This window comes from Cygnus atratus, chromosome 1 (genome assembly GCF_013377495.2).
Source record: "Cygnus atratus isolate AKBS03 ecotype Queensland, Australia chromosome 1, CAtr_DNAZoo_HiC_assembly, whole genome shotgun sequence".
In the NCBI taxonomy this organism is placed as follows: Eukaryota; Metazoa; Chordata; class Aves; order Anseriformes; family Anatidae; genus Cygnus; species Cygnus atratus.
Genome location: NC_066362.1, coordinates 161,804,316 through 161,876,404, shown reverse-complemented (window position 1 = coordinate 161,876,404; position 72,089 = coordinate 161,804,316). Strand labels below are relative to the sequence as shown.

Below are 72,089 nucleotides of genomic sequence, written 5' to 3'. Positions count from 1 at the left end.
TCTTCAGAATCCATTAATTTGTGGAAATGGTGTAGAATTAGAAGACACATTTTACAATAGTCACAACAGCTGTTTCAGAAGGTTAAATCTGTCAGAAAATCAAAGGAAAATAGCTTACTTTTTAAGTTTCCATTAACTGCCAAAACAATTGGCCCTGGGAAACCCTTTCAAAGTACCAGGCTTTTTTTTAGCTATTAGTATTTTAAACTTTTTACTTCTTTATTCTTTTTTATTTCTCAAATATATTTATTCAAAATTATTTCAAAGCTTCTCAATGCTTTTTTTTTTCGTGTAGTAGGAAATACATCAAAAACTTAGGGCCCTTATTACCACTCCTGGTTTCAATATTCAGTCTAGCACAACATGAAAATACCCTGAAATCATTGGTCCTCTGTGTAAGGTTAAAGAAAGTAAGGTATCTGACTTCCAAAAATCCTTTCACAAGCCATCTATACACTTGGAGAGTATACTGTAGTATTGAACAGATAAATGGAGAGTGGGTTTTTAGCAGTAAAACAGAGAAGAGATCCTTAGTGGTCCTACTTGCTGAAGTTATCAAAGAGAACAAAGTGAAATAATACAAAGAGATTAAAAGAGCAGAGCAGAAGCAAAAGACACAATGTTAATTAGGTCCTCTCTCTCCTGTCTACAGCAGAAAAATGTCTGTCACATTACTTCAGGGAGTAGGGTGGAGGAAGAAATAAAGAGGTCTGAGGTGTGTTCCAGTCTTCAAGAAAAAAAAGAAAAAAAGAAAAAAAAGAAAATAAAACAATAGGATGTTGTAGCTCTTCAGACTGGTAAATTTGGCTTACTGTTACTAGTAGCAGGCCGCAGGCTTGTATCAGCTGGAGGTTCTCAGAACCAGAGCTTGCCAGCTGTGATTTGCTTATGCTTGCCTGGAGCTCTTTTCATTTTTTTTCAGCAGTAGCAGAAATTGTCTAACAACCAGATGATAGATGATTATTGCCTAATCATTTTAATTTTGCTTAGCTTTGAATGACTATATAGTGTGTTATATTACTTTTGGTATAGTTCTCTAATTAATTGATGGTGAAACAATTCTCATCTGAGTAGTGCATGCTGTGACCCCAAAATAACAATGTGGTGTATAGGAGTACAAACAGAATGAGGCTTCAAAAGTGTGAGCACAGGATGAAAACAGAGGCTTCAGGGTTATAAACTAATCATTAAGGCTCACTTACTATTTGTTGAAGGAATACCACCCTGAAAGCTGGGTAAAATTGTGATTGGAAGAGAAAATGAACAAATAGGCAATATGTAAAACACATCATGTAAATTCAGGTATAACATGGAAATGCAGACTAATTTATACACATTTTTGATACACATTTGTAGTGTATAATGGAAAATGTGAATAAATATCCCAAGGGAAGTACAGAATGAGGAGAAATAAACCATTGTCATTGCCATCACAATTATTCTTTTCCTAGTGAAGATGTCCAAAACTGATGACTCGCTATAATCTTCCTTGTCTTCTGGAGGAAGAGTATCATTATCAGTCTTAGATGCATTGAAACTGGAGGGGTACAAAAAGGGTGAGCACAAAAGCAAGGGACTACATAATTCAAGTTTTGTTTGTTTGTTTTTTTTTTGTTTTGGTTTTATATATATTTTAGATACATTAAAATGATCCAACATAATATTAATTAGGTGATTTCAACTGAAGAGCATTTTTGTAACTGGACTAATGATAATTCATTGATACGAGGGCTAGATATTTATTTACACTAACAAGACATTCCTAAATTTGCATAAGAGGTACATTTTTTAGCCCACATATATTTTAAAGGGTGGAAATCCTGGTTACCTCAGAATTGGCCATAAAATTTAAATGTACTGTTGTAGTACTTGCAATTGTCAAACACAAGAAATTGCCTACCAAAACCAAAATGACTCATAAGTGATAATTAGAGACTGGGAAAAAAAAATAGGAACACGGGTTATATAAATTTAATATTATTTTTTTTCCCATCTTTTTTTTCATCTGTTCAGAGACTCTCCATGTTATTCCCACATGCATGAATTTCTCCCATCCTGATTAGGTTTCCATCCTTGACAAAACCATCCCTTTCATTTGCACGGAATATTCCTTTTTTTGCTGAACAAACGTTTAGAGAAACAAATAGTGTTCCAAAGCTCTGTATAGACAGCAAACAAAAACATTTCCTTTAGAAAATCTCCCAATCTTCAGCTTTGAGATGTGCACCATCTTCTCAGAATAACCAGGAAGAACGACATCAACTGTTAGGCATTTTTTCCCTGATTTATCTTCAGTGCAGATTTTTATGTGCAAGCTTTTCATCTGGACCCTTTTTGTACTTAATAGGAAGAAACAGACACATCTAAGCTGTGCTACGGCTTCTGTCTTAAATAGGCCAGATGAATTGCACTTGAAAAGTGCCTTCTACTTCTCTATTAGAAGAAGGAAAGAAAGTATATTAAAAGACACATATTTCTGATTTGCAGTTTACAATGATGAGGGATAACTCAACCAGCACATATGGATGCCGTGGACATGTGCAAAGAATAACAGGCAGAAATATTGTATCCTGACTGACAGCTGATAGCTGCATGTAGCATCTTATTTTGAAGACTTTACTGTTTGTAAATATAATCATTAGCTATTTGTAACATTTAGCCTATATGTGGAAAGGTCTTTGAGCACTAAACTTACTGGTGTATACATATCCTCACTGGGTACTTATATTTTCAAGGAAGTTCCTTTCCTGAGAAAATTTATTCAACCTATAAACCCAAATATCCAGCATACAGGTTGGTGAGGTATCAGTGAACAGTACATAAACGAGTAAGAAAAACCTCCCACATGGATTTTTACAGTGGAGACATCTACATCTGAATTAGTCATTCTAGGCACTCTTTAAAAATAATTGAAAGTAATAAGTCTTTAAAAACAATGGAAAGTAATAAGGCTTCTTCTTATCCTAAAATATAACTTTGGTTAATTAAATATAACTTTGGTTAATTAAATCTTAGACCAGAAGACACATTTCTTTCCATTTTAAACTACAAAGGGTATCTAAAGTGACCACTAAAATATGGAAACTTACATTATAGATGGCAGGAGTTATTCAAGATGAATCCTATTACTCGAATGCTCCTTATTTATTTATTTATTTATTTCCCCAGAAAACTCTGCATTTTCTGTCATGAAGAGACAAACAGCATCTTGCAAATACTTGGCTATGTCAGCAGGTGATGGGATTTGCCACTTTATGCCTCAATCTGTGTACATTTTTTAGACCAGTGTTAGAATCCAATCCTTACAATGAGTATATTTTGTAGTAAAGAATGTAAAGAGATTTATTTTGAAAATTTAAAACTAAGATATTCTTGAGGAATTAAAAAAAAATACTCTTCATTACTTTGGTTCAAAAAAAAAAAAAGAAAAATAGGGAAAACTGACTTTCAGAAAACACAAAATTTTTTACATAAAAATTATCCTACTTGCAGAGGTAAAGAGAAATATATGACCTCTTGCCTATAAGATATTTGGAATATAAAAAGAGAAAGAAGATTAATAGAGCATTAGAAGAAATAATTATATGTTCAGGAAAGCGATCGATAAAATAAAAAAAAGAAGTATCACTGTCCTTTTCAATTAGTTTGTATAAGTATGCAACAAGATTTTACTTTATTTACTAAATGAAAGCACTGAGATGGAAACTAATAGTAAAATAAATAAGAACATCAGAGAGAACATACTCTTTCATATGAACCAAAGAATTATTAGTCATTAAAAAAAATATAATCAGAGTTATTTTGCAGCTGCTGTTTTGGAAAGGCTACTTCACATGATTGAAGGGAAGACAGACAGGAGAATTATGTAGCCAGCAAGGGCAAAAATATGTGGCATTTTAGGCGTTTAAATAAGGTATTATAATTCTAGTGAATGACTATGTCATACTTAATGCCTGTCAACTTAGTTAAATAACTATATATTTTTAAGATGGTAGTTATTTATAAGGACTGTGTTGTGCATCACATCCATAAACCACCTATCTCCGTGAAAACTTGCTGTTCACCTAACTCTTCCCAAATTCCCATAGCAGAGCATTGTTAGCATAGAGGCCTGGATTTGCCTACTCATAAAATTAAAAAGCAGCAGCTCTCCTTTGCCTATATACAGGAGCTGACATACATGATACATGAGGAAAGAGTCAAACATAAAGAGTTAGATGTTTTTTTCCAGCTTGAAGGAGACAACTATGATTATGTAAATGAGAAGTTAAATTTGGGATGAATATTAGGAAAAAAACAACAACAATTACAACAAAAAAGCAAACCTCAAAATGAAATCTATTTCACTGTGGACTTGTTTTGTTAATAAAATGTCATCATCCTCTCCAGGAACTGAGACAAATGTTCACCATGAGTTCATCTCTTCAGCTAATATTCGACTTTTACCACCAAAGATTGGTGCTCAGTTTGGACTGTATGAACTTTAAACACTATTTAAGCTCGAGTGCATTTCAAGTTATCATTTGAGCATATCAAGCTACTTGATACACATTTTAGGAATCTCTAATAAATGGCAAAGACCATTTAATACAGGTTACTAAAGTTAATCATGGAGTTAAAATGCAATTCTTCTGTAGATGATACTAGTCTTGAAACTTCCCAATATATTTCTATGCAGTTGCTCCTAGAACATATTGAACTTGGTACAAGCTAACATGAACACACAAGATGTCTGTGAGCAGACTGGACTTTTAGGATTTTTCTTTATTTTTCCAAAGCCATCTCTTTTTAAAACAATCTATGATGCAAAAACTTCAGAAGAAGGACTGAAAAATTCAAATGATTTGAACAAAATGTCATGTTGTTATGCTTCTCTATAATGGACATAGAGGATGGATAATATACCAGTTCATGATAAACTTACACAAAAACATCTTAATTTCTCTGAAAAAAAGTCTTGTTGAGTTAAATGTGGTGTAATTCTAGTCAATGCAAATAGAAATGTATTTCTACTATGACCCAAAGAAAAAATGAATCTGTATCTTTTGATTGAATGTCACTGTAATTCTGTTCTGAAAAATAGACACTATGCTGCTTTATACATTAAAGTGTTCTGTGGTTTAAGCAACTTATATAAGTCATTTTCTTGCAGCATTAAGCTCCAAATTAAGAGAGTGTCAAAATAAATTATTGGCAAAGGCTAGTTGTATAGCAAAGGGATCATAAATTATAAAAAAGAAAATATCGATAATGCTGTATTCTAAAAATCATATTTTGCCTAATCCATTTATAGCAATACAATATCTTGCTATAAATTACTTTTCAATCATTAAGATAATGATTATAGTACCATATATGGAATCCTGAGTTCAGTGATTTTGTTTTGTAGAGTGCAGATGCATATGCTTCAAAAATTTAACTGTAGCATTATTTTCCTATTATATGGAACTTATTAATGGTAAGAAACTATTGCTAAGAAAAAAAAAAAAAAAAGAAAAGTGTGCTTGAAACATTTTGACGAGGATAGCTAGGGTGTGTTTTAAATCACATTGTCATGTTTTGGTCAATGGTACAACAGCAACCTAAGAACATATAACTGATCACCAGCAATAACACACAATAACACTGAAGGTCTCCTCTTTCACTGTTGAGCTTCTGTATTCTATCTTCTTTGAAGTTAGTTAATTTCATTGCGGTGAATATGCCTGGTCCTCACCAAAACTTCAGACTGAGAGACTGTCATTTGTCAAAGCTTTCCAAGACTGGACAAATATGAACTAGTAGACAGACAAATTTTTTCTCAGTGGGAAGTTCATGTGGACCACTACTGCATGTTTTAGAAAGTCTCATCTGTAACTCTGAACATTATTCACACCTTTATCCAGTATCAACCCATAACTTTCCACTAGCTCTCTTAGAACTTCCCAGGACACTAAGCAGATGGAAGGACGGAACAGAATCTGACAAAAAAAAAAAAAAAAAAAAAAAAAGGACAGCTTGTCTCAAGTGTTGTCTCAGTATTAATAGTCCATAACATTGAAGACAGTTCAGAAGACTTATATCATGTATTTAATTTACCATTAATGATAATAAATCAATCAGATGTATTCATTAAATAATGATTAATAGATCTGAAAATAGACTGGCTAGTACTCTAGATCTGGGTACTCCTAAAGTAGTTTGTTACAAACTTCATGCATATTTGCACTCTCAAAAGGATTGATTGAACATTTCAAATAGACCAGAAATATATTTCCTTCAGGAGATGAGATTACAATATGAGATTCACTGGACCAGGTGACAATAGGACATGCAGTAAATGAACTAGTGCAGTACCATGACTTACACCCTTATCGGAATAGAATGATCTTGCCACTATTCTCTTCTTGTAACAGATCACAGCCCATGCTATTGCCTGACCCACATTTTGACTTCATTTGGGAGAGTAAAATGATGCCAAAACCACACCATGAAGCAAGTTAACAGTTAAGCATCGAGGAGGACTGTGGGCCCTTTCATGGACTATGCCAGACATGGCACAGTCAGTACCCCTTCGCTGACCCACTTGACCTTCCATCTGGAACATGTTGTCTCCCTTGCAGGAAAGGGGAACATTAAATAAACCTGTGACTAATTATGTTTCTATGTCTGAGCCCCTTGGAGTCTTCACATTATTTCAAACTTTTCCAGGAAATCATATTATGCCCCAAACTGTGACAGGGACTTGTGATTTCACAATCTCTTTTTTTTAATCCCTCTTCAGTTATCTGGTTTTGAGGCTGAACAGTCTGCTGTTTCACATATGAAACGACTCTGCCTCTTAGATCTCTCTTCATGATCTCTCTTGGTAATCTTCTTTATATATCTTCCACCCTTACCCTCTTTTGCATTAGAGACAGAAGTGCATCATGGAGGCACACAGTGTTTTAGTTTCCATTCTTTTACTAATAATTATAATTTTTTGCTCTTTCTTCTTTGAACATTCCTGAATATTGGGTCAATGACTCACAAGATTATATATCACAGCTGTGTAGTTCCATTTCCAGTGAACTCAGAGACCAAAATTGTATAAATAAAATTGAGATTGATTCCTGTAGATGTTTGTTTTACATCTGTTTATGCATCTATTTATTCCTGGTAACTCTACCCAAATAGCTTAGTATCACAAGTGAACTTTGCCATCTTTGTCTCCACTCCCTTTTCCATCAACATGCAGAGGAAATCAATCGCTACTCTACTAGACAGAGATAATACTTATGTACTGTTCTCTGCAGTTCAATATTAAAGGATTCAGTTTGTGGCTTTCTGAATACTTAAGTAAAGTACATACAGTGTTTTATCAGCAGAGTCTACTATAGAGTCAGACTAATTTTGAGAATTTAATTTGTTCAAATGTATGAATGTTTATCCCAGCAGGGTTGTCTGATTGAAGACTTCTAAATTGGGAGAAAATGACTAGATACAAACCTTTCTGTCTCATTAATTTATGGGCAATCAAACTGTGTGTGCTGCTTCAAGGAAGGATGAACCTTGCAACTGATAAGATAGTGAACCAGGGTGTCCCTGACTGTGGGGGTTCAGGAAGCTGCAGAGCTCTGCAAACCCATCAAGGGGTATACAGGGGGAAAGGGGAGTAAGAGGAACAGCATGGGGTTAGATAGAAAAGGCTGTAAAAGGGACAGTTGCATGTAAAATGGGGTTGCTTGGTAGACTTGTGTGGCCAAACCCTGTACCTGATCACTGCAGTTTGTCTTATCTTCTTATATTTCCTCATTCTATCTCTTCTTAAATCTCTCTCAGTGTATTCACACTCTTTCTAGTGTGTGTGTGCTGCAAGAACTAAATGCCAGCTACTGGGAAGGGATGTCTGTGTGTGAGTGAAAGTTTGTGCCAGCTACTGGAATCAGGTCAAGGAGTAGAAAAACTTGGCTTGCGGTGGCAGCTACTGGAATAGGTATGGGGGTACTTGGAGGACCTGCAAATGTGTGTATACTTATGAACCTGGAGAGTGCTGTGTGCCTGCAACAGTTCCAGCTGGAGAAGAGTAAGGTGTCTCAGATACATATGTCTGTTTAACATGAGTCCTTTGTATAAAGCAGCCCTTAGCTGGGGAAGCCTGTGTGACTGTTTCTGTCCCTGTCCTGTCCTTGTTTGTGTGTGTCCGTGTGTCTCGGGTGTATGTGCTCAGATTTGCTACTGCCTGGACCTGCAAACAGGAAAGCAGTAGCTGTGTCCCCCAGGCTGGACAGAGACCCCTGGTTTCTGGGCGCTGGGCTGGGCCACAGCATTCAGACAGGAACAGTCCTCGGCCAGAGTGGCTGGAGGAAGTGCACACACTTTTTACCTCACGTAAGAAGCAAATATTTATTTTTTTTATTTATTTTACTTTGTATTGCAATAAGTCTAAGAAATATATACAATAAATTAGTTTAATTTAGTTTATATTTAGCTTGTATGATACAGGTTAACTCCATTTTTATTTTTATTTTTAAGTGAGATTTCTTACCTAAAGCAAACTGGCCTATATAGGTTACAGTCTATAATCACCTGTAGCCTATAATCGTGCAGCATTGATATGGAGTTTTTGAACCTTTCCAGTTACTACTGAAAATTATTTGAGTATGGGTAATACGAAAACCAAGCAAGATTTCCAGATTTTTTGATCTTAAACATATCCACTATATCTCATTCCTTGTTTTCTTAACATAAATTAATGTATGTCTATGCCAGACCTGGCAATGGGCATAACAGCATTTTGAGTTACAATATATAGCTATGATTTATTTATTTATTCTCTTAGTAAAGATGAAACTTTAAATCATTATTTAAACAAATTGAACTATTAAAAAAAAACTATTAGAAAAACTCTGAACTGTTAGAAAAAATGTGTGCTGAGTAACTATTTAAAATACTAACAGTAAACTTACAACTGTAAAACCTGGGTATAATTAATAATCTAGGTTTGTACTGAAAGTGTTATTTCAAATGTTAAAATGCAGAATGATGAAGGCATGTTAGCATACCTTATGATATATACAGTTGGATTATTATAGTTGGAGTATTATAGCCTTGCACTGGCATAATTATAGATATTTGTCGCCCATATGTAACAGAAAATGATAATCCACGCATAATGAAGAGTCACTAATGGTTTGGTGCTCTGGACAATTAGTTTCACCAATATGGTAGAACATAGTCAAGGTAATACTTAAAAACAGATTGATGAAGCAGTAATGTCAGCAAAAGACACTCTTCTGCCTAAGCAGGAAAATTCATTAATATCTGGAGCAACCAGATATTAGAGGCACATAAGATTCAGTAATTTCATTATCACAGATTTGGAAGGGATTAGAAATGAAGGAGCATAAAATTATCCAATTATTTAGAACTGCCTATTTGTGGGCGAGTTGTAGGTTGAGAACATAATTTAATTAATAGCAAGTTCAATTATATTTATATTCACATAATAAAGAAGGATTTTGAAAAATAACCCTTTTTGACTTAAATTATTTTTTTGTTGCTATGCACTGTAGATGTTTTTCAAAATCTCCCCTATTTATTTCAGAGATGCCTCCTGTTCACAGTTTCTGTTTAAATATAAAATTTCCATATTTCAAACAACTCACACTAATTATTGAATTTATATTTCACCCTTTTTTTTTTTTTTCAAATGCATTGTATTGGTGTTACTGAAAATATGGCTCTCTTTATATGTAACGCAATAGGAATATGGAATGCTTTAAGAATTAAATTGGAAATAATGTCTCTATTCAGAGAATCGTACTGTCTAAATTAGGTAGAAAACTTATTTTTCATGTTATTATATTTTTTGTTTCAGTCTTTGTAAACATAAATTCAGGGGCAGAAAAGGTCTCAACCCATCACTGGAATACTCCTCCCCCTCATCCCCTGGTAATCAGAGGATGTATTGCATCTGTATTACAGCGATGTATTGCAAATGTTTAGAATAATGGAGGTAAAGCTATGGTACTCCCAGGAAGAGTAAATATTACACAGATTGGGACTTCATGGTATAAAAAATGCAATAAGGCACAAGAAGAAGCAAAACTACCTTAATGCTTTGAGTGGAAATGTATAGATATATGTAATTTACTCACCAAGTATTACTGTCATATGTTAAGCTCAACTGCTTCAGTCATTTTCACTACTTCTTGCTTTCCAATAGGGTTGACTAATTATTTAAAATTAAGATAATGAACTAATAAATAGATCAAAATATTTATTTGAACCAGAGATATATCAGAGGAAAAAAGACATAACATATTCCATTTCTAGAAATAATAATAAAAACAATCTTTCTAATTATATCAGGTTTATAAGAGTAAAAAGGAAAAAAAAAAAAAAAACCACGTTTCTGTAAGTACAACTGATAACACATCTCACTAAGTGAAGCCAACATTTCACTTCCCATGTTATTGCTGTACCACTTTTACCTTTATTATCATACATAGAATCATAGAATCATAGAATATCCCGAGTTGGAAGGGACCCATAAGGATCATCAACTCCAACTCCTGGCACCGCACAGGTCTGCCCAAAAGTTTAGACCATGTGACTAAGTGCACAGTCCAATCTCTTCTTAAATTCAGACAGGCTTGGTGCAGTGACTACTTCACTGGGGAGCCTGTTCCAGTGTGCAACCACCCTTTCGGTGAAGAACCTCTTCCTGATGTCTAGCCTAAACTTCCCCTGCCTCAGCTTAACACTGTTCCCACGGGTCCTGTCGCTGGTGATAATGGAGAATAGGTCACCTGCCTCTCCGTTCCCCCTCGCAAGGAAGTTGTAGACTGCGATGAGGTTCCCCCCTCAGCCTCCTTTTCTCCAGGCTGAACAGGCCAAGTGACCTCAGCCACTCCTCATATGTCTTACCCTCTAGGCCCTTCACCATTTTTGTTGCCCTCCTCTGGACACTCTCCAACTGTTTAATGTCCTTTTTGTACTGTGGTGCCCAGAACTGCACACAGTACTCGAGGTGAGGCCACACCAGCGCAGAGTAGACCAGGACAATCACTTCCCTCGACCGACTAGCAATGCCGTCCTTGATGCATCCCAGGATACGGCTGGCCCTCCTGGCTGCCAGGGCACACTGCTGGCTCATATTCAACTTGTTGTCAACCACAACCCCCAGATCCCTCTCTACGGGGCTGCTCTCCAGCATCTCGTTGCCCAGTCTGTACGTATAGCCAGGGTTGTCCCTTCCCAGGTGCAGGACCCGGCACTTGCTTTTGTTAAACTTCATGAGGTTGGTGATCGCCCAGCTCTCCAATCTGTCCAGATCTCTCTGGAAGGCCTTTCCACCCTCATCCGAGTCCACAACTCCTCCAAGTTTGGTGTCATTGGCAAATTTGCTCAAAACACCTTCTAGTCCTGCATCCAAATCATTTATAAAAGCATTGAAGCGGACTGGCCCTAAAATGGAGCCTTGAGGGACCCCTCTAGTGACCATCCGCCAGCCTGATGTGGCCCCATTTACTACAACCCTTTGAGCCCTGCCCATCAGCCAATTGCTCACCCCTGGTATGATGTTTTTGTTTAGTTGTATGCTGGACATTTTGTCCAGTAGGATCCTATGGGAAACCCTGTCAAAAGCTTTGCTGAAGTCCAAAAATTTTTTATCATAAAAAGAAATCAAATTTGTTAGGCAGGACCTATGCCTCATGAACCCATGTTGGCTGGGACCAATGACTGCATTGTCCCCCAGGTGCGCTTCAATAACTTCAAGGATCATCCTCTCCATAATTTTACCAGGCACTGACGTGAGACTGACGGGCCTGTAATTGCTAGGGTCTTCTTTCTTATCCTTCTTGAAAATTGGCACAACATTTGCCCGCTTCCAGTCTACTGGGACCTCTCCAGATTCCCAAGACCATTGAAAAATAATTAAGAGAGGTCCCACGATGATGTCAGCCAGCTCTTTAAGCACCCTGGGATGAATCCCATCTGGACCCATGGACTTGTATGGATCCAGGTGGAGCAGCAAATCCCGCACACGTTCAGGGTCGGTTGGGAGTTTGTCATTCCCACCGTCATGGTCCTCCAGCTCAGGGTACCCTGGGTCCCGAAGCCCATCATCAATGTTGAAGACAGAGGCGAAGAAGGCATTAAACGTCTCTGCTTTGCCTATGTCCTTGTCTGTGAGGAGACCTTCCCCATCAAGTAGCGGACCTATGTTTTCTTTGGTTCTCCTTTTTCTGTTCACATATCTAAAAAAACCTTTTTTATTGTCTCCCACAGACATGGCCAGCTTCAACTCTAGTGGGGCTTTGGCCCCACGAATTTTCTCCCTACAAACATGAACAGCATCCCTGTATTCCTTCCTCGTCGCCTGACCCTCCTTCCAGCAGCCGTATGCTTTCTTTTTTCGCCTAAGCTCCACTAGAAGATCCCTGGTCAGCCAGGTCAGCCTTCTGCCCCTCTTGCCTGACTTCCGATATTTTGTAATCGCCTGATCTTGTGCTTTTAGGAGGCAGTGCTTAAAGATTGACCAGCACTGATGGACGCCAATGCCTTCAAAAGGAGCTTCCCAAGGGACCTTGCTGACTAGTTCCCTGAGCAGCCTGAAGTCTGCTTTCCCCATATCCAGGGCTGAAGTTTTGGTGGCAGTTTTCCTTCTGTCACCATAAATTCTGAACTCAACCACTTCATGGTCACTATGACCGAGACGGCCGCCAATTGCCACGTTTCCCACAAGACCCTCTCTGTTCTCCAGCAACAGATCTAGGAGGGCACCTTTCCTAGTTGGCTCCCTTAGCACCTGCACCAAGAAGTTATCATCTAGGTGCTTTATGAACCTCCTGGACTTGCTCATGTCAGCCGTGTGGTGATCCCAGTTGACGTCTGGCAAGTTGAAATCCTCCATATGGAGAAGGGGAGTTGATCTTGAGGCATCTCTTAGTTCTGCAAAGAATAATTCATCGGCGTTGTTGTCCTGGCCAGGTGGTCTGTAATAGACTCCCACAACGACATCCCCTTTATTTGTTCATCCCTTAATCCTTACCCAGAGGCTCTCAACTTTGCCATCGCCAACTTGAAGTTCCACCCAGTCCAGCCCATGCTTCACATATATTGCCACGCCGCCCCCTCGCCTACTCTGCCTGTCCCTCTTGAAGAGCCTGTAACCATCTATTGCAACACACCAGCCACAGGACTCATCCCACCAGGTTTCGCTTATGCCAATGATGTCGTAGCTGCGGGACTGGGCCAAGACTTCTAGCTCATCCATTTTATTCCTCATACTACATGTGTTTGTGTAGAAGCACTTCAAATGCGCTTCCCTACACACAGCACCTTGTGTAGCCAATCGAAGGGCCTCACTAGCACACAGTCTCTCTGATTCTAGCACACCATCCTTTAGCTCATCACCGGTGTGCCTGGTTTTATCTCCTTCCCCCTTTGACTCTAGTTTAAAGCCCTGTCTATCAGCCCTGCCAACTCCTGAGCAAAAATCTTTATCCCCCTCAGAGAGTGGTGCATCCCATCTGGTGCCAGCAGGCCAAGTGTCAAGTAGACCTTCCCATGATCAAAAAACCCGAAAAACCCGAAAAACCCGAAATCCTGCCAGTTGCACCAGTCCTGAAGCCACACGTTAATGTGATGAGTCTGTTTGTCAGCATCAATCCCCCCTATTGGAAGGACAGAGGCAAACACAACCTGTGCCCCTGATCCTTTAAAAAACACAAACTGTGCCCCTGATCCAAATCTCTTTCTTATTCCCCTGTTCCTTTAATCTTCACCTGGATAGCTGTAGAACCCTAGCTCCCAAGAACAGGCCCATGATTTATTCATCATTTATACAATTTATACTTTCATATTAATTGCTGGCTTTCCTGTGATATTCTCTATTAAATCTGTTACGAGCAAAAGGGAAAACATGCTATATATATGCAGACTAAGAATGCATTTAGTCTAACTAAAGTCTTAGCAGTCTAATCAGAATATATCAGTTATTATAGGTTCAGTTAAAGTGATGCTAATACTTCTCAAAATTGTCTACTTGTTATCAGAGGAAAAACTCTTCAACAATACGTTGAAATTATTACATATACACATCCTAGTGTCCACCTAGAGCCTCACTGGAGCCTGAGGCTGACAATGCCAGGCTTCTTCAAGAGGTCTAGGAGGAGAATGGGTCATGTCAAATCATCAACGTCAAGAGGTCTTTGCTTGGAGGAATTTGATGCTTGTTTGATTGCTGCTTCATCATCCTGCATGTTAAGGTTGTTTTTACACATTTTTTTTAAACAATCTGCTTTTCTTCTAGTTGATTTCTAACTATCCAGTTTTTCTTTTCCTTGATAGCTGTAAAGGTCTTACTTCTTTACTTTGGGGCAATTGTATTATGCTTTATTCTAGAGTCACAGACAGTTCATTCTACAGAGAATAATTACTTCTTATCTATTAACAGTATACTTCATATCACACAATTGTACAAAATTGAACAAAATACAAAACAGATCTTAGAAGCAGTTACCTGACCACTAGGCAATTGGTATCACAGCTGAAAAAAAGGTAAAACCAGCTCAGGCCTACACACATCCAGGGGAATCCTAAGACTCTGTACTGTCAGGCCAGTAAAAATCTTGTGTCTTTTAACTAGTGTTAGCATAATCGTACTTCCAGAGATACATGTCCAGTTATGCTTCCCTTATTTATTTGAACACCCTCCTCCAATAAAGTAAAGGATGGAAACAGAACAGTACCAGAATTTCTGATCATACAAAATAAGATCAAATTTACGAGCAAGTTTGGAACAGGAGAATAACTGATGTTAGATCTAAGTCTTATTATTGGTTTGACATAATTATTATTAATAGTTACTTCTGAGCAAACATAGTAAAAGCAACAAGAATGTAAAGAGAAATATATAAGAACAAAACCTCAGACTTATGTATGCTATCACTACTAGTGACATTTCAGTCTTAAAAAAAAAAAAAAAAAAGCTTTTATTGTTCTGTGTTCTAGCTTTGTAAGGGAAAACCTCAGCTTCATGATAGCTTCCTCTTACTGTTACTGACATAACCTTTCATTAGCAGGATCATCTGCCTTGTATGTCCTTCCTGGGGTTTGCATTCTCTGTGATGAGGGTGGCTGAAACAGATTTTCCTGCCACTACTGCATCAAAACCATGACCCAGGCTTTGTGCTTTTTCTAACAGAGGCAGAAAGGACCTTTCACATTGCATTAAGGAAACTGTCTGTCTATAAATGTATCACTTCTGCTTTAGGGCTGTTGGCAATATAACTTGAGCTGTATTCATTTGGGGTATGATAACAATATTTCAGATTGTAACAGTCATTTTTCAAATTTAAATGCTATGTCACTTTCCCCTGGGTTTGGATCAGTAATGGTTTACAAGTTTCTTCAAAGAAAGTTCTTCAACAGATAGAAATACAATGTATGCTTTACTGAAAAAAATTGACCTTACAAACCTCCCGTAATTTGCTTATGGCATTGTTATAGTAATTCATCCTGCTATGGTAGGCAGTGTACAGAAGCAAACTGAAAGGTCATTGTGGCCAAAGTAAATTTTCAGTATAAATGGTCAATACAAACACTTGGGAGGCTGAAAATTTAAAAAACAAACAAACAAACAAAAAATAGCCAGCACCATCCCCCACCCAAAACAAACAAACAAACAAACAAAAAGTTAAGTTTTCTACAAATAATCAACAGCTGAGGCAAGGAGACAATTTCCTGACTCTAAAAAACTTGCAGTTGGAGTCTTCCATTTCTGAAATTCTTCTAATTTTTACCATGTTTAAATCCGGCACATAAAAACTGGTTGATTAAGTTTTATCAGTTCTCAGTTTTGAATAACACTTTCATAGACATAAGGCATGATGATTCATTTAATCCTTCTTATAATTGAATCCTTAAATTTCATAATAACCAAACAAGCAAACAACCCCCCCCATTAAAATTTTAATTTTATAATTTAATTATTCAGATATTTTGTTGTTAAATCTTTCTCTCCATAAAATATGAAATTTCTTCTGTTCAAATGTGTAAAGCTTTTCTTTATCCATTAGGTTAGATCTGCTTTCAACATTCATTCTCTCTCTCTCTCTCTTTTTTTTTTTTTAATAAAGTTATTCCATATGTTTTATCTACCATACTGATGTGTAAAACTTTTCATACGAAATTTAAGGAAAAAATTTTCAACAATCCTTGTCCAGTGTGTTGCAGTACATTCAGTTGAGTCCACTTAGTATAACATATCTGTATGTCATGTATGCACATAAATAAGGAAAAAACAAAAAAGTATTAATTATCTGAAAGTCAAATTATGTATTGTAAGTTCAAGGTCGTTAACCATTCATTTTTATTTATTTATTTATTTATTAGAAAAATATGTCTAGAGAACCCTTACTTTTATGAAGATCAGAGGAAATATGATCAGAAGTAAAAGCCTAAATAAGGAAAGATTTTTTATTTTCAAATACAAATGCACAAAAGATCATACAAATGAAAATTAATTCTATCTTCAAATTGCTATAGATTATCCTTATACTAATATATCACTAAATATGTGTATTCTATACATGAAACTTTTCGGATACAGCAAGCCATAAATACAGTTATAGGAAAAAATAAGCTGATGTTAAACAGTTCACTCAAATACATTTAAAGAAGTTTAAAGAAAGAAAGAAACTATTTCCTAATGTTTTCTATGTATGTGCCTTCATGCATTTACAGTTTATACTTTGCAACTCTTCTTTTCTTGATTCATCACGGTAGAGAAGCTGTATTATTTCTTCCTGGACACTGTCCCAAACTGGGGATGAGAACATCGCAGGGGCATTAGCTGAAAGAGACAGAAGTAAACATTTGTGTATGAGAAAGTGTAGCAACTTGTGAAACGTTGAATAAACTGAGTAGTGAAATTTCTAGGCTAGCCTCTTGTTTGGTACTTCTTACAGGTTAGCAGCCTGGATTGTGCTAGTGCACCCTTCCTTTTCAGAGATGCAGCATACATACCAGTTTTGTCTGGTCAGTCAAGAATCAGAATAATTCAATCTGAAGCTTAGAAGTTCGTGGAAAACATGGTAAATCAGGGAAAAATGAAGAAAATATAGGAAATAGAGGAAACTCTGAATTAAGTATTACCCTAAAGGAAAAAAGAAAGTAACAAAAAGCAAATAGTAGTAAATATATATTTTTACATAAAGGAAATTTATTTACAGTTTTTATATCATCATTCTCTGAAATTTCTTCTTCCACTTTCACTTGAAGTTTGGAATGAGTAATGCTGTGTGAAAAAATACACTTTTCATCTGTTTCTCTTTTCTGTCCTCAAAATAACATGCTAGCAAAACAGTTTTTATGGTCATCTTCATATATATTAATGAAAACATGCTAACTTTCAATAATGATAACTATGCAGGCAGAGTATAGGAATCTTATCTGTTAGGGAAGAGTGTCTTCAGTTGTGATAGATAGATAGATAGGTAGATAGATAGATACATACATACATACATACATACATACATAGTCTAGGAACATGGAATAGCCTTTTAAAAATATTAAATGTGATCCCTTTCCAAGATAAAATTACTAAATCTACTGAACAGGAACTCTGAGAAAACCCTATATACCTATCCCTCCCAAAGATTAACAGTTTAGTTCATTGTACCAGTAATTGCATGGTGACTTGTAGATCACACTGGAGTGCTACAGATCTTTCCTGTCTTAACACAATTAACTCTGTACTTTTTTCATTATCAGCATCATGGTGTGCTTCATAGTCCCAGAGCCAGATGGTATGGATAAGTTCATCATATAATGTGCATCTTTAGTGCAGATTATCCTCTGTTGTGATATCAACTTTGTGATATCACAAAGAAAACAGCTATTTGTTTTTCTACAAACTCTTGAGTACAAAATAACACATATACTGCCTATTCCAAGAGAGTTATGAACTGGGATGAAATAGGAAGCAAAGCCAAGTTGTCAGTATAAACTTGCAAATGGGAAGTTTCATCTATGCCTGATAAGCACAGTCTTTGTTAAAGATACGATGTTTGGTTATTAAAAAAAAAACTCCACAGGCTAGATTGAGTTGTCAGCAATATTCTTTAAAATCACTATTGGTGTGTATATGAAAATGTGCTTTTTTCGACTTGCAAGTAATCTTCCTGGGAATTCAAAGAATCATTTATATTGCACTTGTTTAAGCTTCTAGATTTATTATTTTTCAACTGGATCAGTATGTGACTAATTATACTTACATTGGTTTTATTTAAGAATTTAATGAATTGTCAAATATTTCAAAGGAACATGTCACTAACAGTGAGGTACTCAAAGTGCTAGAATGATCAGAATAGTTGTTGTTGTTATTGTTGTTGTTTTTCCTCCAACTTTCAAAATGATACTTTCCTTTTAAAATGTCCTATTCCATTCCCTGGGGCCATGTGTGTAGGGCAAGTTGTTAGGCTATCAAGCAAACTCTGTTGAATTACTGTAGCATGTGAATCAGCTTCATGTACAAGAAAGGTAAGAAAAGGACTTTCAACAATAAGAGAAGAGAAACAGAATAGCACTTTTATGAAGTCAAGAATGTCAGGATCACAGTCCTACTAGCATTATCTGCAGAGTTATTTTTGTGGTGGGTAATTGAGATGATTAATTTTTAATTTATTTGCTTTTAATACTGTCATCTCTGCCTCTAGCTCTACATTCCTGGAAAATTTCCTTGTTCCAGCACAGATGTTTATCAGAGGAGTTGTCAAGGGCATGTGGCTAATAATTCCTTATTTTTTCCTATGATATTTTCCAAACTGTGGTACTTAGTTCCTTACTTACTGTTTAGTTCTTTGCAAAAATACCATGAGGAATAATGGTTATTCGCTGTAAATATGATGCTTCACTAATTTTATGTAACTTGGTCTCATTTTTCATGGTAATACAAAAGTAAAGATTGTGTTTCTGATTGTAATTGTGATATGGGTATAATTAGTTTTTGAGGCAGTTATGTGTAATGTATGTGTTGTTCTTCCACACGAGACAAACTTTAACATGATATTTTTGAATGTGTTCAGATCCTTTACTGACAAGGAAACCACCAAAATATTTTGCATAATTTAATCTTCTTGAAGCAAAATGAATACACCTGATTTCTGTTTTTTCAATGCTTATTATTTAAGTGAAAATCATCTTTCAATATATTATTATTTATTATAATATTTGGATACTTTTTTTTATCTTTAAATGTACATATCTGAGGGTATTTTTATGTTATCAACTAATTTAGCTGCCCAGTTTGTTTTTGCGTTGTGAAATGAAAAACATTGCATTTTGAAAACATTGCATTTTGAAATGAAAAACAAGCAAACAAAATCAAGAAACCCATACTCTTTTATAACCTCTCTTTTGGAATCAGTTAACATATTTCCTTTGAAATAATATCTGCATGCAGGTTTGGGTATAGAGTAATTCATGGATTGTTCAAAATTCAATCCCAGTATCACTGCACCAGTTTCCTCAGTCCTACATAATTCTCCAACACTCTCTGAAATCTTCTCATCTCAAGACATCCCTCTAAAATTTCTCTCAGATCAGAGGCTTCCAGAAAATATTTTAAGCCATTATCATCTCTCCAGCTATTCCTTTTGTAACAGACACACTCAAATGTTTTCAAACAGTTCTGTTATTGATTCATTCTTGTGAAACTTGTTCTTTCTTCAGAACCATAGAACAGCTTGGGTTGGAAGGGACCTTAAAGATGATCTAGTTCCAACCGCCCTGCCATGGGCAGGGATGCCACCCACTAGATAATGTTGCCTAGGGCGTTGTCCAACCTGGTCTGTAACATCTCCAGGAATGGGACATCCACAACTTCTCTGGGCAACCTGTTCCAGTGCCTCACCACCTTCTGAGTGAAGAGGTTCTTCGTAACCTGTAATCTAGACCTCCTCTCTTTTAGTTTAAAGTCATTCTCCTGTCATTGTCTGCCCAAGCAAAAAGTTACTCTCCATCTTTTTTTATAAGTCCCCTTTAAGCATTGAAAAGCTGCAATAAGGTCACCTCTGAGCCTTCTCTTCTTCAGGCTGAACATCCTCAGCTCTCTCAGCCTTTCTTCATGGGAGACTATGAATAGATTTATGTCTACTTATCTTTTATGTTTGCTTAAGACACACATGATTTTCTTGGGACCCATCGCTTGTGCCCATTGCTTGAGTTCTTATGGCATGCCTACATACTAGGATTTTTCTCTGGCTTGTGTTCTAATTTTATGTTAAAATTGTCAAGTCCCCGGAAAGCCCTTTACTTTGAGAATGAACACTACATTAACTGGTTAGGAAATAAATTTTTATATTTCATATAGTAGACCAACATGCAACAGAAGAAAAACTAAGCAGTAGTCAGGACAAATGAAAGCCCTGCCATGTTTTGCAGGATGTATCTGGTTAGATGCCACAAAGGAGATGAATGAACTATTTGCTCAGATGCAAATCATGTAAGATGGTATTTTTTTTTCTTTTTTTCTTTTTTTTTTTTTTTTCCCCAGTTTTGGATCAATAGTATTGAGAAAATGCAAATTGAACTGCTATTTGGGAACTCTTGCTGTGAAGAAGGAAGCATTTGTTTATATTACTAATGCTAGTTAAACATTGGACAAACAAGGCCATTTGAATTACCAGAATTTGGATTTCCTTAAGGCCTGCTGGAGAAAAGATTTTAAATATCACAGGTATTCCTTCAGGCACATTCAGCTTATAATTTGCTCATTAAAGGAGAAACACAAATGCATGAGTTCAAAATATCTGTGGGCAAAGCAGTTTTACTACTCTTTAGGGATAAATAAAAAAGCTAAGACTGTCATGTGACTGTGTTCAGAGACCATAGCCTAACTATGCAGAGTCTGTCTCAGAGATTGTGTATATTTCCTTGTTGACTGTCAGACTGATTCCTTTAGTACTTCCTAGTTGTCTCAATGACTTTGGATTTTATATGACATTAGGTGCTGGGATACTTACAGGTCTATTACAACAGAGAATGAACTTTTCATATGAGCACAAAAGGCAGATTTCTGTTCTTTTTAGTTTTAGAGAACATGATTGTAAATTTAATATTTTTCATTGATATTTTCAGGTGGATCTGGGGGGAAGACTCTCCACAACTTAGGACAGAGGAGGATGAGAGTTAGTCCTTCTCTGAGTCCTGTCATAGCTGCCCAGAGAGTACTCAGAGAAATAGATACATAATGACCATCTACATCACATTAATACCTTAATTCAAACAGCGTTCTAGTTTCTGAAAATCTATTTGTTTCAGTTAGAGTAATAATGACAACAATTTTTATTTTAATGTCTCATTTCTGGACACAGCTTGTGATAAAATTTCATGTGAGGATATTATAAAAGTTATTTTTAAGAGTATTAATGAGTAATTTGCTTAATTATTTCATTACATATTTTATATATTGTACTAAATATTGTAATAATTAGTAATTACTTAAAGGAGTAAAATGAGTTGTAAGATTCATTTTCTGTAGGTTTGGAGGTTTAGTAGGAAAACTGTCCATTGTTTACTTTCTGAGAGTGGAATACAGGGCACTAGAGTTGGATTTTTCCTCAAATTGAAAATGGAGAGAAGAATTACATGACCTTAACAGTCTTCTGATCTCTTCCATAGACATGGACAACATGATCAGTCCTTTTTTGTTTTCCCTCTACACACATATGATTATAATAGAATGACATGTCATTGGCAAGAAATGACTAGATATAGCGATGTATAAGGAAATAACCAGTTATATAATAGGGCAGAAAAAGAAACAAATGCAATTAAAAGGGAAGTTAAAATACTTTTTTTATAACCAAATAGAAATGCATTGAAAAATCCAGATGTGGAATTTATTCATATATCTTCTAGGGAAATCCTTTTATTTAATTATGTACTCTCTTAGCTTTGAAACTCAAAGTATTCAACATTATGTAGCCAATAAAAATGAAGACAAACATGACAACAGACAGTGATTTTAGTTTGGAATTCTGAGTAAATAATAACAAAGAGTAATGCAGAAGTGTAGCAAGCAATAAAGTTATTTGAACTGAAAGGGTACTGCAGAAGAAATTCCTACACCAGAGCATACATATTATGCATAAAGGGAGCAGTTCTACAAAATACTGTCAGGGCCTCTTCACAGAAATGGTACTTGGGAAAATGAATGATCCTTTTATTAAAACTGAAAGAAAGCATTGCTTGATGCTATATTTGATGCTATATTTTTGAAATGAAAGATGAGATAGCCCTTCTGGTGCTAAAATGCTAAAATGCTAAAATGCTAAAATGCTAAAAAAAAAAAAAAGGTGTCTTAAAATGCTAGATTTCTTCAAAATAAACTAATAATGAGAAGCCATTAAGTCAGGTATTAAAACAACTTTTGCAAAAATTGCACTATTTTGTTTAAACAATAGATAGACCAGAACCCATGCTACAAATCCAGTTGTCTGTCTTAACTCCACTGACTTCACTGAAGAATATTGTATTGAACTAACTGAGGACCTGATCTGATGTTAGTGTGAAAAGAAAAAACAAACAAACAAAAAGGGAAACAAAACAAAACACCTCCCTGCTGCATTTTTTTTAATTGTTGTTGTTGTTCTTGTCGTTACCAAAATGTAACAGATGAATGCAGCAATTAATGAAGAACATACAAATACATTCTAATTACTTATTACTCTATTTTTACTATGCAATTGTGAATTATGTGTGGGTTTTTTGTTTGTTTGTTTGTTTGTTTTTGGCATCCTAATTAGAGGACACAACAGATGGTGAAAGCTTACTCTGTATTAAAATAACTTCAGCTGCCTACTGACTATACACTTTAAGCAACAGACATTTCATAATAACAGAGCTAATTGTTCAGCCAAACACTTAGGACGTTCTATGGAAATTCATAGAATCGTAGAATCACAGAATGGTTTTGGGTTGGAAGGACCTTAAAGATCATCTAGTTCCAATGCCCCTGCCATGGGCATGGACACCTTCCACTAAGTCAGGTTGCCCAAAACCCCATCCAACCTGGCCTTGAACACTTTCAAGGATGGGGCATCCATAGCTCCTCTGTGCCTCATCACCCTCAATTTTTATAAAAATAGTCATTGTGAGCTATGTGGCTTCTACATTTTTTTTTCTTCTAATTTCATATCATCTCATCCTTTCATTTAATCTGTTATCCACTGCATAGATAAGCGTTAGATTGCTAAATTCAAATGAAGAGGACAGAAGTTTAGTTTCTTGGGTATGTGTGAAAAGGTGAAACAGATTGTAAGGTAAAACTCCCAATTCTAACCAACTCTAACCAATTCTAAACCATTTTAGAAATGGAAGCTTCAATGAGGTTCCTCCTCTGTTGTCCACATACACTTCATCCAACAAAAAGGTCACCTTACATTCTTGACAGCAATTGGGTATTACTGAAGTAGTAGACAAAGAAAGGTACATCTCATAACCGCAGATTCTGTAAGGTCTCCTACTAAGACAATGTTTAATATTTCCTTTTTCCTAAGATGTAAGAGCGATATGTGGAAAGCAGAATTACAGTAATTCACCCCAAGGATTTCTTTCCTCTACTTCTCCACATACATCATGAATATCAAAAAAACAAATAAGCCAAACGTGTCTTTAATCTCTATATTCAAGAATTCATCTTTTTAATGGGAGACAGGACTATGTCTCCTGTTTAAAGAAACTCACTTTTTAGGAGTGAGCTCATCAGGATAAAAACTATATAATGTCTTTATTCATAAAATGCAGATAAATGATGTAAGCTGGTGTAAAATGTAAATAGACAAACACTGGTCCTTTAATATAATGACCACCCACCTAAATTTGTATTCAATATCTCTGTTGCATCTGGAATTGTTTACTATTTTATTGTGTATAACAAAATGAATCTAATAAGTATGTGACCTTAAATTATATAAAAATGCAGAAAATAGTTATGGGAAAGAATGATTTTTAAATTTCAGCTTTGTGACAAATTGTAAGTAACACTAACTATATGTGATGCTTGTATTAGCAGTATTTTAATTATACATAGTTGTGTGGCACTGCTGCTTAATCATCAGTAAAATGTAGACTATCAGATGTAGAAGATGTAGAAGATCAGAGTAAAAGCATTTGTAGCTCACTTTGTCAGATATTGGTACAGTGGTACAAATAGTAACTCAGTAAATATATCAGCTGATATATATGCCTGACATATATATATACACCTGTTGCATATAATCCTGAAATGGAGATTGTAAGGAAGAAAATAAAAGCGTGGGTGTGGTTTTATTTTTCAGTCTAGAGAGGTTCTGAGAGAAAAAAATTGAAAATTGTAAAAACATTTCCAAATTTTTCAGTGTAACAATAAAGAAAATAGTTGTTAATACGGATATGATCTGGATTAATTCAGAAAATACTTGTCTTATGAGATTGTCCATAAATGAAATGTAGGCTTTAGTTATTATAATGGTTTATATTCAGTATGCAGTGAAATACGCAGCTCAATGGCTCCAGCAGGGGCTGAAACCCTTTGCTTTACCCTGAAAAAATATAAGCACAAAATTAGTAGCTAAAAAAAGAAGTAGATAATGATACTCAATCAGTAGAGATCAAGCTCTCAAGCCAATAAACCAGTCATGCTTCTTTATGTTAAGCAGGCAAAAGGTATGGAAGTGTTTTCTGCATGCTGAGCATATACTGGAGATTTTGGAAAGCTTGTACTGATTTTGCTAACTGACAAATAATGTTTTTCAAACGTACTGCTGAGGGCAATATTCCATACTATTTTTTTCTGAGGAAAATGAGGTTGCAAATGCAAATTCAGAACAACAACATTCATATACCAGCATTTATCACTCAGCAGTTAGAATTGATTCAAATATGCTAATCCATGCTAACATTTCCCTACAGAGTTGTAGTAAAATGCTTTTACAAATTACTTTTTTTTTTTCTCCTGCTTTTTCATATTGGAGATACATACTGTTTTTCCCCACTATATTTGCTTGTTTTCCTCATATACAGGAAATGTTATTGCTCTGATTCTCTGCAAGTACAAAAAGTGTAGCAATGTTGAACTCAGTGAAGAGCTGGCAAAAAGCAGCACTACTGAATATGCAAACCTACTGAGATCTGGTCCTGTACCAACAGATTCATTGTTCTCACTTTTACCTCATTAGCACCTAGTGATGTGAAGCAAGACTGATGTTGTGTGAGCAGTTAGCTGCAGGTGTGTACATCCAATATGGAAATAGTTTGTGACAGGAGTTCCCCAGTGAAATTGGATTCCTGTTTTTATAAGTCTGATCACAAGCTAGAGAAATTAAATTACAGAAATAGGGTCTGTAGCTGAAAGGAGCACGAGTCTATGTTTGAAAATTTAGAATGCAGCACAAATGACAAAATCTGAATATCACTGATATGCAGGGAAGACTATGCCAGCTCAATGAAAAGAGCAGGATGCTGTTCTACTGCTGCTAGAGAAACCCCTGAAAGAAAAGCTGACCAATCAACATATACTTGCTCATCCTATCTGCAGAAGAGTATTTGTAGAGATCATGAAGTATCTGCTTTAAATATTGGCAAAGTTAAACCGATATGCATATACTAGAGTGATTATTTGAAGCAATGGTCTATATTCAGACAGGGCTGCTACTCTGTGGAATGCTGGCTATTTAGTCACTGTTTGTATAGAGAGTTACCAGTTTCTTAAATGTCTAAGCAAAGGCCCTCCTTACAAGCATATAACTATCCCACTGTAAACAAGCAAATGTTCTCTAATGTAAAAATGAGCAGGGTTTGCATGCAGAATCTAATCTTCCAAAGTTATGCTAAAACTGACACCTTGTCACTGATGCTGCTGAGTTCAGATGAAAAAATGAGTTTGAATGACAGTCCACATACTGCAGATATCGTATGCTCTTGAGACTGACACAAACTAATAGATAACAGCTGTACCTGGTAGAAAACAGTCCGTGATTATCAGAAGGGCATGCTCCTGAGGCATATTATTACAATAGAAGGAAAAGAATCTAGCCAGGATAAGGATGTGCTTTTTTAGGAGGACAGCTGAGTATCGATCCTAAATTAATTTTTGACATGCTGGTTAATAAGTCAAATTTTCTCAAAATTCAAAAAATTTGGGCACTGTAACCTCATCAAAAGCATTTTGGCTGTTTGATATACCATACAGCTGATGAGCTGATGGTAATGAACAAACTCTAAAAGCAGCTTTCATTGTTACTATATAAGAAATTTTAGTCTCCAAATCTCTGGACCAGAAGACTTCACAGTTTTTTTCATATAGCATTTAGATGTGCTCTCTCTCTGTTACATGACAGAAGTTGGGGTCCTGTTTTGCAACTATGCTGGTTTCCTTGCACAGTAGAGCTGTGCAGTGAAGCATTCAGGACCTTTCAGTCTCAAAACCATACTAGACTCTGTAGATATGCAGCTAAGAAGAAAGGTTTGAATGTGGGTGGATGGATGGATGGAGAGAGAGAAATATATATAGAGAGAAATAGAAATATACCTTATACAATACAATACAAAGTTATAGAATAAACTTTGTTAGTTTTGTAACAGATTAATCTTATTCATGTTCCTGTCTGAAATCAGACCTGTTAAATCATCGCTGACTACTGTTTTCATTATAAAAAGTTTGTTGTATCTTCTTACTGTCTTTAAAAGATTCCATTTCTGTTACTTGAACTGTATCGTCTAGTCACGAAGCATCTGCATTTCCTTCTCTCACCTTTAGGACGCTACTTAAAAGACTATAAACCTTCACACAAGCATGAAGGAAGAATGTTAAATGGCATTTAAAATATTTTTATTGAGCTGCAAATCATTCTTACAAGGCAAAATTAAAATTTCTAGTCAAAATGACCATTCAGTCTGACATGACAGGACTTCCTTCTAAATTAATATCTGTCTTAACTATTAGTCTAGTACTAACTCTCAACACAGTTGTGAGTTCCATATGCCTAATCAGCCCCATTCTTTGACATCTGTACATTATTCATATATAACTGATTATGAAGAGCCGTATAAAGCTTTGTTTTCAGCAAAAGTGACCATTTGATTGAGTTTTTGCTAAGAAACAGTTTATTCTGGGTGGAGATCCTGGAATCTTACCTGCCAGTCCATGACTTCTTGTATTGGAATGTTGCAGTTTATACAAAGAATAGTTATAACGCAGAGCATGACTTTTTAAGAAGGAACAAGATTACATTAAAAATAAATCGTTTAGAGCAGATCCTCTGAATAAAAATGTAGGAAATATATGTATTTTTATGGATGCTAATGTGGGGAGAGGGGATGTTGTCTTTCTGACATTCCTATTTACTTCCATTAATTGCAGTATTCACACATGGTCAGATTCAGGTTCCCTTGATATCACTGAAAAAAAACCAACCAACCAAACAAACAAACAAAAAAACACCTATCAATTTCAACAGAAACAAGCCAGTTTCATAGATTTTTCATGCTAAGTGAAATTAACCCATTTGAGCAGAACATAAAAAGCTCAAAGAGCAGGACATTATAAATCTCAGTGGAAAATCAGTGGAACACTGGTTTCAGAGAGTTATGAGCATTTTTATGCTAGAGGTGAACTACATTAGCATAGACATGAGATCTTATTTGCCACCAGATTCACATGACAACAAGCCACTGATTAGTTAGGAAGATGTCATAATCTATTCCAAATTGAATATCACTGTTTAGATATATGATTTTAATAAAGCATACAGCTTTCTTATATCTGTAGAAAAATAGCATAAAAATATACTTGTTTATTAAAAGCAAGAAGACTGGTTTTAAAACAACAAAAAAAGAAAAGAAGGAAGTCCATTTTTTCTTGCTAAAATACACTTTTATCATGTTGGTTGATCTGTTATGCATTTGAGTTGATAGGCATAAGTGGATTGATTTCTATAAATTTCTATTTCTATACTTTGTCATCCCAAAGCATCTGAGCTACTATATTAGAATGTAAACCCAGTACTCTTTGAAGTGACTTTCTAAGTATCTATTGTCTTAGGATGGACTATATTTCCAGGTTGCATAATGTTGCTGTGGTATCTTCACACACAAATTATTGATATTATTGTTATTCTATTCATGTTGTTAAATTTAAGGCAAGATTATCATACTTTTCAATTTTTATGTCATTTTCATTGCCTGGCCTGCAAAACAGGAGAAAGTCAAGGATGAAGCACTCTCTCTCAATTAGCTTTTTACTTTATAGCTACCATTCTTGCTCATCTGGTATATAATTAATGAAAAATAAAATTGTAAAAACCTGTAATATTTTATGGTTTTAATTTCTTTTATTTTATCTAGGGTACACCGGTCCTATTTGTCTCTCTTGTAGTCCATCATTCTGAAAGATTAGCCAGCGCATAATACTGCCAACTTTACTATATAATATTTTATATTACTCTCTAAAAAACCTGCTGTAATCATTTATAATTCAACTCGTAGCATCTGGACAGAGTCCCATGTCCTATATTTTGTCCTTATATCTCTGTTATTGTGTACTGTTTGCTATGTCTCACATAAATGAAATGATTCTGATCCCATAAATTAAGATTTTTTCTTCACAACCATTCTTTGACAAAATACATTTAGTTTGCTACTATTCAGTAAATTCCTCCTCCTCCCTCTCCCCCCCCCCCCCAAATTCTAATCCACTCATTTTGTGTTCTCCTTCTTGCACAGTTTGTTATCACCATCTGTTTATGGCCTGTAGAATCCTCAGTTTCTCTGAACCTTTCTCTTTAATCCTGCCTGTCACTTCCTTTCTTCCATACCTCCTGTTCAGCTTTCCATGACCTGTCTTAATTCAGTTTACTACTGCAGCAGAATACTAAAGAAAAAAAAAAGTTTACATACTGATTAGTTCAGCAAATTTTATTAAGAGATTTATTAATCTCTCCACTGCCTTTTTTTTCTTTTTTTTCTTTTCTTTTCTTTTCTTTTCTTTTCTTTTCTTTTCTTTTCTTTTCTTTTCTTTTCTTTTCTTTTCTTTTCTTTTCTTTTTTCTTTTCTTTTCTTTTCTTTTCTTTTCTTTTCTTTTCTTTTCTTTTTTCTTTTCTTTTCTTCTCTTTTCTTCTCTTTTCTCTTTTCTTTTCTTTTCTTTTCTTTTCTTTTCTTTTCTTTTCTTTTCTTTTCTTTTCTTTTCTTTTCTTTTCTTTTCTTTTTTTTTTCTCATGTTTCCCCCACAGCCCAACAGGTTTTGGAAACTACTTAAACAGTTACTATGCTTGTCTTGTCATTATTTCTAGACTGAACATCTCATTATCTAGTTTAAGTAAGGGATATATGTGAAACTTATTTCAGTAAATACCCTCAGCATTATCCCTGTAAAATAGACATTAAGTAGCCTCTCCTTTTAGTTGTTAGACTTCTTAGCCATAGTCATTTCCTTGTAAGGTTTAGTATGAGAGACACTGGAAGTCTGATATAACAGGGAAGAAAGATAGTAAAGAATCATTTGTGGAAACAGCATTGTTATTTAGGATTGAAATCATAATTGTACTATTGTACTGTTCATTCTTTTCCATGAAGCATATGCATTCACCAAATCTCTCTCTTTAAATACTTTTGCAATTCCTTTATGTGACACACTACTCATCTATGTGAGAAACTGTCCTACCATACCACTCCTGTACAAGCAGACCTTTGAGTATTTCTTCATATCTTTTTCACCATCCCCCTTTCCTCTTCTGCATTTGCACCCTTCTCCCTCCCATTCCATTCTTCTTTTCAGCATTGAACAACAGAAATGTTCTCTTTATTAGAAGCTGTTCTCTTACCCTAGCATTTCCCTTAAATCCTATCTACACAAGAATCTTTAGTTTCTGTATGATGATTTCTTTCTACTTCTGATTCTAGCATGGGTATTATATAAAGTTACATATGTCATTAAGTTTTAATATCAGCTCTTTCCCTTACCGCAGGCACAGTTCTGTCCTCCTAATTAGCACCACCTTTGTCTTCTTTCAACAGAATATCTATATATCTATATGGATATATCTGTGTATCTATACAAATACTACAATACTACTAATACTATTAATAATTAGAAAAAGACTCTTCACTAAGAGGCTGGTTGGGCACTGGAACAGGCTCCCCGGGAAAGTGGTCACAGCACCAAGCCTCCCAGAGTTCAAGAAGTGTTTGGACAATGCTCTCAGACATATGGTTTAATATTCAGGTAGTCCTGTGTGGAGTCAGGAGTTGGATTTGCTAATCCCTGTGGATCCCTTCCAACTTGGGATATTTTATGATTCCATGATTCTATATACACATATATATGCATACCATAAGGGAATTAGAGATTACTGTGATGGGAATGTCTGATTCCCAAGACTAACAAGTCAGACCAATTATAAATTTTTTAAAAAAATGACTAATTTTTGACAACAGCACACATTGTGCTAATGATAATTTCTTACATGTTGAGACTATAACTATGTGTACAAAACTGCTTGTCCTTAGCACTCATACCCTGTATTAGCTGTGCGCATGCAATGCCATGGATCTGATGCCATACATTTAGCCTTTATGGCTAGAGTCCTTGGTGGTCCACAGTCACTGAAGGCAGGGTGCTCAAGCCAGAGAGCTCTTTCACATGACAAGTCCGATCTGAAGCAGCTTTTTTTTTTTTTTTTTTTCCTTTTTTTCTTTTCTTCAGTTTCTCATCTGGTATTTTATTCTACTTGCACCTCTCCTGAAAGGGAGATGCCATCTATTCTCATGATGCATACCTTTTTTTTTTTTTTTTTTTCCATTCATCCTTCTTGTGTTTTAGGCTCACCAAATTGTGGTCCTTCATGTTTATCTTGTTATTTGTTCTTCATCTTACAAATTCTGTTACTTGGGTTGCTATTTACATATTTTCCCATGGCTCCTAAGTACTTCAGCACAAGTATTTGTTTTCTACTTTGGTCGTCAGATTGCTCACATACTGTACTGGGTCTGTCTGGGATGGAGCTGGGACTTTCCCTGCAGCAGTCCATATATTGGATGCTGCTAGGACTTTCTCTGCAGCATATGTTGTGCTCTGCACTTGTGGCTAGAACAGCTTTGGTATCACACAAATTGCTGAGCAGTGCTGGCACAGCATCAAGACTGCCTCCAAACCCTGCAAAGCCTGGCTGACGGTTGGCAAGAAGTGAGGAGAGCACATCAGAAGGGCAGCTGACATAAACCAACCAAAGGGATATTCCATACCATATGATGTCACACTCAGCAATAAAAGGTGGGAAAGGGGCTCTTGTTATGAAGTTGTCTTCCACCCAAACAACTGCTACGCGTATTGAGGCTCTGCTTTCCGGGATGTGGTTGAACATCGCCTGTTGATAGGAAATACAGAATATTTTTTTCTTCCCTATGCACTTCCAAGCAGGCTTTTTTTTTTTTTTTTCACTCCTTGTTTTCCCTTTGATTTAACTACACTTACCTGAACCCATGAGCCTTTTCTTTTTTTTCCCCCATCATACTTTCTTCTCCCCCTACCCCACTTCCCACTTTCTTCTTCCCCTACTCCCACTTTTGAGAAATGGGAGTGAGAGAGCAGTTATGGTGGAGTTTAGCTGCCCAGAAGTGTAAAACCACCACTCACACCTCTGCAAAATGTTACACTGGTTTCACATTGATAGCTTAGCTAAGCTCCCACACACTGCTCTCTCAGTCCCCCTCATCAAAGGAACTGGGGGAGAAAACAGAATGAAAGGGTTGACATAAGGACAGGGAGATCACTCCAGTTACCATCATAGCCAAAACAGACTCAACATAAAGAGAATAGTATTATTTATTGCTTATTACTAAAAGACTAGAGCAGTGAGAAACTAAAAGCAAAATAAAATCACCTTACCTCCCCCCATCCCCTGTCTTTTACTGCCTCCTCCTGACCATGGGACCTCCCACTCCATGGGAATGGGGGTTGCAGTCAATCTGTAACACTTCATCTTCTGCAGTTCTTTTATCTCTCTTACCGTTTCACTTTGGGGTCCCTCCCATGGGATGCCATCCTTGCTGAACCAATTCTACATGGGCTCCCCACAAACTTAAGTTCTTCAAGAACTGCTCCAACATGGGTTTATATCATGGGGTCCATCCTTCATTAATGGACTGCTCCAGCATGGGCTACCCATGGGTGGCAGCTCCTGCCAGACTGCCTGCACAACTGTGGTCTTCTTTCTATGGACTGTAGTTCTGGCCTGGAGTCCGCTTCTTCAGGGGCTGTCCATGTGGGCTGCAGACATTTTCAGGTCAGAGCCACCTGCTTCAGTATGGGCTCCTCCACGGGCTGCAGCATGGAGATCTGCTCCATGTGGGACCCATGGGCTGCAGGGGGACAGCCTGCTCCACCAGGTGCCCCTCCGCAGGCCGCAGGGGAACTTCTGCTGCGTGCCTGAAGCACCTCCTGTCCTCCTGCTGCACTCACCTTGGTGTCTGCAGGGCTGTTCCTCTACATTTTCTCACTCCTCCTTCCCAGCTTCTGTTGCACAGCGTGTTCTTTCCTTTCTTAAATCTGCCTCTCACAGAGGCACAGACAGCACTGCTCATTGTCTGAGCTTTGGCCAGCATTGGGTCCCTTTTGGAACCAGCTGGAACTGGCTCTTACCTAACATGGGGTGGCTTCGGGACTCTTCTCAGGAATGCCTATACATTGTGTCTTGCTATGCTATCACAGTGTTATAAAACAGTTATATGCTGTTGTTGATTACACTGTTTTATAATGTTTATATTGGAGTTCAAGTCAACCTAATACTATTAACTATACTGTCATTAGTGCAGCTATAATTTCTAGTGGTCACCAGCCTGCACATTGGCTGAGGCTTAGCCTTTCTTGTAAAAATACTCTGAAGAAATGAGTTTGGAAAGCTAACTATAATGCTTTAAACATAATATTTTCTCAAAAACTTTGTTTTAGTCATCTTCTATATATGATCTGCTTCTCCACTGATATGTCACACAAATTAATTCATTTTTGAATTAATTTGTCTTCATTCAGTCAAGCAGACCAAAAGATTGAATGATATGCTGTACTTCAGCATTCCTCTTCACCTTCTTTTATCATGTATTCTGTTATCTTTTTTGTTTTGATTATCATCTTTGCAGCTGTATTTGTTTTACATGGAAAAGGGGTGGGGGTGGAGGGAGACTGCAAGTGAGGCCTCTGTGAGAAGAGATCAGGAGCTGACCCCATGTCAGATACAGCCAGTTCCAGGCAGCCCCAAGACGGCCCCACAGCTGGCCAAAGCTGAGCCAATCAGTGGCATTGGTGGTGCCTCTGTAATAATATATTTAAGAAAGGATAAAGGTCACTAAAAATACACAGTGCAGTAGCTGTGAGAGAGAGGAATGAGAAAAATGTGAGAGAAGCAACTCTGAAGACAGCAAGGTCAGTGAAGAAGGAGGGAGAGGAGGATGTCCAGGTGCAGGACCAGAGATTTCCCTGCAGCCCACGGAGAGGACCATTGTGAAGCAGGTTGAAACCCTGCAGCTCATGGAGGACCACATCATTGCAGATACCCAAAATGTAGCCTGTGGAGACCTCACACAGGGGCAGGCTCCTGGTAAGTAACTGCAGCCCATGAGAACGCTGCTCTCTCATTCTGGAACAGGTTTTCTGGCAGGAATTGTGGCTGCAGGGAACCCACACTGGAGCAGACTTTTCCTGAAGAACTCTACCCTATGGAAAGGAACCATGCTGGCACAGTTCTTAAAGAGCTGCAGTCCATGGGAAGGACCCATTTTGGAGTGGTTCATGAAGGACTGAATCCTGTAGGAGGGACCCTGGAGCAGGAGAGAAGTGTGATGAAAGAGAAGCAGAGATTAGGTGTTATGTACACCCCCATTCCCTATCTTGTGCTGCTTGCAGGAGGATGAGGGTAAGGAGGTGATAAAAGAACTGGGAACGAAGAAGTTGGACCTGGAAATAAAGGGGCTAGAGGGAAAGCAGTTTTAGTTTGGATTTGTTTCTCTCTATCCTACTGTATTTTTAATTGGCAATAAATTAACCTTCCCAAAGTCAAATGTATTTCGCCAGCATTATTGTTGAGCAATCTCCCTGTCCTTATCTTGACCTTGTACATTTTTCATCATGTTTTCTCCCTGTCTTGCTGAAGAGTTTGGTGGGCACCCGGCAGCGAGCCAAGGTCATCCCATCACAGCCATATATTAATGAGGTTTGTTCTGAAAATCAATGAAAACAGTTTTAAAAGAGTTCATAAAAATACTACCATACTCAGCATAGACAGAAAAGCCTGACTTAATTATTAGTTTTGAAAGCAGGAAGAACTGTGAAGTCTATACCTGAGCAATTTTGTAGCATTGCATTTCTGTCAGTATGTCCCACTGCAGTCATTGAAATTACATTACAAACCCTTATAATAGGAGCTTAAACATCTTTCTTCTGTCCAAGATGCTTATGTAGATGTTTATATCATGAGAATTATAAAGACAGACCTTATACAGACAAATGGACTTGTGATCTTTTCAGCCACAGGTGACAGGTTACTTTTAATTTGATGATTAGGCTCTACAAAACTCATAGAGGGAGAAGAATAAAACAGCACCTAATCAGCAGTTTCAATACATGAAAAATCTTATTTTTTTTCATTATAGTGAAGAGGAAGAAAAAAAATAACAAAACAAAACATGGAGGACAGAAAAAGAAAGAAATGCATCTAATCTAAGAGACATATTTGCAAATGATGCAAAATTGGAAGTGGTTGATATATATATTCCAGATGACTGTAGTGCAGTTCAGGGAGATCTTGACAGTCAACAATGTAATGACAGGAATCTCTTGATGTTCATAAAAGGAAAATGCCAAGCCCTGCATCTGGAGAGAAATAACTCCATGCACCAACATAGCCTGGGGACTCGTATGGGGTTTACATGGCAAGGTTTTGGTAGTGGGGAAAAAGAGAACGGGGGTGGGGGGAAGGCTGCAGGGGTGGCTTCTCTGAGAACAGTCCAGCAGCTTCCCCATGTCAGATCAGAGACAGCTCCAGACGGCTCCAAAAGGGACCCAACTCTGGCCAGAGCCAAGTCAGTGAGCGACACTAAATTTGAGCAGATTTAAGAAAGGGAAAACAAACAAACAAACAAACAACAACAACAAGAAAACCTGCTGCGCAACAGCTGCTGAGAGAGGAGTGAGAACCAGCCCCGCAGACCCCAAGGTTAGTGCAGAAGGAGGGCAGGAGGTGCTCCAGGCATGGAGCAGAAGTTCCCCAGTGGCCTGTGGAGAAGTCCCTGGTGGAGCAGGCTGTCCCCCTGCAGCCCATGGGTCCCACATGGAGCAGATCTCCACACTGCGGCCCATGGAGGAGCCCCCAGTGAAGGGGGTGATCTGGTGGGACCTGCTGCCCAGGGGGACCCATGTTGGACCAGTTTGCTCCTGCTGGATGGACACAATGGTACAAACCAATATTGCAGCAGTTCTTGAAGAGCTGCTGTCTAGGGGAAGCCTACGCAGGATCAGTTCAGGAAGGACAGCATCCCTTGGGTCTATGTGGTTCAAAATAGAACCAAGGTATGTAACTCTCTGGGTGATCAGAAGTCCAGGGTTTAAGCCTATTATTTAGCCTCCTTTTATTTACTGGAGAGGACATCTTTCTCTTTTTAAAACCAGAGAATTTTTGGGCAGAAGAACCTATATAAAAGTGAAAAGAAGTGGTTTTCCCCATTTTATCATAAAAAAAAAAAAAGCCATGAGTGTTGTACAGATGGATAACTGTTGTTATTGCTTCCCCTTTTTTTCTAGGTTCCCATAAGTTCAAGATACAAAACTACTAAAAGAGTTACCTCTTCTTTAAGTATCTTGACTTACTGGTTTACTTCTCAATACACAAAATGTTTTCTTATTGACATTTGCTAATGTTAACTGTATTTCTTTTGACATTTGCTAATGTTAACTGTATTTCTTTTGGGGTCCTGGTATAAGTATTCTTTTGTTAAAATTTTGACTGTTCTTATACGTTCTCTACCATTATGTGCTCAACCATATCTATTCTTCCTTCTCTTATCTCATTTTACTTGCTGATCTCATCAATGGTTTCAGTATTCCCTTTCTATAGATTATTTTTTCTGTGCTATATACAGTTTATTGAAAGCTACTCACCCATGTCTTTCACCTGCCAGTTTAGTTGCTTATACCTTTGCAAAGCTATCTTGCCTGCTGTTTTTTCTGTGTTCTTCATGTTTTCTTAATTTAAAATTCTTTTTCTTCTGCCAAGAAACTGATCATGATTTGTGTTTGTAATTGGGATGGATAGCTCATTACACTTGCTAAATGGAGCAGTTCCTATGACCTGCAGTTTCTAATTTTCTATATTCAGAGCTGTCCTTTCTAAGAAGGGCATGATTTTTAATACACAGACTGGAGACTTCATATCAGGTATGTGAGTTTGGGGTTACTAAAGAAGTTACCTAGTTATACTTAAGCAAGTGTTTTAATTTCTTAGATACATAGGTCAACCTGGGCAACCACCATCCTGCTTTGAGAGAGTTTAATCTCATGAAAATTCAAGGAGGAAATATTTCCCTATCATTATGAACTGTATGATTTGTAAATATGCAAGCATTTACATAGTTTTTTCTTCTTTCCTGCAATTCCTTGTTATGTTTGATGAATACTAATATGCCAGAAACATACACCTCTAAGGCACCAAAATTTTCATTAGCTTGTCTGTAACATGATAAAAAGTCTTAGGCAAATACAAAGGAACTGAATGCTGGACATTTTTCTTTTTCACTACAAAACATTTTTTATTTTAAATTTACTACAAATGACAAGACAAAATTAAAGTATCAAAAAAAATCTGAAAAAAAAAAACAGCACTAAACCCAACAGATTAATTCCTAATATTCCAGAAAAGTGTGGATCAAATAAAAATTGAGTTTTATCGCTGTTGTTTCTTTTTTGCTTTACTCTTTTTAATTCTTTTACAGTGTGAATGAGCTCAGTTTCATGGAGACCTAGAGGGAGAAAGACTAGTGAGAGAGTTACTCTTCTGCAAATGCAAAATTTCTTATACTTTATTTTATTTTATTTTATTTTATTTTTTATTTTATTTTATTTTATTTTATTTTATTTTATTTTATTTTATTTTCAATTATATTATAATTCTTGAGAGAGAGCCTTTATATCTTTGCAATTTCCCCTTCTTCTATTGTGTTATTATGGCAAATCACCAGAAGTGCCAATTTTTATTAATTTATTTCTTCTTGCATGCTTATTCTTCTAATTCTTTCAAAGAATTGGGTGAAAATGTGAGTATTCAATAAAGCAAGTAATTGTAAACTAGGTATGTTTACAATCAACACAAACCAAGCATAGATTAGTGTGGTTGAATGTAGTTAAAACTGCCAATTCCTGGTCTGTTAAAATACAATCCAAAGAGGCTTTAGGATGCACCTAATAGTCTAATATTGTGCTAAAAATAACATCTGTAATATTCAGTGCTCAGACAACACCTATCTGAAAAAAGCTTGAGAGATTAGCAGATTATATCTATGTATATAATTGGTAAATATCTCCATACAGCTAAGCTTCAAATTTGTCTGAAGCTGACTTCCTTCACTGTGATTCACCATCTTTTATAAAGATAAATATGTGAGTGCTTCTTCTTGGATAACTATGCTGACAAAGATTGTTCTGGGAACTGTATCAAAGAAACAGCATGCCTCATATTTTACCTATTAGCAGTTGGAAAACAGGTGTAAGATCATCCTTTTGCAATACTGAAAGTCCATATAGACCTTAATCAAGAAAAAAAATAAAAATAAAAATAAAAAAAGAAACTGTACTCCTTGGCAAAACTTTTAACATACAAATCCCACGGAATTTAAATTTGCTACATTAATCTAAGCATCTTTTCCTTTCAACAATTTCGGGGTGATTAATTCAAAACTTATCAGCACAAGTTTAATATGACTGCTGAATATGAGTCCACAGTCTGGCAGACAACAAGGCCAGCCATGTCCTGGGGTGTATCAAGCACAGCACTGCTAGCCGGTCAAGGGAAGTGATTGCACTACTCTGCTCTGTGCTGGTGTGACCTCACCTCAAGTACTGCGTGCGGTTTTGGTCACCACAGTATAAGAACATAAAACTACTAGAGAGGGCTACAAAGGAGGGCTACAAAGATGGTGAAGGACCTAGAGGGCAACACGTATGAGGAGCAGCTGAAGTCACTTCATTTGTTCAGCCAAGAAGGGAGGATACCTCATGGGGGACTGAAGGAAGGAGACCTCATGTTGGCCTACAGCTTCCTCACGAGGAAGAGTGGAGGGGCAGGTGCTGAGCTGTGCTCTCTGCTGACCAGTGACAGGACCCAAGGGAACAGTATGAAGCTGCAACACAGTTAAGTTCAGGCTGAATATTAGGAAAAGGTTCTTCACTGAGAGGGTGGCTGGGCACTGGAAAGGCTCCCCAGGAAAAGTGTTCATAGCACTAAGCCTGACAGAGTTCAAGAAGTGTTTGGACAATGCTCTCAGCCATATGGTTTATTTTGGGGTAGTCCTGTGTGGAACCAGGAGTTGGACTTGCTGATCCTTGTGAGTCCCTTCAGCTTGTATCACTGCTTAGTATTCTTCCTGCCTGGGGACAGGACTTTGCATTTTACTTTGTTGAATTTATACAGCCCCTGAGGATGGCAGCCTTGCCCATGTACTGACTGGTCAACCCATTTTGTTGTAATTTGCAAATGTGATCAGCGTGAACAGTGCTTCCTCCAGATCCTTAACAATTTAAAACACGACAACTTCATGTCTTCATAAATTCATGGTTGTAATTGTTAGTTTTCTAAAATATTTTGTAAATAGATGGATCTACTTTGTTTTGGGATAGATGAGTAAAATGTGTGAATATACACGTTTTAATAGAAACTTCATATTATAATTTCACAATTCATAATATTTTGAAGCATGGAATTTTTGAAGATATCCAAGGAGGGAGACATCACAACTGCTCTGTGCAATCTGTTCCTGTTCTCCATCATCTGCACAAAGAAGTGCTTCCTGATGTTCAGGAGTCTGGCTCCATTATCTTTGCACCCTTCCTTCAGTTATATATACTGATGAGATCCCCTCTGAGCCTCCTCTTTCCTAGGGTAAACAATCTCAACTCTCTCAGCCTTTTCTCATAGGAGAGATGATCCAGTGCTGTAATCATCTTTGTGGCCTCACTTTGGACTCTAAAGTATGCCCACATCTTTCTTGTACTGAGGGACGAAGAAGGGAGCAGAACTACACACAGTACTCCAAGTGTGGCCTTACCCATCCTGAGTAGAGGGGAAGGATCACCTCCGTTGACCTGCTGACAATACTTTGCCTAATGCAGCCCAGGATATCATTAGCCCTATTTACCCCGAGGGCAGATTGCTGACTCATGTTCAACTAGGTGTCCAACAGGACACCCACAGGTTCTTTTCTGCAGAGCTACTTTCTAGATAAGTAGAGCAGCAGGTATTGGTACCTGGGGTTATTCCTCCCCTGGTGCACGACTTTACACTTCTCCTTGTTGAAGAGCAGGATGTTCTTACTGGCCCATTTCTCCAGTGTGTCAAGGTCCATCTGGATGGCAGCAAAACTCTTTGTCATATCCACTGCTCCCCCTAATTTTGTGCCATCTTAAGACTTTCTAAGAGTACCTGCTGTGCCACCAGCCAGATCATAAATGAAGACATTAAGCCAGACTCGATCCAGTGCAGACCCCTGGGGTACACTGCTTGTTACTGACCTCCAAGCAGACTTTCTGCTACTGATCAAAATCCCCTGGGCACAGTCATTCAAACAGTTTTTAAGCCACCTCACTGTCTGCTTATCCAGTCCATACTGCAACAACTTGTGTATGAAGATCTTACAGGAGACAGAGAAATAAGCTTTACTGAACTCCAGGTAGACAATATCTTCATCTACCAACCCTGTGATTTCATCATAGAAGTTTATCAAGTTGGCCAAGCGTGTCTTCCCCTTGGTGAATACATACTGACTGCTCCTGAGAATTTTCTTGGTTTTTATGTGCCTGGAAATGTTTTTTAGGATTAGCTGCTTAATCACTTCATTAAACTCAATCACATAGTTACATAATCAGCAACAAATCTGTGTTAAAACAAATCTACTTTTGCTAAAAAGTGAGTGAAGGACTCACACACTTAGTGATGAACACTAGCTTGTGAATAGCTTTTTACAAAACTTTGATCTAGGAGCAATTTAAGATTTATTAATATTTTATGGTAAATCACGGGATTAGATTGTGTGATTTTTAACAGCACTTAATCATCAGCCAGTTTAACATAATTATTCAAAAGAATTTGCTATATTAGAATATTTGCTATATTAGAAACAGGAACTATTTGACGAGTCAGCCCCAACAGACATTCCACCTGAAAGGTGTCCCAGCTCAGGGGGAGATTGAAGGTCACAGCCCACTGTGATCCCTGAAGAGCTCATGGAGTTCTTTGCTTAGGGACACTATGTATACAGCCGTGAGATGACTGACTGTTAGTACTTTTCCATCCTGATCACGGTTCAGATAAGACAGCTTTGTTATTTTCCACCATTCCACCCTGCCATTCCAGTACCTTCCAGAATGTACAGTTCTGGTACTTCCCATATCAGGTTGTGATCCAGACCTCAAGGTCCAAGATGCAATCAGGAAGTGGCTGTTCCTACTCACCTGTTATGCCTGTTGACCACTGACAATACAGGAATAATGTAACATTAGATAATCTTGAGCCATAGCTGAGCGGGGAAAGAGCTACTAGAGCTTAATATTCAGTAAATGACTTCAGCAAATCTTCAGTGACGGTTATCTGATTAGTCAGATATAGACATCTACATTACACCTGTCTAAAGTTATGTAAGATAAATCTCATTCCACCTAAAAAGTCAGTGAAAATTGTAATGCAGTCCTTGCTTGTGTCCTTCTGGTCCTGCAATAGGAATTGCTAGAAGGAAATAAATTAATTAAGAAATTAACAAATAAACATAACTTACAAATTGAATAGATATTAATTCCGCAGACTGTTGTTCAATTTTTAAGCCTTCTGCAGCAAGTGTAATATGTCTTCTTTGTTCTCTTCCATCTATTTCATTCAGTATTTGAAGGAAAAAAATGTCTTTCTTACAAAATGTCCTGAAGCCTTCTGTAATAGAGGGCTGAAAAAAACAATGCTTAAATGTTAGGAACATTTTATTTTAACATTTCCATCTCCTCTTTCAATATGCAGTGTTCACAGGTGGCAATCAGCAAGAAATCAGACCGTTAGCTATGCTATAACCTTCAGTGCAAGAGGAAATATTTCAGTAACGTAAAAGGAAAGTGAACATGTGGGAACATAATGGCTTTATGTGTCAGGCTACTAATACCAGCTTTTTGTAGTATACAATAATTGTCTCAACCCAGAAAGTACTACAAAGTGTTGCATTTCCAAAAGGGACAGTTGTCCTTGCACAAACACACCCCTCTGGATATCTGACTGCGGGTGTTATCTTTCTCCTTACTAAATGGTATTCTAAATCATTAGTGATGTATTCTATCAAAACAAAGCAAAACTTTCAAAATATCGAATTAAATTATTTTATTGAAAATTTTTGGAGACCAGTATCATGAGTCAATTAAAATTTGTCCTCTTCATAAGGTTTAGCTTCCACTGCGCTTGAAGACTTTATTCTGTTGCATGCATTTTCTTAAATTGTTGCCTTATATCACAAATCATTTAAAAATCATACTGCTGTTTGAAGTCAACCAACTTCAAAAGTGGGACTGGTGGCTTAAAAGAAGTCCTTAACTTCTGCATCATTCATTCACCGAGTCAGATACAAATCGAAAAGAGGTAAAAGATTACTGATCTAAAATTCATTATACTTAATTATTCATAATCTAGAAGCTAAATATCGATAATTTATAATAGTTATTCCACTAATTAAGCATATGTAAAATATAAAAGTGGGAAAAAAATGCAATTAAAACCATAATACAAGGAGCGACACAGAGTGATGCCAGCTTAGACTGTACATCATGTGACTTAAGGTTCTTGAGTAGAGTGATGACTGCAAACAAATTGCCTGTAAAACTTCCCAGTTTCTTTTTACCTTAATATTTTCGCCTGAAAGATGTGATAATCCAGAATACGCTTCAGAACAGCAAACTCTGACATATGTTAGGCAGCTAGGAACTGAAACAATTTCCACTTTCTGACTGTAATGCACTAGATGAAGAGTTTCTAGAATTAATGTACTCAGACAAAACTTTATAAACATGACAAAAAATAATATATATATTTTCTGTACTAAATGGCAGACTTTCCATTATGTATGTAAATCACTTTTGTATTTCAAAGAAAGAAAAATATTTACTACAGCTTCTAAAGATATTTTATTCACATTATAAATAATGTATTATTATATTAAACATTTTTCCATAGCCAGTGTTTAAAATATGCTTTATATCTGACCAGATATGCTCTATTTATATTGTTTTAAATTTAACTGTAACACATTAAAAGACAACACATGGTAATCTAGAAGGTAGAGAACAGCAGCTTAACCAGGTTGTCTACATGTAGACATCTGGTATCATATGAGACACTCCAGTGTATTCTACCGCATCTAGCTCCTCTTCTAGGAGATATTGGTCCTGATCTATTAGCCCCAAGCAGATAGTAGAGATATGCTGATGAGTTTTAGGTGACACTGAAGTTAGCTAAATTCAGCCCCAGTTACCTAAACTCCCATTTGTAGAGCGTAGGTAACTATCAGGTGAATCAAAAGTAGAAAGCTGGTGAAATTTGGTACAGTATCAAAGGCACCTGCTTAGGGCTGACAGATAAAACCTATAAAAACCCAAACCCTTCTGAAGACAAAGCTGATTGCCAGATAGGGCTTTTCTAGTAACATTAAATACCTCTGTTTAAGCAACCGATTCAGCTCCTAATACTGTATAAATCCACATTTGGTCATATGAAACCTACATTAAATGTCATTGTTTTCTCTAGGATAGCTGTTGTAATTATGTAGTTTTGACATCTATATAAAAACTTATATAAATGAATGATGCTAAACTTTTTCTATAAGCTACAGTTGATGTTCTTAAATATGAACTAAAGAACAGTTCTTCATGCACATTTTCAGGAAAACAAAAAATGGAAAAAAAAAAAAAAAAAGGGGCCTAGCATAGTTATATATTTTTACAGTCAGATTTGACTGCAAGTGATTTTGGTTTTCTAACAAACTTTTATCCACTAGTTCCTAATAAAGGGGTCTAACTTCTCTAACTTCTTGTCAAGTAGGAAAATATTTAATAATAAAAATCCTATCTTCTTAAGATTTTCTATTCCAATACTAAGTTACTTTGAACCTACTTTTTTTCACAATTTTTGAACCCCAGACTTAACATTTTATGATGAAACCAATAAAATAGAAATATTAACGACAAGAAACATTTTGGTTCCAAATGTTTGTTTGGTATTATTGCTCTTTGAACAGGAGCAAACATGCTCTTGATCAGATGCCTTCTAAAAGACCCAAAGCAGAATGTCTGTAGAATCAGTTTAACTTTTTCTACAGTGATGTCCTAACCATCCCCTTGCATCAAATCTTCTGCCACTCTAAATGCGTTAGTTCCAAATTATATCCATATCCAGTTTCTCTGCATATACTTTATTTTATTTTTCTGATCAACTGGGAAGCTTTGACAGATGTAAGGGAACAGAAAAAATAACATTTTCTGCACAAGCATATTTGATTTATTTTTTGATATAGCAAGTGAAGATGGAATGCCCAGTTGAGATCAAGGTTCAGTAAGAGATTGAGTTTTCAAAAGAGTAAACATTGTTACCCTCTAGAGTACAGAGAAAAGCAGAGAAATATAGCAAGTTTAACTACGTGTGAAGTATTTCTCAGCCAGCTAGGAGACTCTAATCTAATCTGGATCAAGTTGCTCTGTTGAATCCAGGCTCTGATTTCCTGCCAATCTCAAATGCAGAACAGGACTGATACTGATTAATAACACTAGTGCTTTAAGCCATGAATCATTCAGTCACTTAGTACGAAAGATTTTGAGGTCTTTTTCTCCCCCCCAAAAGCGTTCTGATTTTAACTTGTATTGCTTTTGTTTTCTTGCTAACATGACTTCCTGTGTATTTTTTCATGGTTGTCATGATAATCTTCTGTGTTGCTTAGTTAAGGCTTGGTCAATGTATTTAAGCACTGCTGTAAATGAGAATACTATTTTAAATGTGGCAAAATTGTATGAAATTTTAGAAAGTAGAATATGCTTTTTGATGTATAAATATATGACAGGCTGCATTTTAAAGGTGCCATCAAAATGTTCTGACTGCAGATTTGGAAGTAAAAAACATTAGAAGTGCTGTATTTTTTTTCTTCTTGTGAGAGGTAGAACTCAAATGGGTCACTGAACAAGATGGTTGTGCTGTTTCAGGACCCCCATAACAAACAGATTCCGAAATAGTTCCTCTTTAACAAACTAACTAACTAAATAAAAATCTGAGTCAGCTAAGTTAAATGAAATGCTTTAAATGCCCTAACATCCATCCTCCATAGCAACAGAAAATTTCAAATAAGGTATTGGGATGATATTAAATGTTGTTTTCTGAGTGGTTTTTTTTATGGCATATTTATTTTATATAATTTATACATACTGTATATATGATTTTAAACTTTTATTGTAACCTTTACATTATTTCACCAAATTAATTTTATATTAATATATTCAGTTCTGAAATAAATTTCTAAAAAAAAATCAAAGAAGCTGTGTATCCCTTCATTAATGCATTTCTTTCATCCTTCTGTCACAAAGCAGGCAACTTGAACTTTCACCGTATAGCAGCACTGCCCTTCTGCAGCCTGAGTGTCACCTGTCAGAAACAGCTGGTTAGCCCACCCTGTCTGGCACATGGGATCTGGAGGCAAGACAGGTTTTTTGTCACTATGTCACTATTTTTGTCAGTATTTGAAACACTGACCTCTGCCCACCTGTGAGTCCATACTGCAACCCCACAGTGACTGGTCTGACATGGAGTTGTGCCCCCTGGTTGCTATAATGAGCTGCTCTTCTACAACTGCATTTCAAACCAAGGCAGACTCAAACAATCAACTTTTCTGGCTGCATTGTAGATGTAAGGGAAGATCAGAAGCAATGATTGTCACTGATGCAGCTATGCAACATGGAAAGAAGACCTAAGCCATTTTATAATCAAAAGCTTGAAAGCAAAAGTTGCTTGAAATGAGCAGTATTGCCCCTCAAACAAAACAAAACTAAACTAAAGAACATTTGCTTGCCATTAGTCTGATTGATTTGCTTATTCTACTTACACTTATAATGCATTTCCATGCATCTAAAAATCCTTTAATGAAACCTTTCTCTCACCTCTTAAGATAAGTACCTTTTAGACTGTAAGCTCTTTATGGCAGGGACCAAACCTTTTTTTTTTTTTTTTTTTTTTAATGTACATGATTGTGTGTTTTATTTTATTTTTTTAAACACCATGAACCAACTTTGGAAATTATTACTTTAATAAGTAATAATAATGCTGCCCAAATCCTTAAAACTGAGCTTTACTGGAAAGTTTCTATTGCAAAGAAAATGACAGGTAAAACTTTCTCAGATGAACAGCACCAACACAGAAAAGCATCAAAATAATTGTATTAGCTAAGTTTTGCTGGCTGTTGTTTTATGAAATGAAGCCAGTGCCTGCTGTGGCCAGATAAATCAAGTATTGCTTCATAATATGCAGCTGTATTTATTCAGTCAGATTACCCATAAAAGTGCTACTCCCATCATGGCCATTTTGAACAGCACATTCAAAAAAATAAATAAATACACAATATGCTAATTTAATTTTGAGATGATTTAGTAACAATATGTAAAATGTGCTCAGTTGCTGTGGTACTAAGTAGAGGAACACTTTATGCTGGCCAGAAAGCTGTAATTTATCAATCTTTGTATTTCAGTTACCCAAGGTCAAAAGAAGAATCTCATCAGAATTATTTCTTCCTCATCTGCTCTTTGGACTTGATGCCCAGAGGCAGAAAACTTTTTTGTCCAATGTGTATCTGAAATGATGTTTCAAGCATAGCAGGAAGACCACTTATTTTCCAAAGGCTTTGGTCACATTCAGAATGAGTAAGCCCATACTACACACTTTTCAAGGCACAGTTTCCACTAAGGCAAATGCCCCAGTATGTGATAGTGAAGTTTGGAGTCAGACAGAGATTCTGTATCTACTTGTTATCATTTGGGTCTAGGATTCTCTTAGAAATACAGTAATAAAGATAACAGGTACAATAACGAAGTAACGATCATACTCAGCTAGAATGTAAAGATATGTCAAGGAAAATCCACATTTTCCCTATTTATATTTAAAAATATGTCATATAGAGATTGCAAAAGCTTAGGAGAGATGTATAGTTGCAGGTGCCAGCATGAAAACTAGTTCTCTATACTAATGTAATGGGCAGTGAAGGAACAACTGAATTGCTTTAATGTGAGTTTGTAAGGGTTAAGATATCTGAGATTTCCTAGCTGTGTAAAACAGATGTGTTGTGTTGTAGAACACACCAAAACCCTTCTGTAATCCAGGGAGTACTCAGTGACATCCCAGGTGATCCATGCTGAAGCAACTGAATCACATTTACAGTAGTTATAATTCCATCATTTAAGGAAACATCTATATTTAGAAATTTATGTTTAGACACCTACATGTGGGAGATGGAAATCTTAGTTTTAAATACATGCCTTCCTTACTAGAGTAACTGGCTGTGAGGCAAGCTTATTAATACTCTGATTGTGTCATATTTCCTCTTGGGTTGCCCAGATGAATAGCTAGAACATAAGCATAAAGCTTATACTCAGACTGAATCAACACATATCTTATCCTTTTCCATTATTCCTCTTACCCAAAACATTTGTTCCATGTTTTTTAAGAAAATGTTTAGTAGTAAATGATTTTCAGGTACAGACATAACTGTGTGAAAAGCCCAGATAATAAACGTTACATTTTACATCTGGGGATTTATTATTATTATTATTTTTTCAGGCATAAGAAAGTATTATAAAGTGATTTCTTCCATGGAGTTCAGGATAAGGGTTAAGTGCCTTTGTCTCCTGATTCAAAAGATATGGAAAGCTCTAGAAAATCTCATACACACTTAGGAAAAAGTGTGTCTTCTTGTGGAGAAAATATCTGTCATTATTAGTACGTAATTTAGTACAATTAAAGACAACAAACTAGTAAATTCTCAGAGAAAGGAAAAAAAAAGACCCCCATTTAGGTAAAAAACGACTATTATTTAAGAACTTGAAGTTTCTGTATATAAAATCTTCCCTGACTTTTAGTTCAACCTAAATACAATTTGTGTTTATTTATATTGTTTATGCCTGGCTGCCCTCATGCATCTGCATATCCAAAAGACTTTTACCTGACAAGTTATTTACATATCAGAGAAACAACATTAAGCTAAATTTTTTTTTTTTTTTTTCAAACAAAAATAAAGCATTAAGCAAAAAATAAACAATGTGGAATGGAAAAATATGGGAAATTTAAGGATAAACAATGCTTTGGAAGTTCAGGCAGACTGATTTGGCAATAGATGTGTTGGCCTTTGAAACAGAACTCTGGGATTGAATTTGACCTAATTTTTAAGCACTTTGGATAGAATTCAGTACTACCTGCTGGTTTGGGACTTAGTTGCCTACAAAGAGATGGTTACAAGTACCTATCAATAAATCTCCTAGAGGAAACCTGAGCTCTTCTGAAGCAGAACCAGTGGCCAGAAGAGACAACCAAGGGCACCATAAAAAAATAAACAATAAAAAGAACAAATGCCAGGTTTCCAGTAACCACATCCTAATTCAAAAAACACACACCTAACAATATCTATATCACCCTTAACTATATCACCCTTATTGTCTTTCTTGTATATGATACCTTGATCCTTTGAGATTTTATATAGATGCCTATGTGTTTGGGTAGACTATTCTGTTAACAGCTAATAGGAAAGATTGTTTGTTTGTTTGTTTTAATTTTACTTTTAGTATACAGCATAAATTGTCAATATAATATCTTTAGAACTCTATGCTCAGTACAAAATTTGTTTTCCTATGAACATAAACTTATATCTCTATTAGCTGTAAAGAATTAAGTTTTCTTTTTTATGTATCAGTAAATAGTGTATTTGTATTTTTTGTAATTTGTATTAAGAATTATTAATAATGCCATACATCTTCAATGTCTTGTTTTTTGAAAGAAGATTATTTTTTCTGTGTAAAAATTCCCATTGAAGGTGGTGGGTTTTGGAAGTACTTGTAGCTCAAGGGGAAAAGTCTTACAATTGCTGTTTGCCATGGCTGACAGTGCAAAGAGAATACTCCATACATTGTTTATATTCCCATTTGAAAACAGTCAAGTGTTTCAGACACAGCTGTAAGAAAAGTTTTGTATTTTTGCAGTACTGGTTATGTCTGCTTATAGTGCCTGTTCTCCACAGCAAGACACGGCATATAGCATGTCATGATGGTTAGCTTTCCTTGTCTTTTCAATGCTTTTCTATAGAGTCTGCTGATTTTGGCACAGCTCCTCTATTACAGTAACCAAATGTTTTAATGATTTATTTTGATTTTTGACCCTTAATGAAATTGTTGTAAGACTCCTCATAGATCCAACAAATCAAATACTCAGAGGAAACAACAACAAGAGAAAGTTCTGTAAGTCTCTGCAGGTCAGAAAATTCAGTCACCATAAGGTGCTTTTACAAATTTTAATAAATAGATAGATAGATAGATAAACTGTTCACAAATCCAGATTGCCTCTGCAACCTATGAAAGGAAAAACACAGAAAAGGTTTTAATTTTTTTTTCTATATTTCTTTTTCAGGATTGCAACATATGTAGATTTCACAGAACAATAACAAGTAAGAAAAAGCATATAAGAATAAAAAGTGTCCTTTTATGTAATTTTAAGTTTCCAGAGAAAGCTGAATGACCTATAATTTTAAATTTTATGGAGATTTGATAACACAAAACTGCATCTTATTCTTAAGGGAGGAGAAGAACCAAGTGTGCAGCTGCTTTCTCCAGCTGCTCTGGCCAAAGACCACTCCTGCCTGATTCCGGGGGCCTAGACCAGTGCTTGGGGACCCAGGGTCTCTGCCCAGCCTGGGAAACATGGCTTCTGCTTTCCTCTTTGCAAATTCAGCCAGTAGCAAAGCTGAACACCTATCCCAGAGTCATACAGATACACACAGACAGACATGACACTAACATGACTGGTCACACAGGCTGCCCCAGCTAAAGGGCTGCTTCCAACAGCTTTCATGTAAAACAGACAGACAGCTGAGTCCCATTCCTCCTCTCTGGCTGGTAGAGATGGAAGTTCATTAGCGAAGGCACACACACAACACGCTCTAGACTCACAAACACACATGCATTCAGGGATCCTTTGTGTACCTTGCGCAGTTCCTGTGTCTGTTCAGCCCCCTGCCTGGATTCCTCAAGTTCTGCCACAGCTCCTTTGTTTACCCAGCACCCCTGCCCTGATCCCGGACCTCTTACCCACTTCATGAGTCACCTACTTGCTGGCTAGTCAATCTTAAAGTTCCCTGGAAACATATACAAACTCAAACACTCATTCCTTATGCACACCACATTTGCAAATCCCTCAGGCAGTACCAGCATGTACACCCTCCCCTTCCTATTAAGACCCTTTTCTGGACCCGAGGCCCTCACTCCTCTCTGGCTAATCTAGTTTAAAGCTTGCTAAGCGAATGCACACAGACACCCAACACACAAGGCTGGGAAAGATACAGACACTCAGCCCCCAGGAGCTGGCACCAGGCCTGTGTGACTCACTGCGTAGTGACTCAGCAGACACCGGTGGAGAGCTCTGCAGTTGCCTCACTCGTGCTGGTGGCCCCCCCCCCCCCCCCCCCAATGGCCCCCCCCCCCAATGGCCCCCCCCCAGCAAGTGGTTTGGGAACACACACTACTCCCACAACAGTGACTCGAAGACACCCACTCACTCCAGTCACTGATATCACACACACACACACAGATGCTACCTCTCACCAGCAGCTGGCATGTAGTGCTTGCAGCACACATAGACACTGCAGAGTGTGAATACAGAGAGTGAAAATTTAATGAGGAAATACAAGAAGATAGGGCAAACTGTAGTGATCAGGTGCAGAGCTTGGCCAGATGAGCGTAGTGACTAGCTACAACTACATGCAGCCAACAATTTTACACTTTTTTTTTTTTTTTAACCTACATCACCTCTTAGTTCCTCTTGCTTCCCCTTTCCCCTGTACACCCCCATGGGTTTTCAGAGCTCTGCAGTTTCCTGCACCCTCCTACTCCGGGCCCCTTGGTTCACGTGCTGTCTTATCAGTTGCAAGGTTTATCTTTCCTGGAAGGAGTCCTGTAGCTTCTCAGCCCACCAGTTAGCGTGACTGGGATGTTTGTTCCTTGTGATTGTCTCCCAGATTAGAGGTTCGTATTCACTTATCCTTGCTGGCATAAACATTCCTGCATTCCCACCTGCTCTCATAAAATAATGTGACTGACCAGACTTGGTTCCCATCACTTCCTCTCTTTCTTTTATTTTATCTCTTGTTTTCTGTCTTGGGTTTGTGTAGCAAAGACTTGGTAGCAGGTTGGTTCCTGGGGTGGCCTCTGTGAGAAGAGCCCAGCAGCTGCCCCATGTTAGACCAGAGCCAGCTGCAGGTGGCTCCAAAACGGACCTGCCACTCGCCAGAGCCAAGCCAATAAGTGATATTGGTTGGACCTCTGTGAGAGCATATTTAAGAAAGGGGAAAAAAAAAAAACTGCACAAAATAAAATAAACAAAAGAAAACAAACAAAAAAACCAAACCAACCAAAAAAAAAAATGGAGATGGGAGAGTGAGGAGTGATAGCCAGCCCTGCAGATCCCAAGGTTAGTGAAGAATGTGGGCAGGAGGTGCTCCAGGTACCAAAGCAGAAATTCCCGTGCAGCCTGCAGAGGGGCCCCCGGTGGAGCAGGCTGTCCCCCTGCACCCCACGGCAGTACCATGGTGGAGTGGATCTCGACAGTGCAGCCCATGGAGGAGCCCACAGTGGAACAGGTGATCTGTCAGGAGCTGCTGCCCATGGGGATCTGTTCTGTAGCAGTCTGTTCCTGAAGGCCTAGTCTGTTCCCATGATATGGACCCATATTGGAACAGTTCTTGAAGAGCTGCTGTCTGTGGAAAGCCCACGCAGGATCAGTTTGGGAAGGACGGCATCCCGTGGGAGGGACCCCATGTGGAGCAGGGGCAGAGAGTGACTGTGAAGGAGCAGCGAATATGAAGCATTAGGCACTGACCACAGCCACCATTCTCCATTCCCCTGAGCCACTTGGGGGGAGGAGGTGGAAGAGCGTGGATGAGAGGAAGGTGTTTTTAGTTTGCTTTTAGTCTCTCACAGTTCTAGTCTGCTAGTGATAGCCAGCAAATTCTATTAATCTCTCTTTGCTGAGCCTGTTTTTCCCATGACAATAACTGCTGAGTGATCTCCCTGTCTTTATTTGAACCCATGAGCCCTTTTCATCATATTTTCTCCCCCTTTCCCTTTGAGGAGGGGGAGTGAGAGAGTGGTCATACTGGAGTTCAGCTGCTGCATAGCAAGGTAAAACCACCACATTGTCTTGGAAAAGGCTCTTGACCACATATCCTTAAAGGAGCAGATACTCTCTTTTCACATAGTGTTACACTAATTATCACTTCCTTTCTTCAGGGTGGCTGACTACACTTGTGACAAAGATAATGAAGTACACTAGATCCAATCTTGGAGAAATGGAGATTCCAATACAAGGAGAAAATATAGTATCTGCTTGTGGAAATTTTGGTGAGTGCTTTGATGCTGAAAATATGCATTTGTATTGCTTAGGCTAGAAGATTAAAATCCTTTAATTTTGAGTTGTTATAGACTATTTTTTCTTGCTAATGAAAGAGGGTAAAAAGAGAAGGCAATGAGAAGAGAGGAAGAGGAATTGGGAAGGATTAGATATATTTAAATTTCTTTAGATGTACAAAATAATACAATGTGAATAACATTTATAAATGCAAGGGGAAAAAAAATAAATGATTTTTTTTACAAAAATTCCCCAAAGGCATTGTTTTAGGTATTGATGTCTTATGACACATAAGATAGAAAATAAAAATAATAGTTACAAAGATTAATATTTTAAAACTATATGGAATAGATTTGTATATGGTTAGATAACAAACCTCTTGACATTTAATGTTATACTTAGAAGAAAGAGAGAAGTTTAGAAAATAAGGTAGATAAAGAAGTGCCTATAAGATCTCTGAAACACTCGAAAATCACAAAATAGTGACGTGGTTAAAGGATGAGATCAAAGCTGCCTTAGATATGAACTGATATGTCTCCTAATGTAAAAGAAGAAAATATAGATAATAATTTTTATGCGTTTTGTGGCAAAAAGACAAATCATTCTCCAAACGAGTTTGCTGAGAACAAAAAAGGCTGAAACAAATATAAGTAAATTCTGTATTTAGTTTCAATATCTCTTATTTTAAAATAAAAGAAAAAATCTTTCTGTGAAAATTTATCATTTGTGTAAAAGAAGCCACTGCAACATTTAGGGAAATGGAAAACATCAATTTATGCTACTACATCAACATTTATATAATTAATCTAGCTGTTTTTTTTTTTACCATTCTAGTCAAAAGAGACTTTATATATTTTTTAAAAAATGATATATTTAAACCAAGATGGGAGATAGGTGTCAAACACTTTTGTATCACTTACTTTAGGAAAAAATGTAAATACGGCTTCATAAACAAAAAGGTAATTTTGCATTAAAGCTGTTTCTTTCAACCAGAAGCCTATTTCACACATATTATCTTTAATGTCCTCCAAAATGTCTTTACACTTTTGTAAAGCAAACACAAGAGTAATAGTCCTCTTCTGTGGAGACCTCTCTCAGGCATTTATTTCCATTTGGTACTAGAACTATTTAAACAAATGTAGTCATATGGGGTTTAAGTGCTGTGTTAAATTTAGCCAAACATGTGAAAAGAAAATGTCATATATGCTTTAACATTTGTGGCAATTCACCAGACATCTATGAGACAATTTGGCACACTCTCTCTCTTTTGCATTTGCATTTACATTTGCAATTCTATTTGAATTTATGTAAGCTGCTTGCTCTTCTGGTGGTTACTATTTGTGTTTTCCCCTTTGGATGGCATGTTTTGCTTTTCTTATTTATTTAGATATGATTTGTGTTTGCAATGAAAAGGAATATATAAAACTGCGCTATCCATAAGCTAGTTCATCTATGACTTGCAAGTCCATCAGCCAATTGCAGCTAAATTTAACAAAAAGGCTAAAAGATAGGACATTCCTACTAGTTTTGTGACAATGGTAGCTGAAAGCAAATGCTTTCAATGCATCCGGTAAAATGGTATTTTTATCTCAGCTTCTTACCAGACAGGTAGCAGTCAGATGACCAGGCAGCACTTGCTTCTTGCTTTTAGGCTGGTACAAACATATCTCCAAACCACTCACGTTATATATTGCAGTTTGTTTAAAAAGGGAATATAAAAACATTTTTTTTTCCTCTATGAAGGAAAGCAAAATGAGAATTGTTTGTCCTAGAAAATAGATATTTATATGGCATTGATTATTGTTACTTCTGCTGCTACTCAGTTTTGTTAAAAGTGGGTTACATCTTGACATCTAAGAAGGAATCGATGTCTCTGTGTTCCTCCCAGGTTTCCTGTCATTGCTTCCATACTCTGTATACTTCCTTTTTATGTTTGAGTTTGGCAAGGAGCTCCTTGTTCATCTGTGCCAGCCTCTCATCATTTTTGCCTGACTTCCTCTTGGTTGAGATGGACGACTCTTGACCTTGGAGGAAGTGATGCTTGAATATTAACCATCTTTCTTTGGTTCCTGAGGGCTGCACAAACTGCTGCATCTGTTAGCTACCTCTATTAGCTGCACTCTCAGAGGTTTTCTTTCACTAGCTGTTTTTCTTCTTGTGTTGACCTTTGCAACTACGGGATCTTTATTCTAATATTTTCTTGTAAAGTTAACAAGCTTCAATGGTCCTATAACATTTTCAAATATCTAGAAGAACTAAATTCCTTCCTTGGATACCCTTAATAGACCATGTTTTCAAGCAGAGTCTATATGAAAAGAAGGAATGTTTTGATGGGAATAGAAGGAAGAAAAGAGCATTAAATGGAAAAATTCAGCCAAGGTTATGCTTGAGCAGATAAAGGTCAATTACTCTCCCTAGCTGATTAAGCATTCTGAGAGGGAAGCTTCCTTTTTCTGAACGTTTCAGCTTTTTGACTTTCATTTAGTATCTGCAAAATGCTGATATACATAGATACCCCTTGCTTACTTGCAGGAAGTGTTTTTCCTGGTGCAATCTTGAACTGCTGCTACATTTCACAGTATGCTTTTGATCTGCAACCATTCTTTATGCATCACCAGATGATTCACAGTTCCCTCTATGCCTGTCAAGTTTAGGTCTGACCTCCACATGCCTTACTTGGACATAGTGATTTTATCTTAGCAGTGCTGAATAAAAGCATGAGTAGAAGTATCTACAGAGTTCATTTAGCTCTTGCATTGACCTGTGATTTTTTATTAACAAGGGCCCAGTACTGAATGTGGGATGTATTTCAGCAGGATTGAGCTAATTTTTTTGATCTAGAGTTGGAGATACATCAGTGCAGTGGTAAGAATTATCAGAAGCTGAAATGTGCCAAGGAAAGGTGACAAAACACATGGGACACTATGAAGAAGGTGTCAAGGACCTTTATCGGTGGAAGGAGAAGTAGAAGGGGTACTCTGAACAAACAGAGGAGCTGTTACTGATCTGAAAGTAGTTGTCATTTTCACTGAGCCCAGCAAAGTGCTGGATGCAGCGCTTGCCTCAAGTCCTAAGAAAAGCAAGTGAAAAGCCAAGAGCTCAGAGTGACCTATTCTAGTTTTCCAGAAGCCATTTTTTTGAGGTGTGAAGTTTCTTTAGAAAAAATTTTCACAAAGAAATTGTGGAGCATCCCAAAAAATACTGCTTTCTGAAGTGAGTTCAAGGTTCTTTTCTTTGACTTTGTCTCTGCAATTTACATTACAACTTTATTATATGAAGCAATAAATAGAAAAACAAAATTCATACGTACCTATAAACTTCTGAAAATCATAGCTTTGAACAACTGCCTTGCAAATATATCTGAGAAGATGCCAGAACTCACACAGCACAGATGTTACTCCTGCCTTTAATGCAGTGCTGCTTAGATGCAGCAATGATGAGCACCATATAAAACTTTGTGTTAGATGGAATTAGGATATTCTCAGATGGAGTGCAGTCCATTTTGAAAATGTGAAAGAAAGACCATGTTCCACTTAACTTCAATTAAAACCCTTAGAATATGGCTGAAATTGAGTTTGAATGATACATACAAAAGTGTTTTGGCTCCTTTTTGTAGACTAAATTTTACCCATGGTGAATCAGTGACAGGTCTAGCCTACTGTCCTTCATAGTGAAGGAAGGAACTCATAAATTCTTCGTAGCTTTTCTACTTCTAAATTGAAGGGTCTCTCAGTGGTAAAGATAACTAGCAAATCATAAGCAAGTCACGTGTTTCCACACAAAGAATAAACATTTTCTCTTGGCTATTTTCCACTTTACCTTATGGCTGTAAAGAAAAGCTATCTTATTTACATTATGGCCATGACTATTTATGTTTTTTTATTGTTTGTTTGTTTGTTTTCATTTATTTCAGTGCTGACTTTTTTACACCAGTTTCTGTTGACAAATGGACAAAAAAGAGGAAAAACAAGAAAATAAAGCATCTGTAGTTCTGATTATGGAAATTTTGACAACCTTGATAAATCACAATGATAAAAATATTAAATTGTCATGTTGAAGTTTGCACAAGGAATAAGGAAGAAAATTCAACAGGGGATGGGGCTGTATATTCATAAAACAGAGTATTAAGGACTACATACAAAAATTAGTGTTCAAAAATATTTTCTCAATGGTAATTTATGCACAACTAAATTCTGTATGTAACTTTCACACCTATTTTTGAACTTCTTAGTTCTAGATAATGGAAGCGTCTGTAAACAGAACCAGAAACCTTTAAAAGACCAATTGAACCTTAAATTATTCTACTGTTTTCAGTACCATAATGATACTGAAATATTGTAAATAGTTTGACTTGCAATTGGTAAAGCTTGATTTAAACATATCACTTTCTTTTTATTCTCACTTTGAATATAGAATCATAGACTAATCTAGGTTGGAAAAGACCTAGAAGAAGTCTGACCAGCAACCTGATCTACAAAATTGCATCACTAAACCATGTCCCTTAGTGCCACATCCACATAGCTCTTAAACACATCCATGGTTCTTCCACCACATCCCTGGAAAGCCCATTCATTCCAGTGCTTAACCATCCTTTCTGTCCAGAAATTCTTCCTAATGTCCAGTCTAAACCTACCCTGGTGCAACTTGGGACAGTTTCCTTAGGTCCTGCCATTTGTCACTGGAGGAAAGAGAACAACAGGCTCCTCATTGCAACTTGCTTTCTCGTAGTGGTAGAGTGATGAGGTCACTCTGAGGTCACTCTCAGCTCCTCAGCTTCTCCAGACTAAACAACCACTATTACCTCAGCTGTTCTTCTTTAGTCTTGTTTTCTAGTTCTTTCACCAGTTTTGTTGCTCTTCTTTGCACATGCTTGAGCAAATCAGTATCCAGTAGTGCGGAGCCCAACCCTGAACACAATATTCAAGGTACAGCTTCTCTAGGGCTGCGTACAAGGGGACAGTCACTTCCCTCGTCCTGCTGGCCACACTATTTCTGATGCAGGCCAGGATGCTATTGGCCTTCTTGGTCAACTGGACAAACTGTTGGCTAAGGTTCATATTTGTCCCTCATTTTAAACATAAAAACATTTTATAACTGCTAAAGACATCAAAATCCTGTTGAATTTTCAAAAGAACTATATCATGTAAAATAGAGTGGTTTTGTATTTGACCATGCATTGTGCAAGGCTTTTATAGGGCTGCCTATAATATGATTTACATCAGTGACAGTTGTGACAATCTCCTGTCTTATTTTCTACTCAAACAAAGAACTAAACAATTGTTCCTCATATTCATCTTTGCTAGAATCTCTCTGGTATTTTCTTCTATTCCCATATTGCTTTTAAAAATATTATTACTATTCTTACTATTAAAAACAATAAAAAGGAAATAAGCCTGAAAAGCTGGAATAGAATTCATCAAATTATTTTTAATCATGCAGATAATATTCTGCACTCAGTTCTGTTATCCACACAGGGCTATCCACTGTTGTTTTAGGCATTCCTGGGTAACCTGCCTGGGCTTCAAGTCCTGCTGTAAATAAGAATGGTACACCTGAAAGGCTCTGTTTGATATCTGCAAGTTTTGTCTCAGATAATACCTTGCATCTCAAATTAAAACAGACAGCTATGTCTAGGCAACTGTAACCCATCTTTAAATCTACATGAGCTGAACCTTCCTGAAGCTGTTGGTGTAAATTTGCCTTCGACAGCATCTTAAAGTAAAAGACGTACTTTTCATAGTCTGTGGAAAGAGACAGGAAATGTCCAGAGAGAAGGAAAACAGATGTGGTATATCACCTTTTAAGCCATCTACTGCTTTTGAAATATTTCATTTGTACTTTTTCAGGAGTACATCAAAAAATACCCTCGTTAATTTTCCTTTTGTTGTTGACAAGCGTAAGCACAACAATAATTTAAACTGTTCTGTTTTTTCAGTTTTCAATATTATTTAATGTCCATCAGCTCTCTTGATATAAATAAAAATGTTACTTCTCCAATCTTTTTGTGTGTCATTATGTAGAACCAATGAAAGGTACAGCTAAAAAGGATATTTAAAACTCATCAACAACTGATTAGTTTTGCCCATGTCATAAACAGAACCTTGAATAATTTATGATTATTTGTGAATGATATAGACTAATGAGTATATTTAGTTTTCTGCAGCAATTGTTATATTACAATGAGCCAACAGATGAAAAAATGGCATTAATAAATAAATATATTAGTTGAATTTGAAGTAGAAACAGAAATGCAGTTATGATATTCTAAGGCAGTGTGCAATAATGAAAATCACAATTTTTCTTCAGAAGTGAAACTTCAAATCAAATAGTGATGTTAACAATGAAAAGTAATTGTATTGTATTTTCAACAGAAAAAGTAATATTTTAAATTCAAACCACTTTTAAACATATTTTCAATGTTTTTCTTGCTTTTCTTTTAGTTTTACTTTTCCACAAAACACTTAAAGAAAACCCTGCAATTTATAGTTTTGAAAAGTCCAAAAATGGGCCTGAGATATAGGAAAACAGTATTAACCAGGATATTATTGATGGCAGGCAAATATATTTTAGAGAATATATAAAATATATATCACTTGAGAATCTGAGTATCTGTGCTTTAGCAATTTTAGTCAGAACTACATTGTCAACTGTTTGCAGTTTCAATCATGAAATTAGAGCAGCTTTTGAAACAGTGTGAAAATCTGTGTGAAACAGAAATAGATAAATGATTTTATGATAGTTTCAGACTGCATTGCAAACAAGACACATTGCTAGATATTCTTGGTTAGCTGTCTTACAGGTATTTTAAATACCCATCATCTAGTCTGGTGGTGCAAGTTATCTGTCAGCGGAAATTTTCTGATAACTGTTTTTTGCTTGTAAGTCTGCTCTTTCCTGACAGAATGAAGTACTTAGCAAAATTCACATCTTAACTACAATTTCTCTAGACTGTATATGGGTCACCTCTGGGTCTCATACTGTAACAGAAATATATATAAATTTATATATATAATTTTTTTCCCTCTCCCTTTTTTTTTTTCATGTTTGTGCCCCCCTTTGAATAGTTCAGATTACACTTTCATAGAATGTTTCTGTTTATACAGGACCGAACTGAAAACGTTTGTACTGTGCCAAGTCATATCATTGAGTTATATCGAGTTATATATCATTGAGATATATAGATATATCATTCAGTTATATCAGCAGTGTAATAGCACATTGCATCATGTTTTTGATATGATCATAATTAGAACATGAAATAATGTGAATGTCTTGCAAGTAAAAAAAAAAAAATCTCTCATCCCAATCCTATCTCAGTGCTAATATATTCTCCACACAGATAAATTTTACCTGTTCAATTACTCTTCAGAGACTTTGGGGGGTTTTATTACATTACTCTCCTACATGAAAGACTGAACTACTGGGACCAGTGAAGCAAGTTTTTTTTTTTTTTTTGAAAGATTGGTATCCGAGACCTCTGCCTGGGCCTAAGTGTCCTAAAATCCCTACTGGATTTTGAAGTAAAAGTTCCACACATTGTTGCAATGCTGTTGTCATCTCTTTATTGTAGCTTGGACTACTACAAAAAGAAGGCAACAGAAAGTGTCAGCTGAGTCCAATATCTGCATTTCCTTAAATGGGAAGGATAAAAAGAGAAAGAAGAGAGTCTTAACAAGAATTAGAACCAAAACTCATGTCAGTTGAAAAGGTGATTTAAAATAAAAATACTTGAAAAGGTGATTTAAAATAAATGATAATAATATTGTAGCACAAGTAAGACTTGTTGATATTTCTGGGGTACTTCTTGCTTCTACAACAGATTTTGATGAAAAGCAAGCCACAAAGATGGAATTACATTCTGGATGAAGTTAATCAGCATTTTAAAAAGGGTTTGAAATTGGCAAGACTTCATTTGGAAAAAAAATCCAAGGTATCTTTTGTATTCTGAAAGTACCAGTAAAGTGAGGGGTTTTGCACATGAATTTCTATGGGGATAGTGTAGAAGGATTTAAAGAATACTGAGATGAAGCTGAATGAGCCATACTTTCTCCACAAAATTTCATTCTACTCTTTCTTTCATCCACTGTGCACCTCAATAAGGTAAGTAGCATGAGTTGATGATGGGAGTTACTCTCCTTGGAAGGGAAGAGGAGCTGGTTGATTTTGTGGTGGTGGAAATAGCCAAATAAAATATGCAGTAAACACTTGAAGACAACAATATTAATTTAACACTGAATACATGCTTCATGTCTGATATCTGAAGAGCTACGTGTCTTTAGACAACAGATAGATGAAGAATAGAAACATAGAAATCTTTGTTGCCCAGGGAGGTTGTGGAATCTCCTTCTCTGGAGATATTCAAGGCCCATCTGGATGCCTACCTGGGCAGCCTGCTCTAAGGAACCTGCTTTGGCAGGGGGGTTGGACCCGATGATCTCTCGAGGTCCCTTCCAACCCCTACAACTCTGTGATTCTGTGATTCTGTGATTTGTATTTAGAAAGAAGATTTCTAGAGTCCTGAGCTTGTATCTAACTTCCCTTCAAATATTCATTCAAGGACTTCCTATTTTTAGAACCACAGAAATGTCACAAAGAGTCATGCTGGAAAGAGTAGAAGGACATATCACTAATACATGAAATGCAACAGAGAAATAGTTTTTTATGACATCAGTGGACATGTTTAAAATATTCAAAACAACTTTAAAAGTATCAATGCAACAAAACATATTTAATATATTTAAAATATCAATGTTATAGTATTTATCGACTTTTCTAGATTATAAATCATTCTTTTCACTGACCTTTCTAGGTTCATAATATATTCTAGATAGCCTGACTATATGAGGTCATTTTATTCCTCAGGAGACATTAATAAAGAAGGTACAGGTTTTCAAAGTTCTACCTTTAGTCTTCAAATACTTTTTATACATAATATGAAATCTTCTGAGATGCTGGAGTAAATACAGGAAGCTGGGGTTCTACCAAGGACAGACAATATGATTTTTGTAAGTAGTTTTCTTTCTTGATGATGTATCAGTAGTATAAGTATTTAATACAGAAAAACCATATTTTTATCCTTCTTGTGCTATAAAGAACAGTTCTTTTATTATGATTGAATATAGTTATGGATTATGGTGTACAGTCCAATATACCAATTTAGGCATCTAGCTTGCACCTGATTTTACATTGCTAGTGGAGGAACCTGCCATTGGAAAGAAGATGTTGAATTTTCCTTTATAATATATAATCAGAACTAGGCATAAAATGTTTCCATTGATTCCATAAAAATTAAATTTTAAAAGTTATACATCATGTGTCTAAAAATATAAGTGGTTTCCTGAGCTTAATGGTCTAAATCACCGTGTGTCTGAGCTGAGTCCAAAGAGCTACTCTAATCAAGTATTTTTACCATTCCTCTCTCTGTCACAAAACTATCATGTCTAATCGAAACCTACTTTTCTGGAGATATATATATCAAGTTTAGCTAAAATGACCTTTGAAGAGTTATTTTAAACTTCCTTCATATGTTTACTTCTAGTTCCTTTGTGTTATAGTCAACTCTCATACTTTTTTTTTTTTTTACAATTTAGTTTTACTTAATGGAACAAACATAATCTGAGAAAGGCAAACATCTTCACCTTATACTGAGTGTTCCTGCTGTTTTATATGAAATTATTTTTATCTTAAGTAATATATAGTTTTTTAATATATAAAATGAGGTATTTGATTCAAGACTTTTGAGTTTCTTTATTGATTCCACGTGAATTTTTAACTATACTGAAACTATACGTTATTTTTATTTTATTTTATTTCTTATAAATGCAATTTATTAATAAGGCAGATATGCAACAGCAATGCTGTAAAAATACACATTAGAGGAGTGGGCAAAAAGCAAAATGTATCAGCTAGCAAAACCACTTGTTCATTATGTTTTTGTTGTTGTTGTTGTATTTTCTCTTTTTTAATTATAACAGAAGTGATAGCAAAATTGTTTGGTGGTTAATAAACCACTCCCAAAAGTCTTCAGTGAAATGAGAAGTGAAGGTAATTTAAGCTGATGCTCTCTGCAGACAGCACTGCCAGCTAAAAATCTGTGAATAGTAATTAAAAGGACATACAAGCAGTACTTTTTTTTTTTTTTCATATTTTATGACATTACAAAGAAAGTTGGAAGTCTTGATTTACCGAGTGAAACGGTGACAGCATTTTAACACAGTAATTTTTGCAGTAAAATTGTAGTTGGATTTGTATTTATTGTTTAAATGCAGCTTCACCTATAATTCATTGCTATTTTTTTTCTGAATTTTTTTGATTAACATATTATAATGTCCACAACAAAACAGCAGGGAGTTGGAATTTCTGTTTCTTATGCAGGCTGAAATCATTCTTACTACTTGAAATTCATATTGATAGTTCAAAACAAATGATGTGTTTAATGTAAATTTCTGACATTCTATATGAAGTCATGTTGCTTTTTGGTCAGAATATGTCACATTGTGTCAGGTCACAAAATGTCCTAAATACTATTACTGTAGCAAGCCATGACAAACCAATGAAACATATTAAAAGACATGAAGTATTTTTAAGACTATTTCCCAGTCACTGGAATCATGAGCATCCAGTTTGAATATTATATATCAAACAGATTAATGTGATTTTATCTGCATTTGTGCTTAGCTGTCAAATTAAATTTCCTTTTCTTGCACAGAATTTTCCTTCATGTATATGCAGGTATAGGTAATATAAATACACATTTTGTGTGTGTGTTATTATCTAGATCATTTAACTCCCTATGCACAGTCTCTTGTATGGAATCTATGACTGGAGGCAGGTTGTCCAGACTTTATCAATGTATTAGTATTAAAAAGCAAGCAAAACCACAGCCAATGAAGTAGTTTTAATGGATTCATCAATATTCAGAGCAGACCTTCTGTGTGAAGGTTCCTTTAACTAATGATTGAAGTAACTTCCTGTGGTCTTGCTACTCCATTCTTGCCTCTAAGGCAAAAAGGACAAAGGAACCTATTTAAAAGCTTCAGTTAAACTACAAGTAAGTGACAATTGCTGCACTGTACTTCCCTCAAGGAAATATATTAAAGGAAATGACTGTTGCATTCAGAACAACTTATCTAAAAGGACTGGACAAGGGGTACTGCTCAGCCTATAACCAGGGTTTGTATGGGCATAAGCAGAATTGACATGAAAAAGTCTTTAATTGATGTCCAAGTAAAGATTGTTTCAGAAATATTAATAAAGATTATAAAAAAACATTAAAATTTTAACTTCCCTCGAGGGTATTACATCAGAAAGGGAAGTTTTTGAAGTGTCTTCTCTCAACTAGCACACTTCCAAATCCTAACTGGAAATAAATATTCAGAAGCAAGCACATTAATTATGTCCAATCCAGTTAGTTCTCTCCTAGAGAAATCTGCTTTAGAAGGATTTATCTGAAAGTCTTGGAAACATGAGCAACTTGATCTGTTCACCTAAGGGCCACTGATGGTCTTTGGCTTTCATATATTTAGTAAAATAGACATACCTAGTGGACTCGTGTTTCTTTTTGATTAGTTATCATATCATTTATTTTCCAAAGTTAAATCTGTTATCTTGTCTCTTTGTAATTGACTATAAAGACATTCTTCACAGTCAGGAGCAGAATTTCTAAAATATCTGAACTGATATTTATACAAATAATAGTAAATAGACGTTAACTATATTAGCTATATACTGTAGTGGGTTTGACTCCGAACTGTGTCATTTACATTAATTTTTAAGTTACGTTGAAAATATGCTTGATTTTCAAGTTATATCCCATACAACATATATGAGAATAGAAAATCTAAGACCCTAGATTTAGGGATATAAAGTTTCTGTTGACGTATACACATTTTTTTCAAATTAGTCCCTGATCTTAAAGGCAGATCTCCAGAAATCTTGACTTTAGCTGGTCTAGAACAGCATTCAGTCATCAAACACAAAACCAGATGTACTAACATCTGTTGGGCAAATTCCTCTTTGGGGATAAACACTGACTAATAGAATGTACAGTGCCTTAGAAATCAGGTATACATACTGATAAATGAATCAGAAGTTTTCTACATAATATTTGTGATTTTCATCAAACAACATCATGCCTTCTCTTCAGTGCCTACAAGAAGGCATCAGAGATTCACTAACCATTATGGGAGAAGATTTTTATAAGTTAGTACCTTTCCTAGAGGACTTTTTTGAGCTTCCTGTACCATTAAATTGAGAATAGAACTGCTAAAATATTCTACAGAAGATGTGAAACCTTAAAAGAAAGGCAACTTTCATTCAGTTTCATAGACAGAACTTCCACAAATTTCTCCTAAAACTTTATTTTCCTATATGTTGTGGTATAGTTTCTGTTAGCACATATTCTTAGTTGCTCTGAAATTTAAGGAAGTATAATAAATGCTAAGAGACAGTATTTTAACGGAAATGTTAATTTTCCTCTTATTCCTCACCTCATTTTAAATTCTATAAGGAATCTACATTTAATAGGTTTGCATTTTAAACATCTTTGCATATCCTTGGGGGTTATGGACTTGGGGGTTATGGTGGATGAAAAGCTCGAAATGAGTTGTCAGTGGACGCTTGCAACCCAGAAGGCCAGCTGCATCCTGGGCTGCATCAGAAGAGGAGTGGCCAGCAGGTCGAGGGAGGTGATTGTCCCCCTCTACTTTGCCCTTTTGAGGCCCCACTTGGAGTACTGTGTCCAGGTCTGGAACCCCCAGCACAAGAAGGATGTAGACCTGTTAGAGCAGGTCCAGAGAAGAGCCATTAAGTTGATCAGAGGACTGGAGCACCTCTCCTATAAAGAAAGGCTGAGAGAGGGGGGTGCTTTTCAGCCTGAAGAGAAGGCTCTGAGGAGACCTCACTGTGGCATTTCAGTACTTAAAGGGGACTTATAAAAAGGATGGAAAGTGACTCTTTGCTCAATCAGATAATGACAGGAGAAGGGGAAATGGTTTCAAACTAGAAGACTGGAGATTTATATTAGAGATTAGGAGGAAATTCTTCACTCAGAGGGTGGTGAGGCACTGGCATGTGCTGCCCAGAGAAGCTGTGGATGACCCATCCCTGGAGGTGTTCAAGACCAGGTTAGATGAGGCCCTGGGCAACCTGATCTAGTGGCTGGTATGCCTGCCCATGGCAGAGGGGTGGAACTAGATGATCTTTAAGGTCCCTTCCAACCTGATCCATTCTATGAATGTATGATCCTGACATTTATACAATCCAATTATGTCAAATTATAAAACTTTCTTTGATGGTAATTTGTAGCTAATTTATATTTTGGGTTTTATGGTTTAATTTGCTTATAATATAGCTGAGGTGTACAAAATGTATTATATTTTGTTCTAATATATAAATAATCATTACCTCATGGACTTCTCAATACATTTTTTCTGGTGTTGTTTCTGAAACTTTTTTGTAAATAAGCCACATTTCATAAACAGGGCTTATGAAAAAGTGTTTGAATTTACGGAGAAAAGAACTATCAACAAAACAAGTATTTTTTTTTTTTTATATATTTCACTTATCTGTATATCTCAAATACATGCTAAGTAAGTTTGCAGATGATACTAAATTAGGAGGACCTGTTGACTCTGTTGAGGGTGGAGATGCCTTGTAGAGGAACAGAGGGATCTGGACAAAGAAGAGGGCTGGGCAATCACTGACCACATGAAGTTTAGCAAGACCAAGTGCTGGATTCTGTTCTTGCGACAGATCAATCCTGAATATACATATAGACTGAAGGGTAAGAGGCTTGAAAGCAGCCCTGCAGAATTTGGAAATTCTGATTAGAGCAATCTGGAGGTTCTGACTGACAGTAAGTTGAATATGAGTAAACAGTGTGCCCTGACAGCAAACAAGGCCAGCCATATCCTGGGGTGCATCAAGCACAACATTGCTAGCCGGTCAAGGGAAGTGATTGTTCTGCACTGGCGTAGCCTCACCTCGAGTGCTATGTGCAGTTTTGGGCACCACAGTATACAAATGACATAAAACTATTAGAAAGTGTCCAAAGAAGGGCTACAAAGATGGTGAAGGGTCGAGAGTGCAAGGTGTATGAGGAGCAGAAGTCGCTTGGTTTGTTCAACCTGGAGGAGAGGAGACTGAAGTGAAGAGACTTCATAGCAGCCTACAGCTTCCTCACGAGGAGGAGCAAAGGGGCAGGTGCTGGTCTCTTCTCTCTACTGACCAATGGCAGGATCTGAGGAAATGGCATGAAACTGCAACACAGTAGGTTCAGGTTGAATATTAGGAAAAGATTCTTCACCAAAAGAGTGGTTGGGTACTGGAACAGGCTCACCAGGGAAGTGGTCCAGGAGTTGGACTTAACTGATCCTTGTAGGTCTCTTCCAAATGAGATATTCTATAATTCTTTGATTTTGCATCTTTAGAATGAGAGCAGACAGATGCCTACAAGGATAGTACATAGATGGTGTTACTATTAGTTAATCATGAGAAAGTTCTTCAAGTTTCTCAAGTGAATGATTCTATCTACATACAATGTTCTATAAATAATGTAACTTACATTTTTATAGCTTCTTATACACTTTATGAGACTCAGCATACTGCATAGTATATGCACATCTTTGATTCTTTCACCACTGATTTGTAAAGTCATATAGAGATGGAAATTCAGAAATAGTTTTACAACTCACAACAGTAATAGGTAAAAGTTACCAGTTTCAGCTAACTCGAGTTGAAGCTACTATCACATTCTGTAATGTCAACTGTTCTGCTGGTCAAGAAAAATGGAAATACAACAGAAGCTTCATGACAAAAAGAAATATTGCCAAAACATATTAAACCATAGAATGCAGATAATAAACATTTTAGAAAGCAACAACAGCAACAACAACCAACCAACCAAATAAACAAACAGAAACTTTTCACATGGAATGATGTCTATTTCAGTTGTATGTTTTCTTGTATGTTGTACAGAAAATGTAGCATGGCAAAACTGTCTGCAAAGTTGGAATAATTTTTATTATTATTATTTTATTTTCCTTAAAGGATCTATACTGTACTGGAAACTTGTGTCATTCCTACAAAAATGAAATTATGTATATGGAATATGATTCTTGAAGTACATTAAAAATTCTGCTATCCCATGGATAACATCCTTACTGAATAAAATCCAACTCACCCCCATCAAATTGAAAATACCATCCTCCCAAAATCTAATGTTCTACAAGCAGAATTATAAAGAGGAGTAAACAGTAGGCAGACTGTGAAATCACAAGAAGACTATACAGATATGCAGATGTATAAATGGCATGGTAAGTTTGCAGAGTCATTTTATTGTATTTCAGTCAGAGAGAGACACTTCATTGCATACATGAAGGGAATCTCTATCAACACAAAGGCTAGAAGAAAATTTTCTTCAGTGAAAATGTATCCACTTCTCATATTTCCCATTTTATTATTTAGATTAATGCATATCATATATTTGGCTTCTGTCTATGCTTTTCTTTCCCAGCATAACTTTTGCAACAGATTTTCCCTGCAGCATTAACTACCCTTGATAGTTTTCTCTGTTACTGTCTGATTACTTGCTTAGCATAATGACTTTTCTGCCTTTTTTTTTTTTTTTTAAATTAGTGTTGTCACAGGAATTACTTGCTAGAAAGCTGACTTAAATACAGTATGATAACATCAGTAATGGGAAAAATATACACAAAGTTAATGTAACTATATTTCAGCTGTTCTTAGTAACCTTTCAGAATTTTCATGTTTTATTTTTGCAGTTAAATTATAAATAAACATTTAAAATATTCAGAACTATGATATGAAAATAATGAAACACAGTTGAACAAAATTTCCCAGCAGAATGTTTTTCCAATTAGGAACAGCTGAATTAAAAAAAAAAAAAGACAGTCTCATTAAAAATATATTAATGCTATCTGCGTTCTGCTATAACTAACTTGACTTAACATGATGAGACAAATTATGATCATATAAACCATATTAGTATAAGGTTTATAATACATGTTAAATTTCAGTAGCATAACTGCCTTTGTAGTCTACATTACAATTATATTACAAATTATGCATGAATTGCAAATTATTTATAATTGTATTTTTTATTATTTTAAAAATAAAATCAGATAATTATTTGATATTTCCAGAACATTTTTTTTCAAGAAATGTCTGAAATGAGCTCAGAACTTTCATTTCATCGTGAATTTTGAATATTTTATATTTTATTCAAATACAAGGTATGTTTTTTTTTTTTTTTTAACCAGAATTTGCAGTGAACACAATTCTAATTTCTATTCCACTCTATGACTGTTATGACACAATAATGTTGAATATTTTTGAGTCATTGTTTCATTTGATTTTATTCATATGCAAAAATATTGAATGAATTCTGGAGCATGGATGATTTCTGATTCAATAACCACAGCTGAATAATTTTCGCTGTCAGGTTTTTACTACTGTTGTCAGTGATAAGTTCAAGCAACATTACAGTAAAAACAAAACAACCTTTAGAGGAGAGTAAATATTTCTTGTTTCCTTGTTTACAAAGTCTTTTCTTTTAAAGGCATTAAATGGTTGAATTTTATAACTCCATTGTTTTCAGTGAATCTCCAGACAAACACAGAGATTAACTGATAAAAGGAGGAACCTATAAATATTTTTTTGGGGTCTCTTTAGAGTAGAAAAGATTCCATACAACATAAGTAACACAAGATGAGAAAAATTATTTCTCATATATAAGCCACTGAAATTCTGTTCTTTTGCATAATGAAACTGGATTAATTATGTTCTGCTTAAGCCCAGAGAAATGCGTGTGGGTGACTATCTAACAAACTATATTTATTGAAGAGGTCAAATAAATGCTACATTAAAATATCATCACTTTTCACCATTTAAAGTCATATGGTGCATATAAATGCTGATACACTCACATAAGTGTTTTCCTAATACAAGAAAGATTCCAAATCCATTTATACATATTAATCAGATTACTTGTTGAAGTAGTTAATGTAGTTCAGCTGAAAAAAAAAAAAAAAAAAAAGAAAAAAAAAACTAACTTTCAAGTACAGGGAATATTTAATACTGTAATTATAAGGAGGCTTTGAAAGAAATATCTGAAAGAAAAATAGAATATACTCTTAAAATAGCAAACCTGAACAAGCTTTTAGCTGTTAGTAAGGATAGCGAAGTTCTCAATTTTCTATCTACTCTATTAATTATGCAACCTTTTGTGGTTTCTTTCAAAAACCCATTATACTAGATATAATTAAAACACACACACTCACACACACAAAACGTATTAACTGAAAATAAACGTTAATGTTTCTGGAAGAATGAGATTAATAATATTGGCACGAGTTAACCATAATGTGTGATATATTGGTACATTTTTCACATATAGCTTTGCCTCTGCACTTTATTTCTGATCTACTAGACCCCTGTTATTGAGCACTTGTATCCAATTAGTAAGTGGTAAGTGTCATATTTGTGAACAGATTATATTTTTAATATTATATATTATAATATTAAGCAAATATTATCAAACATTAAAAGTTAGTGACAGACTTTATGCAGGAATTCTTAGGAAATGAAATAGGCTTCTAGGTGTGCCCCGTGCCCCGCCCTGCCCCTTACCAGCACAGAGAGCAAGTAGAATACCATTCATTATCTTTTCCTTGGGTCTAGATGATTTATGCAAACACATTACTATATTTTCCACATCTTTCTTTGTCATTTTGAATATTTTTCTTTTATTTCTCATTATATAAATCTCAATGCTGAAATATTGGTGCTCTAAGGCTTTTCTACACTTTGTGAATATTCTTCAATGATTTTTCACACTGTAACATTTAAAAATCTCAAGCACACCCTGCAGCTGGAACTATGTTTCAGTATATCCTGCTGTAGGCAGATTGGATTTGCTGGCCTCATTTAATTTGCAAAGAAGATAAGCTTTAATTATCGTCATGAAGAGGCCTGCTAGAACATATTTTTGTTTCCGCCCTTTGGAAGGAAATCCACATGTGCAGTGGAGTGTTGACCTAACACAGCTCCTCACACTATAAAGCTGAGACAGCAGCAGAATATGCTTAGTGCCAAAATCAAAGGATGCACTGCAGGGCATATTCACCTCATAGCTACAACCTTTAACTGTACTGTATATATTGGGTAGTTACATAGCACCATCCTGTTACTTTTTATCATGTGCCAGGTCCTCATGGATTAGATCATTACAAATTAATTGTGTTTGGGTCATAAGGTAAACATACACAAAATGTCAAAACTCACACAATCCACAAACCAGTAGGAAGAATTGTTTCTATGTCTGAACTCTCTTACTTTCCAAAGCATGGAAGTATCTAGCATGAATTGTCTGTTGTCAGTGCTAAAGGTCAAACGATCCTTGGGATTCTTCTGGGAGAAAATGGGCTACCACAGGCTAAACTGCCAAGGATCATTACAGCAATGATAACAGGATAGCTGATAGAGTTCCAATGCCTGGGAACTTACCCAATTTCTAAATAATTTTCTAACAGAGACATAGTTGTTATATATTTTTACAGTTACTATTTTTTAAGGTGAATTCTTTTGCACATTTAGGATATGTGCAAAAACTTTCTAAACTTTCCCCTTAAGCTGCTCTGTGACATGCTCAATATTTATTTTTTATTTTTTATTTTTTGTAAGGACCAAGCAAACAATGATTCTGAAACTACAAATTCAGCAAATGCTGAAAAATAACCTACACAAATCATCAAGATCCCACATGCTTCAGTATGTCAGGCAGTTTATTAACCCACCATCTAGGCCCACAACGAAAGACTGCTCAGAAGCTGTCTACAGCAGTCAGGTGGAGGGGACACAAGAAAAGGCAGAGCATAAGTGGACAATAACTACAAATCAGGAGGACTTCCCTCATATCCAGTATCATTTTCTGACCATTTAATAGTCTATAGATAGCAGTTTAACTTCACAATTTGTTAAAACATAGACAAGTAAGCAGACTGTTCTTGGGGTCTCTCTCCATTTTCTCCATATATATTTAAGTGAAAAAAAAAATCATTTACGAAATGAAAATGATGTATTTGATAGTTCACACAAGTACAGATAGGATTCTCCATTCATGAATATAATTTAAGCATTCAGCTGAGTGTCACAGTCCTCTGGCAATTGAAAGAATTAATCTCTGAAAAAATGGTAAACATTTTCACGTTATACGGAGAGAGAATTTAAAACACGCTCACCGAAGACTAATGGACAACTGCCATTTTTAGTAATACTAAGTTCTGTAGCAGTTAGGATGGTTGCAAGTTCATAAGACCATGAACTTTAATCTACCTGTTGTTTAAGTAGGCAATATATGACCAACCTCTTGTTCCAAACAACAGAATGAACATTGAATAGTTTTTGTGAGCTCAAGGAAATGGATAGCCAAACTATACAAACAATCTGCCAATTGTCAAGAAGTGCAGCATGTCTAGAAGTATCCTCTTTTAACTACCAGCAGCAGCAACAACAAAACAGAAATCAACAATACAGACTGAAAAACCTGACACCAAGGTGGTAAACTCCATTTAATCCTGTAATTAGGAAAAGAAAAAAATTGGCCTGCCTATTTTCTTCCATGGCTCAGGGAAGCTGTGTAAGGAATTGCCATCTTTCCCACTGAATAGGGAAGTCATGTAATTTCTAAAATCTCATACATCATTGATTAAAGAGTTTTGATGTCTTTTTTTTTTCTCCAGATATTTATTTGGTCTTGGACCATGACAATTGCATCATTACAGAATGAGTGACCCAAAAGAGACATTTCTGATAACAGAAAGAACACAAGCCTTCCTCTTTTATTCATTTCGCACAGGGTAGAAAAGTCAAAGTATTAAAGGAAGAACTAATAAATGAAGAAAACATTTTCTCAACCTCTGGATTACCTACTGTAGACTTGTTGGTAGATCACCTGGTAAAAATTCCCACTTGAAACAAGACCAATTTCAGTGTTATGTCAAATGCTCGGGACTGCCTACTTGAGTTCAGATTAGCTCCAAGGATGGAGATTTCCCAACCTCACTTAGCAACTCTCAATGCTTTATTACCCTCATTGTTAAGAGTAGTTTTGTTTGTTTCTTTGTTTATTTTTTTCCATCA

At 36.2% G+C, this 72,089-nt stretch overlaps 1 protein-coding gene across 4 annotated transcripts; it reads right to left on the bottom strand.

Moving 5' to 3' along the window:
• Positions 1–16,355: 16,355 nt before the first annotated feature.
• On the bottom strand, positions 16,356–49,626 carry LOC118257338 (uncharacterized). Of its 4 annotated transcripts, XM_035565190.2 has the most exons (4): positions 49,511–49,626; positions 41,041–41,202; positions 31,255–31,376; positions 16,356–16,825 (listed from the first exon to the last, which is right to left on the bottom strand). In XM_035565190.2, the coding sequence occupies exons 1-4, from the start codon at positions 49,622–49,624 to the stop codon at positions 16,822–16,824; spliced, it is 402 nt and encodes a 133-aa protein (XP_035421083.1). In that variant the 5' UTR covers positions 49,625–49,626; the 3' UTR covers positions 16,356–16,821. The 4 variants fall into 4 exon arrangements, with proteins under 4 accessions (XP_035421083.1, XP_035421085.1, XP_035421082.1 ...); XM_035565192.2 differs by lacking the exon at positions 31,255–31,376; XM_035565189.2 differs by lacking the exon at positions 16,356–16,825 and having other exon boundaries at positions 29,226–31,376.
• Between the last annotated feature and the right edge of the window lie 22,463 nt (positions 49,627–72,089).

Coding starts and splice junctions, on each gene's coding strand:
- LOC118257338 (XM_035565189.2), bottom strand. CDS start 49,624: ATGAAGTGGGTAAGAGGTCCGGGATCAGGGCAGGGGTGCTGGGTAAAC. Junction 41,203..49,510: donor AGACACAGGAACTGCGCAAG/GTACACAAAGGA, acceptor TGTTTTTTTCAG/CCCTCTATTACAGAAGGCTT. Junction 31,377..41,040: donor AATTAATATCTATTCAATTT/GTAAGTTATGTT, acceptor TCCTATCAACAG/GCGATGTTCAACCACATCCC.